The following is a 70,666-nucleotide window of genomic DNA, read 5'->3' as shown; positions in this document are numbered from 1 at the left end:
CACAAAAAGCACATTCAATTCAATGCCTCTCATTAAGCAAACCCAGCTTTGTGGCACGAACAGCCTGTCCTGAAACTGCGGGTCACTGCAACCCGGCCACTTACCCTGCCGAGGGGTCTGCCTGAGGATTGAGGAGGTTGTGCTCCCTCCCCAGCCCTGCCCTCACCTGTACTGTGGAGATGATCTGGCCAAAACAGTGTTTCCCCTGGGATTCTCCTGCAATAAGCCCAGCCCTCCACTCTGGCAGCATCCCCCCTCCTGAACACACCCTGAGGTTGGGGTACCCGGGCGTTGGCTGGTGCTCCTGCAGTACCAATCAGGTGGAATGCTTCTGACTCACTGCAGCCAAGCACCTCCTTAGATAGGGCAGTTTTGCCATCTCTGTCAGCACAGGAGAGCAGGGAGAACACACTAAGGGTCTGTAATGAAGAAAAAGTGGAATATCCTTCACAGTTTGCAGAAGCCCATGAAGTTTTGGGACTCTTGTCAATGTCCTGAGCACTAGGATCCATGCTTTTAGTGCTGGCATGGCTCTGACTCTGGCCAAAACCCAGAGGGGTTGCAGTCCTGTCAGCTTGGGGCAAAGCACCACCTAAGTCCTAGGCAGGGCAGTTCCTCCCACCAGCTAAGGCTGGACAACAGGCTGAGGTCTTCATGCAGGAAGAGTCACCTCACAGTCCCTGGGAGGGCAGTCCTGGCAGAGTCCTCCCCAGCAGTTAACTTGGATGTATTTGCTGTGTCCCTCAGGACATGGGATACCTATTGGCTTGGAGCCCACTCGAAAACCGTAAAAAGGAGATAAAAGTCTTTAAATGCTAAGCCTGTCCAAAGAGACAATGAAAAGGCAAATGTCGTCCCCAGCTTTATGTCTGTGCCTTTTACTTGATTTACGAAGTTTTTGCTATATTCCTTCATGGTTTGTGACTCTTCAAGCTGTTCAGCTGTTGTAAAAGGCCCGTGGAAGCAAACTGCATCAGCCAGGGGCTTGTCTGGTCTTCAAATCTATCTGTCAGCCCAGGCTGGTCCTGCTGCAGGGTCCAGATCGGGGTCTACGGTGGCCTTTGCCTGATGTCCTACAGGGGAAAGTGGCTTGGAGTGAGCTCTGCTGCTCCAGGGCAGCACCCGTGCTGCTGCAGCAGGCTCAGGGAGGGTTTCACAGCTGCAAAAAGGAAGAGGCGAGTGAAGAGAAAGGGCCCAAATGTTTCCATTCAGCCCCTCGGGTGAGCGGCAAAATGTTTGGGAGCTGGATCTGCAAAGAGGATCCAGATGGAGGGAACCGCAGCTGCTCCCTGCGAGCAGAGCCTGGGATGTCTTTGGGGACATGGGGTGGAAGGTCAGCGGGGGCAGCTCCAGGACTAGGGGGGGCTGCAGCAGCGGGGAGCAAGAGGCAGCCATCCCCACACAACCAGCATGTGCAGATCTGGAGCTAATCAGTCCTTAGACAGGATGCATGCGTGTCTGCTGGGGCAGGGCTCTGAAAGCAATTGCTCTCAATAAAACAATGCTTCCCTCCTCTGTTTCATTCGGAAGTGAAGCTGTGAGCCCAAACGTCCTCAGCTGACTCTCCTCTGAGAGGGAGGAATTGATGTAGATGTGGGGATGGGTGCAGCTGTGCAGGAAGCTCCACGGCTTTGTCTGCGTTGCAGGTTGCTGACTAGGGTGCTGGGCAGGTCTAAACCTAGGGGCTCCGAGGCATGAGTATCCCTCTGAGGCTGGGGAGTGAAGATGTTATTGCTTTCCCACATCCCTTCAGTCTTCCCAGACCAGATCTTGTTGCAGGAGAAGTGGCAATGGAGCTTGCATCGTGGCGAGGAGGAAGGGGGTACTCTGAGCCAGCGGTGGATGTGGGGATGGGATGGAGCCGTGGGGATGGTGGGGACAGCTCCTCTGAGTTCCTACTCTGCTCCAGGAGCTCAGAACTGTCCCTCTGAGCACCTCTCCCTTGGAGCTGCACTGAGAAGTTCCTGGGTGGCCAGTCAGGGAGGAGCAATTCATTGTGGCCGTCCTGGGGGCACCTGGCGGTGCCCCCACTCCCTCCCTGCACCCAGTGGCCCTAGCGTGCCCTGCCTTCACTCCTGGAGTGCAGCAGCAGCCCTAAGAGCTGCACATGACCCCTGGCTGTGGACAGTATGGCTTTGCGCTGTAGCACCCCAGGAAGGGCATGCTAAGCCTGTCCTGGCAGGTCCCTCCACCCTGGCAGCAACCCTCCCCAGTGACCCCCGTGCTGTCCCACCCCCAGTCACATTTCTTTTTCTTTGCCGCAGTGCAAGGCACACTCAGCAGCACATTTTGCCATCCCCCTTCCCAAAACCTTCAGGCTCCAGGTCCAATTTCTGTGCTTCAACCAGTGACTTTAGGTCTCCGCTCTCTTTTCCAGCTCCACGGCTGGGCACTCCTCGCATCCCAGGCTCTCCAAGCCCTCTGTCACCTCTCCCACTTAGTGCCAGTTTGCAACAAACCCAATGAGGCAGTAGATTTGGGGGTGTTGGGGGGGGGGGGGGGAACAATGTGGGGGATCAGAATTTGGCATTTCCTTAAAGGTCTCTAAAAATATATATATTCTTGCCTGTAAAAGAATTAGTAATTTTAAACCACAGGCGAATGTTTCACATTCCTGAGCAATGCTGCCCTCTGTTTACTGCCCTTATTGTTCTCAATGAGCTGGAAACCGTGGCAATGAATATTCACTCAACCCATCCTTTGCCCTGAGAAAGAAAGGAGGGAAAGAAAGAAAGAGGAAAAAAGAATCAAAACCTGCAGAAGGAAAACAGTCATTCTCCCCCATGATTGAGTAAAAGAATAACACTGGGACTGTGGAAATAGAGCTGCCAGGGCACAGCAATTTATTTCAATTGGGATCTGAATGCTGTCACCACCATGGTGCGCAGGGGCTCACTCCACTTGGGGTCCCCGAGCCAGCTTTCGTCATGGAGAGGAGATGCTGGCCATGGGATGGGGAGTCAGGCACTTGGGGCTTGCTAGCAAAAGGACAGGAAGATTTAAAGCTCAGCCTGCGGCTTCCTCTGCATAGGTTATCTCACGCTGGTGCATTGCTGCGGACCACACAGGCACATGCCGAAATAATTTTTTACTGGTTCCTCAATATAATGGGCAGCACATGGGCCCCGTAGCCGTACTGCACAAACAGGCTGCCTTGGCACGCCAGCACACACCGTGGGGCCGGCAGCACTGCAGGGCTGCAGGGGATGTGCAGTGGCCTGCAGCAGGACCCCCGTCTGCTTTGGGCTGTAAGGAGCCACGCGTCAGAAGAACGTACATTGGGCTGCAGGAGGACATGCATTGGGTTGTGGGAGAACGTACATCAGGCTGCAAGGGGCCATGTGTCCGAAGGACATGCTTGCAGGACGGTGTGCATCAGGCTGCAGGAGAGCATCAATCAGGCTGTGAGGGGATGTGTATCAGGGGGATGTGGATCAGGCTGCGGGAAGAAATGCATTGGGCTGCAGTAGGGAGGCGCAGCAGCGAGGATGCATGTTGGGCTGCAGGAGGACATGCACTGAGGTGTAAGGCGGATGTGCATCAGGCTGCAGGAGAACATGCATCTACCTGCAGGGGGATGGATCTTGAGGGGACATGCATTGGGCTGTGGGAGGAAATACATTGGGCTGCAGAGGGATGTGCAACCTTGTCCTCCATCTGACTGAGGGCTTCCAGGCTGCTGGAGGCCGGAGACCCAGGCTGCTGGAGGCCAGGGAGCAGAGACCTGCACAGAAGAGGACTCCGGGCCATGTTGCTTGGTTTTCTCTCCACAAGTCAGGAACTCGTTGTCTGAGGGCTAGGAAGACCAGAGAAACCAGCTGAGATTTGGGCTTTGTCGCAAAAAGCCCTGTGCCACACAGCACCCAGTTTATGAGATGGGTATGGGGATGCCAGGGAGGGGATGTCTATGCTGACATCCAGGTTGCCCAAACATGCAGTTCGAGCCCCAGATTTGGGGGTTGCTTTTGCGGCAGCACTGGGTGCTGGGCTGTCCAGGGTGGGGGATCCCAGCTGCCCTGCATCAGGAGTGAAGGCAGTCACTGCTGGCAGGGCGAAGTCCCCATCCCTCCTGCACTCCCTCAGTTAATCATCACGTTGGGTAATTGCGCAAATGTCCAAGCAGGCAGCCTGTGAGGACTTGCCTGCAGGTGTGGGGCGAGCCGGAGGCTGTGGATGGGTGCAGAAAGCTTTTAACTGGAATAGGGTTACAGCCAGGCAGCCCAGCAATGCCAGGGATGTGAGGAATCCCCTACCTGTTTCAAAAGGATGCTTTCTTTATCGGCTAATTAAAAAAAGGGCAGCTGTAGAGGGGGACCGGTGTGCACCTGCACCAGCAAACACCCGGCCAAGAAAGAGGCGGGGCGAGAGATGGAGCCTGGAGCAGCAGCGCGGAGCGAGTGAAGCAATGGTGGGCAGTGGCAGAAGAGCAAGGACTGGGACCAGTCAGCCCCTCTGTGACCCTGTGGGGCTGTTGTTGCCGGCTGGTTATGCCAGGCAGCTGCTGCCCAATGCCCACAGTGTGGAGCAGAGGCTGGGGTCAGGTTGCCTTCATCCCCATGGAACAGCATCCCTCTGCCTGCCAGGTCCTGAGGGAGAGACCCAGACTAGAAAGCACCTCCATGGCTGATTTATTGGCAGGGTTTGATATTAATCCATAGGGATGCATCATAGCTGGGCAGGCTGCTGTGAGCCATACGCACCGTCATGGCTCCCCAGCAGTGCTCTGGCCAAGTTTCATGCTGCTCAGCTCTTGCTCTTCCATTCCTTTTCCTTAGTTGTTATTACTAAATGGGAAGAGTGTTTTAAAATTGGGGTTTTGGTCAAAATGACTCCTGCAGTGAATCAACCTCAGCAGCATCAACGCAGGCAAAAATTTACAGCAGGAAAGATCGGATTATTCTTAAGGCTGTGGAGGGTGAGCTCTGGCTTGGAGGCTTGTGCCTCGAGGCCCTTTTCCTATCTGGCTCCTCCAGTGTCCAGCAAAAGCAGGGCTGGGGATGCAGCATCTCCCACCCTTCGTGTGGGACATATAGGTATGGAGCATTTCCAAACCCTCCATCTCTGTGTTGACTCCAGTTGAAATTGGTGGCTTTCAAAGTTACAGAGCTGCACAGAGAGACAAACCTGCATACACCACGACTGCAGAAACCTGTGCTTCAGAAACCAGCCAAGAAAAGAAAGCAGAAAAAAAATTAAAAAAGAAAGCAGAACAAGTAAAAAGAAAGGATGAAACATAGTGGAAATGAGCCATTCCTGAGCTGTTGGAGCAGTTTGGACACAGAGCCCAGCACTGATTTAATGAGCTCATTTCACACCTTTAATTAAATAGGTATGATTCTTTGCAGGGAGGAGGCTGTGGACTCCACAGGGGTTTGCGGGATGAAGGAGAAAGGGGATGGAGGGGCCTGGTCGCAGCAGCCGCCCTGGCTGGTTCCAGCTCTGGGGAAAGGGATGGGGCCGTCACTGAGCCCATGGAAGAAACCCCAGAGGGGCTGTTCATGTGCAGGAGGCTGTCACATCCCACCTCCAAACTGGCATGCGGCAGGGACAGACACCCTCCAGCAAGTGCATGGGATCCCAAGATCCTGAGGGAATGCTGGTGGCACCTCTCTGAGGCCAGGCTGGGATGTATGCCCCTGCATTGAGCCTCAGTTTCCCCAGCTGTAGAGCACATGCTGGGAACCGTGACTAGCATTGGGAAGTAGCAGATGGTGTCTGACCTGGGGATTCGGATGGACAAATAGGAACAACAGCTGAAACCCAGCTGGACAAGGGGTCTGATTCTTTTTATAAACCTCCCTTTACACCCCTCAAATAGGACTTGGGTTTCCTGGTGGATCCCTAAACATTCTACTGCCCCTGCCCCACAGGGGGCTGGCAGTGGGGATGGGTGCCATCCTGCTGACACCAGCAGCAGTGATGGATGTGTCCTGCTGGTCACAGTGCCCAGAACAGGTATGGAGGGGTGGAATCTCCCCCGTGGGTCATATCCTGCACTGCAGTCCGGTCCCAGCCTTTGTCCACCTCTTGCTGGATGATGATGATATGGTGTGGATGCTGAGGCAGAAGCATGTGTTAGGGAGCGCCTGGGTCTGGGGAGGTTCCTGGAGCCCCCAGTAGTCCCTCCTTTCTCCCCAGAGCAGAGGGGCTTCAGCACAGCCCTGAGAGCCAGGGGCAGCTGCAGCTTTGGTGCATCCGCTGCTCCACTCTGGCCCTGCTCCCGGCCTGCCTGGCCCTGCCAGTATATGGGAAAGGCACCATCCTCTGAGGATAGGGGTGGGAGGAGAAGGACAGGGAGAAGGACAGCTATACCTTGAGCTTCACATGCCTTGTGCTACAGCTCTTGGCTTAGCCTCACACCCCTCCTCCCCGCCTGGCAGCCGGGCTCCGTGTGGACCCACGCCAGAGGAAAACAAATGCCCTTCCAGCCCCTCGCAGGGGGCAGTGGGAAGGTGGAGGAGCAGCGGCTGGGGGAGAGCAGGACCCCCTAAATCCCTCCCATGGAGCTGGAGAGGACTCCTCCGCCCCTGCTGTAGCAGGTCCTGGGGCAGGTTGGAAGCACAACCTTGGCCGTGAGGGGACCAAAGCCCTTGCACACCCCCACACCTACTGGACGCTAGAGATGGGCACATGGGGCCCCCTCTCCTTCCACCCCTCTTTTGCAGGAGCGGGAGTGACGGGAAGCAATGTTCAGCCTTGGCAGCAGCATCGTGGTGGCATCGCAGGGACATATGGTCCCAGCCACGCTGCAGCCCAGCAGGGATCTGCGGTATGGTTGGAGACGGAACTGCATGACAAGGGGGCAGCCAGAAAAGAGCCCCAGCCTTGGGGACCGGAATCATTGCAGGGACAGACTTTGTGGGGCTGATCTGTCCACTGGTCTGATTTGCAGAGCTGTGCCATGCTGGCTGCTCCCAGCCTGGGTCCTCAGGGCCAGTGAGGGGATGAGCAGCCTCAAAACCCCCCATCCCTCTTCCTACAAGGGGGATGCCCAGGTTGTTGTAATGCAGCTTGGATCAGTGCTGCACCCTTCCAGATCCGGTTCCCATGCTCCTCAGATGTCCAGGGCAGAGCTGGTGAAGACTGTCCCCATGGCATGATGGACCTGTGCTGGGGGGAGCTGCAGGCAGCCAAACATCTACCTGCACTGCCTCTCACTGGACAAGATCTGGGATGCTCTTCCAACCTGGAAGACAGATGCTATTTTAATACCCAAGTTTCTTGCTGAGATAGTGTAGCTCCCAGCATTCCAGCCTATCTCCCCTGGCCATGGGCCTCATCATGTCCCTGTCACCTGCCTCTCATCCTCGTGGCAGGAGGAGAGCCAGTTCTCTGCCAGCTTTCCTGTGGGACAACATACTGGTGCTGCCGTGTGCCAGGAACAACATGGTCCCACTGTGAGCATCCTCCTCTCTTGGGCAAACACATGCAAATCTGTCCTGAATGCCAGCATGCCAGGTCCATCCCCAAAACACCTGCTCAGATCCTGAAACATGGCACAAGTGCGAGCTGGCCCCTCAGGACTCCTCACACCCGGCTGGCAGCTCTGGTGAGGCAAGGCTGGTGGCAAGGCACTTCCCAAAGCTGTGCTTTCCCATCCCTCTGCCTCAGGTGATAAATTTTAGAGGAAAATTTCAAGGAGAGGGTGTGGAAACCAGCAGCTGCTTGAGCAGTTTGAAGCCAAGTATGGAATTAGGCAAGATTTTCCACTGTGTGTGCAATGGTTTGCTCAGCCACTCATACTTCTCTGCCCTACATGGGGAGTGCAGCCTGGCATGATGGAGCTTGAGGTGGAAATACCAGGTTTGGGTCAAACATCCCTGCTCTGAAACCTCAGCATTGGTAGCAGCTTGGCATAGCCCGCTTGTGATGCTGCCAGCTGCTCCCCACAGCTCCTGTTCACATCTCGTGTGATGAATTGTGTCCCTACTCCTACACAATTTGACCAAATAAGTGATTCTGCCCCTGACTCAGCACTGGTGAGGCTGCACCTCGAATCCTGGGTTCAGTTTTGGGCCCCTCACTCCAAGGGCCCAAAGAGAGGCTGGAGTGTGTCCAGAGAAGGGAATGGAGCTGGAGAAGGGTCTGGAGAACAGGGGTTATGAGGAGCAGCTGAGGGACCTGGGTCTGTTTAGCCTGGAGAAGAGGAGGCTGAGGGGAGACCTCATCACTGTCTACACCTGCCTAAAAGGACGTTGTAGCGAGGTGGGTGTTGGTCTCTTCTCTCCAGTGACAGGTGATAGGACAAGAGGAATGGCCTCAAATTACACTGGGGCAGGTTCAGATCAGACATTTGGAAAAATTTCTTCACTGAAAGCGTTCTCAAGCACTGGAACAGCTGCCCAGGGAGGTGATAGAGTCACCATCACTGGAGGTGTTTAAAAGATGGGCAGATGAAATGCTTAGGGATATGATTTAGTAGTGGACAGGTACAGTTGGACTTGATGATCTCAAAGGTGTTTTCCAACCTAGGGATTCTATGATTCTACTTAGTATGGTGGGACTTTCCTGCCGGTTGTTGCCCCAGAATGCTATACCCACCCCTGCTCTGCTGCCTTCAGTGCTCGCCACCACAGGTTGCCCCACCAACAACCTGCTCCTGCTCGCAACCTGAAGATACCAGGCACCTCTGAGAGTGCCGTGCAGGCGCAGCCCTGCTGCCTATCACAGCACCTCCCGGGCTTGAGACACAGCTCCATGACGTCTTCAGCTTGTCCAGAAGAGCTGTGAGAAGCTGAGCTGCCCCAGAGGAGAAGCCAGGGACGAGGGAAGTGGTAGAAGGGAGGAGGGGGAGTTTCCCTTTCTAATTTCAATAAACTAAATGAAAGGGGTGGAAAATTGGTATTTCATGCAAAACTTGTCGAAGGTTAAACCACTTCCAGATGCTGTCTCAAAAAGTTTTGCTCCAACCTGATCTGTTGCAGATAAAGCTGTAGACAGCCCTGCCAGATATTGTATTACAAGCCATGGAGTTTCCAAACAGTGCCATGATCCAGGCAGAATTTTATGTCTGCTGTCCCCTAAACAGAACAGAAAGGACCTAGAAGTGTTCCTGTGCCTGCAAACCTGTCCTGGGACTATGCCAATCATCCCTTAGTGCAGGCAAAGTGGAGTAGGTTGTCAGGGTGGCCATGAAGTAGGAGCCCTGAGAGGCACAAGGCAGTGGGCAGCCATCAACATGAGGGACACCCTGTCCCTGGCCACCATTGTGGCCTTACCCCCTTGCACCAGCCCTTTCCAGCAGGACAATCCTTGGCTTCTGCCTCTGCTTTTGATTGGATCCACTTCCATCCCTGTAGTCTCTGCTCTGCATCCCATCAGCTCTGTGGCCAGAAAGCGCCAACTCTCTGTGGTCAACTCTCAATGATGGACAGCTCTCCACAGGACAACTCTCTGCCAAAAAACACCACACAGGACAACCCTCCACAAGGAAGGGTTAGAGTTAAGGTTAGGATTATGGTTTGGGGCTTCCTGAGTAGAGCTGTCTCTGCAGAGAGTTGGCTATGTAGCATTGTCCTACACTCCCAGTGTGCAACAGGAGAAAACCCACGAGGGTGATCAGCAGTGATGCAAAGTTACCTTCTTCATGGACATGGGGAATCAGAAGTTCCCTTGGTCACAGCTCTGAGTGAGGTCCAGGTGCATAGCAAAGCCCTGCAGCTCAGCCTCGTTGAAGGCTTGTGCCTGCCCCAGCTCCCCCAGGATGGGGCTCACCACTGTGTGTGGCTGATGCATAGGTTGGGGAAACTGAGGCAGGGCCAGGCTAAAACTAGAGGAGGAGCTGCTTGTACCTCTCAGGCTGATGCTTTGCTCCACGCCTGCCCACGTAGGGGAAACAGGGCTCCCACAGCCAAGCTGAAGCTTTGGTGCAGCCATGGGGCCAGCGGTGACTCTGCACACCTGCCTGGAGCGGGGACATAGCCTGCATTCCTGTCCCTGGAGTCCCCTTCCTGCCCCCCCCCTCTGGGCACAATGCCCCCGCTGCCTTTCAGCCTCCGCTTATTTTCTTAGCAGGCGGGTCCTGCGTTTGCTGAGCCCAACAATTTCCTGCCCTGGCGAACACATTCCTCTTCCCCACCTCAGGTCCCTCTCATCAACTTTCCACCTTGGTGCTGGTTGCTGCCTCCCCTCTGCCATGTCCCCCCTCCCCCCTCCTACCCTCCCAACATCAATTTTCCCAGCTGGGAAGTGGAGCAAAGCCTGGAGATGAGGGATGCTGAGGTCTGTGTGACCCTCCAGCAGTTCTGGGGTGCTGGAGGAGGTGCTGTCTCTCCCCCTCTGCAGTCCTGGAGGCTGCCTGAGCACCCATGGGGAGGCGGTGGCCTGGAGTGGGATACACAGTCCAGCCTCAGCCAAGGCACCAGTTTGGAAGTGCTGCTGGCAGTGCTGGTGGCAATGGGGATGTCCCCAGCCTCGTTAACAAGGGGAGACCCTGGGATCCCTGTGCATCCCCCTGTGAGCCTGTGAGCATCACTGGCAGAGCAAGGTGATGCCAGGCTCTTTCCTGCCCCTGCGTGGGGACACGGCTCGGGTGGGCTTTCAGCCACTACGAGGTGGGAACACAAAAAAGGCAGCAGAGCAGAGGGCGGATAGTGATCTGGGGTGGCTGTGGAGAGGCACAGTGGCACCAGAGGGACAGCGACATCAAGTCAGGGTGCTGAGCCAAGCACTGCTGGAGCTGCTATGGTGACCAGGAATGGCAACGGTGAGCAGAGCCCCTCAGGTCCACCTTGGTGACAACCTCCCCAGCCAGTTGGCAGTGCAGGGACCAGCTGCAGAGGACCTTGGCCGGTATGACATGATGGGGCACGGGCTCTGAGGCAGAGGAACCCAAACTTCTGGGGCCGGTGCTGCTGGCAGAGGGAACTGGGAGACGAGTGGGCAGGGGCAGCGAGCCCAGTGTAGACAAGTCTGTGGGACTTGCCCTTCCCAGTGCTCCTACCCACCCACAGCCCGAAAAGAGAGAAAAAAACAGTGGCCCACCCGTCAGGAAACCTCAAATCAGGGCCAATGTTTTTGAAAGGTTTTTTTCTCCTCTCTCCTTTAACACATCTGCCAATATAATCTGACCTTTTCCAAATAAATAAAGCCTGCGCACTCCAGCTTTGATCCCACACTCCAAATTTTTTATTTACTTAACTGGCCCATCCAAGGCCTGAGGGAGCCGTGGGCCGGCAGCGGCCGCTGTTGCATTCCTGGGGGCTTATCGCCACCCGCTCGCCTGGTTGTCATTACCAGGGCTGCCCCCACCCTGCCGTGGCCACCTGAGCTGCATCCTGACCCCTGCTCCCACGAGGTACCCTGCCCTGCTGTTGTGGGGTGAGGACATGGGAGTGAAAATACCCCATGGGGGTCTCCTGCGTGTTCTGGCTCATCCGGTGTTGGTGCTTGGCACTATCACTCCACCGCATCCCCATTTCTGGAGGGTGGCTTTCTCCAGGAGAAAGGGACCTCCACGTGACGTTGGGTTGGGTCCCACTAACACCAGCCCTGCAGAGGGGTAGAGGGGCGGGGGCTTCCCTGGGTTGTGTCGGGAGGGATGGTCCTCCAGAAAGGAGACCAGAGCTTGATTCACTGCTCAGAGATGATTCTGTCTCTGTCTAGATTCCATCCTGATAAACCTGCCTGGATTAGTGACTGTAACTGTCCCACTTTCATAGCAGGAGGGAGCAAGGGCTTTGATGCCATGTGGGGATGAAGGCTCTGGGCACCCAGAGAAGGTCACCCCCACGGGCACCCAGGAAAGGTCACGCCTGAGAAGTGACTGTCCATTGTCCCCCACTCCTTCCCTGCTGAGGTACCACGACACAGTGAGGACCAAGCCCTCCTGCTGCAGACCCTCACTGAGCAAACGACATGGCTGGCACTTCCTCGTGTCCTGGGAAGCCCAGCATAGGACAGCATGGGACCAGCAAAGATAGGAGGATCATGTGTCCTCCTGCAGCACCACCTGTACTGGGAGACAGGAGGCTATTGGACCATGGGGAGTTGGAAAGCCCCTGGGGCTGCGTTGCTCCTGTGCTCTCATCAGATACCTTTCAGCTATTATTGTTTCAGTCCAAAAGAAGAGAAGAAGTGTAGGGAAGGTTGCAGGCAGATCCAGATCCTTCCCTTGGTCCTGCATCTTTCCTCCACATGCTAGCTAAGGTTGTCCCTGTCCCTATCCTGAAGAGGCAGAAGATGCTCCTCCTGGTTCCTCAGCTTCTTCAGGCAATAACCAAAGGGTATGAGCAGGCTCTCAAACTCTGCATATTGCGGGGAGGCAGGGAAAACAGCACTCAAATGGACCCCTCTTAGAGCAGGAGGGCTCTCCTGGGCATGGGAACTCTGACTCAAAGGCTCTTATGGGCAGGTCCCAGCTGTTGCAGTCCTGTGACACCACACCATGTCTGCCGAGTTAACCACATGCATGGTTTGGCAGCAGGAGGTCTTGCTCTGCTCTGCTCTTCTTTACTTCTCCATCTTCATTTTCCAGAGGACTGTCACTGCTTACCCTGGTCCAGCTCAGTGATGTGGGAAGACATCAGTGGGGCTTTGTGCAACCATAATAATCATGATGTGAGAGGCCCTGGATGAGCCCTGAGGAGCTTGTCCTGGTCCTTGGATATTGCTGAGGCATGAGGACACATTCCAGCTCCCCAAATCCCCACATGGCTGGCCATAGACCCTGGGTTCCTGGGACCTGCCGCAATGAGATATGAAAGCCACCTACAAGGCCCTAGATGGTACTTGGGTTTGACTGGCAGTGGTACTGGTCCTTTTCCTTTCTGATCTTCAGGACAGTGTGAGAGAACGGAGGCAGATGGTCTTGGTTATTGTTACTCCCTTGGAGCAGCCAAGCTAATACCCCAGGTTATAGGAAGCTGAAAAGCAGCAGGTAAGAGGAGATCATGGCTTGGCCCTGGAGTAACAGCACTGGGAGCTGAGGCCAGAGTTGTAGAAGAAGTGGTCAGGCTTGAACGGATGGGCCTCAGGCTCTGCAGAGCATCCAACACAGGGAAGGAGCCAGCCTGGCTCTGACTGCATCAGAGGCGCTGCAGAGGGGCACCCCCCAAGAGCAGAGGGTTCCACAGCAACAGCCCGTGCAGCTGACAGATGAGCTGCATCCAGTCCATGAGGGATGACACAACCAGCAGCTGCTGCTCACTGATGCAGCAGGGTGTCGTGGTATGTGGAGCATGTCTGACTCAGGATGGATGTTACCCCCTCAGATTTCACTGACGTTCTCTTCCCACTTGCCTGGCCGACTCTGACTATAAATCCTCATAGTCCATTTACACTGATGACGAAGATTCAGTATGACTGGTCTGTTCAAGAGCTCCTTTCTCTGGGAGGTGGCCTCAAGACCGATGGCATGCCTATGCCCTTCCTGCCTTGCTGGCAGCTAAGTCAGCTGAGTTTACCCAGTAATTGAGAAAGGTCTTTTCTTCGCCTTGCTGGGGAAATCCTACTGCCAGAGATCTCAGATGACTCTACCACCCAGGCTGTCCTGCTGCAGCCCTGTTCCAGGCTCTTGGAAACCACAGATGCCTCCTTAGTTGCCTGGCACTGCCTCATCCATCGCAGAGAGCACTGCCATGAGCTCATCCATAGCGTGTCTTCATGAACTGGTTGTTTCCAAGTGATAAGTTGGTACCTCCCTGTGACATCTAGTAGGGTCCCAGGCAAACAATCCTCTCCTCTTGAAGCCATCCCGCAGGCAGAACAACCAAAGCGAGGCAAGAAGGTGGTGAACAGGGGAAGGGAAGGTGGTGTCAGGTGGGATTGTGATGTCTGAAATATTGACTTTTCCTGAGTAGAAGCCAGTCACTCAACATCTAGCCGAGAATATTGTGTCTTACTTAAGAGCAACTCCAGATGTTCCCAAGACCTTTTTTTTCATTATTTTATTTCTTTCTTCCATTCTTTTCTTCTCCCTCCTCCCTCCCAGCCACTCTTGACTCACTAAATCAAGGGAGACAGGCTTTTAACTCTCTGGAAAGAAATAAACGGCTCAATGGTGAGATGAAACGAATTCTCTGTAACTCTGTGAGCAGATGTATGTTGGGGGAGGGAAAGGCAGGAACAAGGTAAAGGAGATCAAGAGGAAGAGAGGGGCATGTATACATGGTCATCTCTTCAGCATGAGGTGCCCCAGCTGGATGCACAGAACGATGGCCAGAAGAATGTGTGGTCTCCACTGAAAGTGCAGGACTGGTGAGGAGGGCAGGACTTGTGACTGGAGCAAAAAGGGAAATGAACTGGTTTCTATTTTATCGGGTTGACTGGTGATCTCCTCTCCAGCATAATGGGTCCAGATCTTACCTCCTGGAAGTGGCTCAGAGTCAAGGAGGTCAAAAGGAGAATGAGTCTGCTATGTTGATGAGGCTCATCCAAAGAGGTGATTTATCATTCCTGTCTGGAATGAGAGAATGGGCAGTCAAACAGCAAGAAACTTGGGAAAAGAGGAAGTTTGGAGGGAGGAGGGGAGAGGTCAAAGGCGAGAGAGATGAATAAGAGAACGATGGAGGAGGGGGCTGAGAACATGAAAGGAAGATACAGAGATACAAAAACTTGTTCACTGTCGTGTCGCTTGGCTCCTGCTGAAGATCTGTTCTGTGCTTGTCAGTCCCACAGCATCGGTGCCCACCGTGTGCCATGGAGAAAAAAGCCTCGTGTATCTCTGATGTCGTAGAGCTACTCCATCTGCAATCTCTTCAGGCAGAGAATCTCTGGGATGGTGCCTGTCTCCCATTATCTACACCATCCCCTCCTGAGCAATCACCATTTTTCCAAGTTTCTTTGCCTGGGTTTGAATGTTCCCAGCCTCTGGCAATTTCATCCCTATTCTGCAGGGTTTTCTAGACTCCTTAGATAAAGCTGCAGGGCTCAAACCATCTGTTTTCTTCTCTTCATCTGTAAAAGTACTCTGACAAATAGTGCTGTGGGGTTAGTGCAAGAAAAACTCATTTTGTTGCCCTCCTTTTCCCTTTGGAATTAATGAGCCGAAATATTGGATGGCCACCGCAGTCAGCCTGGAGAAATAACCTAATGGCATCCCGTGGATGACTACCAACAAGACTGGGAGATCTAACCGTGGAGAAACATGCCACTAACAGGTAATCAGGATGACAAAATGCAGCTCTTTATCATTTAACCCATGCCATTTAACCCACGCACCTCCACCAGCACTTCTAACACGACACTCAGCGGTGTTGCTGACCTGCTCATGCCAACACCTCTGCACGACACATCCCATGAGAGTCAGCCAAATGCCAGAAATTCAGGAGTAGGTGAGGACGATCCTTTGCCCTGGTGAAGGTCAGACTCTCAAGCATGAGAAGTTGTTCCAGATTTAGCCTCTCTTGTGGCAGTGACGGAAAGGTTCCTGGCTTTCAACATCTTCTGATAGCTGGGTCTTGTCTGGAAGTGCACGCACATACAACCTTGTTGAATTTTCTTGTACTCAAGTATGTATACTTGAACCTCACGAGAAACTCTCAGAGACCTTCTGTCTGGCAGTAAGAGCCTTTCACAAAATGATAGAGGATGTCTCTTAAGGTCCAGAGAAACCATGAGTGCTGTCCGGCTAACAAATGGCTGCTAATAAAATTCTGCAGAGCAGTTCAGTTCATTCATGAGCTGGGATTAAGTCTTGAGTTGTGGAGCGGGAAAATGTCTTGCAGGGTGGCACCTCGAAATCTGCCCCTGGCATGCTATGTGCAGGGGCTGCTGGGGAGAAATAACCTGGTTTCCACACCAGCAGCTGGCCCGCACCATGTCTCATCCATGGCCAGCACCGTGTTTGAAGGTCAGGAGCCTGGGATGGTTAGAAAATTCTCAATTAAACTGGTTTTACCCTCTGAAAAAGTCAGTTTGCTTGAATGGAGCCAGCTGACTGCTTCACTCCTCAGCATCCATCCCAGTTCCCAGGAAGCTAGACCCCTGCTTCTGGAGAGCCCCAGCGATGCTCAACTCTGGCTCCAGGTGGGCTCTTGGGTTCCAGTACTGGCTCAGCTGCAGGTGGTCTGTGGCTCTGTTGAGCTCTAGTTTGGGCTGTGGCTATGAGAGTTTCTAGGCTTCCTGCCCTGGAGCCGCGGTCTTGGCCCTTGGTTCCTGGCTCTGGAGAGTGAGGCCAGGAGGCCATACTGGCTCTTGGGAGGACCTGCACTTCAAAATTTTCCAAACAAATCACTTGGATTATTTCTAACTGACATTGTTTTTGGAGAGCTTTTCCTTCTGCCTGAAGGGAATGACTTGATTTACTCATTTTCCAAAAATTCCTTATCCACCCCCCCTGGATACTTGGAGGAGGGTGGAGAGAGGGCCAGTGAGTTTGGACAGACCAGGTCCACCAGCCTTGTCTGAAGCCAGCAGGCATGGCAGGCTCTGGCTCCTGGCACCTCCTCACTGCCCCAAGCTTGCAGATGAGGTCCCAGCACTCCCTGGGAGCCCACAGCCTCCTCAGAGCCCCCCAGCACCCTGGCACCCACAGCCACCTCTGGGAACAGCTGGGATGGAGCTATCAGCTCAGCTGTGAGCAACATCTCATTTTTTATGCTTTGGTATCTTTCGTCTTTCCCTTCTTTGCCTTTCCCCTCTGGGAGATGTCCAGGCCGTGGGAGGATACCTCTCCCTTGGACAGAGTAAGAAACCAGGTCCTTGCTGGAAGGAACTGGGCTGTCAGAGCTGAAAACTCCCAGGCTTTGCTGCACCCGTCTGGCTGCTCTGTCCTGGGGAGCAGTGGCAGAGGGGTAACTGCTGTGGTGATGGGAATGGCACAGGGACAGCCCTGTTTCTGGTGGCCTCTGAGCATCCCTGGTTCTCCCATCACCCCCACACCATCCTCTTTCCTCAAGGACCTGTGGAGAAGTGGAGGTGCATCTGACAAGCTTCAATGGAGTATCTTTTTTGGGGGATCTGATGATGACACCTCTTCCAAGTGCTGCTTTCTGCCTCGAGCAGCTCCTTCTCTCACCCCTGTGAGCAGTGCTGGGAGCATCGACTGCTCCTCCCAGCATCAGGGAACAGCATTGGGGCCTCACCACCCCCTCCTGCCCCAGGGAGTGTGAGAGGCAGGTCCTCAGCCCCATCCCACACCCCAGAGCCTCCGGTGAGGCCATGATGCAGGAGCAGCACTGGCAGAGTGTCACTCAGGGGCATCAACCCTCTGGGCAGGGGAGGAGAGGGAAGCGCAGCTCAGAAACACCTGCATCCCCAGGAGTAAGCACTGTTTCAGAGGAACAGGGCAGATTTCTCCCTTTCAAAAAGGCTATGAAATTCAGATGGAAAAAAAGAATACATTTTCCAACTGTTATATTTCATGAAAGGAGCTGTTCATCCACTTAAAATCCAGGTGACAAGTACAAAAGGCATTTGGCATTATAAAGCAGGCCAAATCTTCAGGATATCGAAGATATATGGTACGCAACCAAGTCCCAGCTTCAATCTGCTCCTATACTGTAAATTCCAATTACATCATACTGCCTTGTTTAAATACCGTGAAACTTGGCTCATGCCCTAAGTATGTTTTATATATTGCCACATCCATTCAAAATAGATGGGCAATGTGTTTTACGGCACATGTGCAAATATCTCCGTATTTTTCCATCTGGGGGTTTATGGGATCTTTCAGAAATTAATAATGGGGCTCGGAGGAAATGTTCGACTCAGAGGCAGTAGTGGAGATTTATGGCTGTCCCACTGGGTGCCAGGGAAAAGCTTGAAAGTGCCCAGAGCAGATGAACGCCCCGTGATTTCACCAGGAGACTGGGAATTTCCTCAAGCGTGCTGGCAGGTTGCTGGAAAGGGGTGGCTCTTAAAGGCTGAGCACTGGAGTGAGGGATGGGAGTGGAGGTGTGCACCAGCACCCATGGGGCTGCTGCTGGGTGGCTCAGATCTGGGCAAGGAAGGGGGAATCATAGAATCACAGGGCGGTTTGGGCAGCACTGAAACTTCAAGCCCACCTAGTTCCACCCCCTTGACATGGGCAGAGACACCTCCCACCAGACCAGGGGGTTCAAAGCCCCATCCAACCTGGCCTTGAACATCTCCAGGGATGGGGCAACCACTACTTCTCTGTGCAACCTGTGCCAGGATCTCTCCACCCTCACGGGAAAACATTTCATCCTAAGAAGTCCTTCTCAAGTCCTTCTCCTCAGGGTTGCTCCCAATCCATTCCCCACCCAACCTGGATTTGTGCTGGCATTGCCCCGACCCAGGTGCAGGACCCTGCTCTTGGCCTTGTTGAAGTCCATGAGGTTTGCACAGCCCCACCTCTCCAGCCTGTCCAGGTCCCTCTGGATGGCATCCCTTCCCTCCAGTGTGTAATGGGGACAGCTTTGCCTGGACACCCCACTAGTCCCCTTCAGCCACTCTGCCTCATTCCCAGCTCCAGGTACTGTCTAGTTTTGGTGGAAAAGGGACAGTGTGGAGCTCTATATAGGAGGGCTGGCTAAAGCCACACTAATTTCTGGCTCAAGATGGGATCCAGAGCCTGCCAGGCTCTGTTGGGTTTCCTGATGGATGAGCAAACCCTGTCTGTCTCAGCATGGAGAGCACTGAGGGCTCCTGGGGCAACAACCTGAGCAGCACCAACCCCGAGCAGCTGCAGGGACCTCGGTGTGGATGAGCAGTGGCACTAGGAAGGGACACTTAAGAGGCTCCACATACCAAAAGCCTCAGATGGTCATGGTGGTTTGTGACGCGTCACACAGCCCGGGAGCATGGGAGAAGCTTTGCTCCTGCTGTCATCTGTCTGGCAGGGCACAAGCAGGGGACAGGCAGTAGAGAGCACCACCTTACGGTGCTGCTTCAGAGGTCTCTATAGGGATGTTGGTGCTGGGGAGAACCTGACCCAAGCGCGTCTGGACCCCTCAGATGTGCTGAGCTGTGTGTGCTCTACCCTGTCTCCATCCTCTCTCTCCCCGTGCCATGAGTAGAACCATGGTCCGCGTTGCAACAAACCCAGGGGTTGGCTGGTGGTTGTGTGTTCCTAGGCTGGCAGCTGCCAGCTCTCCAATAGACAGTCCATCCTCCGAGCTCTCCTGGCACCAACCGTCTCCTGAGTGCCACCTCTCTTTACTCCTCCAACAAAAGCCACAGCTTTCCCATCGCATGGCTGTGCTGGGGGGAAGTGGTAGGTGATGTTTGTTTTGACAGTGGAGAGGCCCATTCTCCAAGGTTTCGGGGCAGTGCATCTTGTCCAAGAGGGACTGTTGGCTGTTTATTTGAGTCTCACAGTGTAAATAGAGGACTTGCTGCAATGGATGCTGGCTGTCAGCTCGGCCGTGAGGGCCTGATCCTGTCCCACGTGGAGTCCCCCAGCCTGTCATTGACTTAAAAGAGATGTAGCATCCCTCTGGAAAAGCAATCCCTCTAGGTCTCGCAGGTTGGGGACATGAATGCCAGAGGATGAAATGGGGGGATGAGGTTTGGGCGGCAGCTGAAAGCCTACAAGGAGGTGCAGCGACCCTGAGCTTGAGTCAGAGGGGGCCCAGCACATATCTGTCAGGGCAGCAGCATCCCTGGGATGCTCTTCTTGTGCCACGGCTGTGTGCCACTGGTAAACCTCCTGGCACAGCACCACAGCAATGCCTTAGGACCAACACAGTGTGAATATGGAGACAACAAGGCAAAAGAGAAGAGTGGGCCCCATGAGAGTTCCTCCATCCCCAGGGCACTGGTGGGGACTGGTCTTCTCTTTTGCCTTGTCGTCTCCATTGCTGCTGAGGTGGGAAAAACCCAGCAGGAGGGAGCCGACGGGTTTCTCCAGATGGTGCCCCTCTGACCCTCACCATTCCCCATCTTCGTCTCTTCCTTAGGAAAACACGGCATCGGACAGCCTATCAATTAATGATTTCCTCATGTTCCACCCGCATGGCCAACATAGGAAGCTGCATTCCCGCTCCTTGTGCTCTGCTGTACCGAGCCCCTGCTTCTTCATGCCCCACAAGGGCCCTGGGTATCCTGCACAGCCAGGGAACATGTGTTTAACCAGTGAATTAGGCTCTACTAAAGATGAACAGGGAGATAGATTGGATGTGGGAATAAATGAACAAATTAATGACATGAAGATTAACTCTGATGTAATAAATGTCCCCAAGGCTTGTGAAAATACAGTTGGCATTTTGAAGAACAGCACATTTCTTAGCATTTTGCAAGGAGGATGGTGGCTGGAGTGGCTACAACCCCTGCACGTGTGGCTGACACGGTCGTGACTGGGAAATGTGCAGCTTGCCCCGGTCCTTTAGCAGGAGGCTGGGTGGGTGGAAAAGCCCTAGTTGGAGCTGGGAGGGCTGGGAAGGGTTGTGGCCAAGGTTTGCTTTAGAAGCAAAATTTAGGACGGTAACGAGGCTTGTGAGGGTTGTAGAGTGTTGAGTAAAATGCCAGGCTTGGGCTGCTCGACACAGTTCTGTGGTACCAATGGCATGACAGATCCAGGACGGAGGACGTGGCTCTGAGCGGCGTGGTTGGACAATTCACCACTCCTGAGGGATGGCGGCAAGCCGTTGTTCCTTAGCACACCATGTTCACAGGAGACAAAGTACCACTGGTCCATGTGATTAACAACAGAAACATGGAAAGGACAGGCTGGCAGGGCCACCATCACCCCTCTCTGACAGCTGCAACCACCACTAAGATCCAGGTGGATCTCCATCACAGGATGAAGAGGCACTGCTCTGTGTACCAAAGAGCATCAAAGGAGTGAGGAGAGCAAGTAGACCACATCTGACCATGACAAGGGGCCAAGCAAGTAGGACTTGCCTCTCTGAGAAGGTCTTGCCTCTGCTTAGAGACACAGCTCTTCACCAGGCAGTGCATTCCCAGAACCTGATCTGTGCCCCACTGGCCAAGCAAAACGCTATTTCCTTGACTGTGCTGCACATAATGGAGGTGTTTCCCTGTGGGATTTAGGTCTAATTTTGTTTTTATGGACTATGTTTACCAAGAACAAGGTGATGGGAAATAATCTGTGTCTGCGTTCATCTGTCTGCCTGTCTACCTGTCTGTCCACTATGGCTAGAGTTCAGCTGTCTGAGCTCTTGTGATCTCTCATGAGTAGAACTGGCTGAACAACATGGAAAAAGAGCATTGAGTTTTCTGTAATGTTCTCACATTTTGCTTCTTTCCTTGGCCAAATTCCGGCTTTCCATGAAAAATGTCCATTGGTGTTTTGAAATGAGAAAAATTTCAACCAGCTGCAAAATTCAGTCCCAAAGCGGGGAGGAACTTGCAATCTTGGCTTCTCTTTCAGCTGCCTTTGAATCTCAAGCGTTTTGCCCCCACTGAATACTGGGAAAAAGTCTGTTAAAAAGAGCCACTGATGCAAAATCTGCACGGTTGGTTTGGTCATTCCTGCATGAGGACGAGGCTTCCACTGCCCGGAGCAGAATTTCCCGGCCAGCTGCTGCCTGGAGCAGGCAAGCTCTACGTTCTGGGAAATGGGAGCACGCTGGAGCGTGCCGAAGGCTTTTCAGATCCTTTGCTGAATTCATGTCTTTTTCCTTGAAGACCTGTTTTGGAAAACAGGTGACTTCCATGTGTTGAGGCAGTGTTGTGCTGCAACACCTCTTGCCTTTGCAAAGCTGATGGCCACTGGCCATGGCCACCGGGACTGTGCCCCTATTGCCATCCAAGCCCCACTGTCCCAGTGTCATCCATGGGCTCTTGTAGTGCCTTGTGGTGACAGGCACTAACCACTACAGTGAGGGTGGCTGGGGCTGGGTGGGTGTAGGTGGACGTGGAATTGCTGCAGCCCAGCTTCCGCCTGCAGGAGCTTCTGTCCACCAGCCTCCCATTGCATCGGCGTGGGTGGGAAGGCAACTCTTTCCTTGATTGCTAATTATCCCCTTTTCCCCTCCTCACTTAAATTAGCTTTGAAAGCAGTTAAACCTGCTGGAAATTTGTCTTGATTGCTCTTTCTTTTCAGTGTAGTGTCATAAATGTTAGTGTTATGAATAGCAATGAAATAATTGCAGAAGCCATTAAAAAGTATATAAACCCAATACCTAAATAAAATAAACAGCAAGTAATATCATTAATGTTCCCATTTTCTTCAGTTACAGCTCTTGGAGAGTTGTAGTGGGAAGGTGGAAGACTTTTTCCAGCTATTTAGCCTTCTCAGCTGTGAAACCTCCCAGGTTTGGGTAACTCCAGATGCTTGAGTTGGCAGAGAAGTGGAGGTGGGTGGTGGCTCATAGAGAACTCCCCACTTTCCTAATGAGTCCAATGAGTACAAAGAAACCTGCTGGAGGCTGGTGACCCAGTACTGGTGAGGAGGAAGAGCTCGCTGGGATTTGCTGTCTTTGTTCTCCCCAGATGGATTGACAGCTGCAGAGCCAACCCTGGGAGCCATGATGGGCCATGAGCCACCCACACCTAGTGCACCTGGGAATGCTCAAAACCAGCTCCATGGTGTGCCCGAAGCCCACTCACATCTGTGGAAAGCTGTAAGAAAGTTCATGAAGTGCTCATAGAATCACAAAATGGTTTAGGTTGGAAGGGAACTTAAAGCTGATCAGTTCCACACCCCTGCCATGGACAGGGACAACTCCCACTGGGTCAGGGGCTCAAAGCCCCATCCAGCCTGGCCTTGAGCACCTCCAGGGATGGGGCAGCCACCACTTCTCTGAGCAACCTGGGCCAGGGCCTCTCTGCCCTCACAGCAAAGCATTTCTTCCTGAGATCTCATCTTGATCTCCCCTCTTGTAGCTGGAAACAAATCCCGCTCATCCTCTCCCTACACTCCCTGATCAAGAGCCCCTCTCCAGCTTTCCTGGAGCTCCTTTCAAAACTGGAAGCTGCTCTAAGGTCTCCCCATAGCCTTCTCTTCTCCAGACTGAACAACCCCAAGTCTCTCAGCTTGTCCATATACAAGGGGTTCTCCAGCCCTCAGATCATCTCCATGAAACCCTGTGGGTCAGCACAGCCCCATCCTATGTAGCTGCGGGTGACATGTAAGTGAAACCCCTTGGCAAAGCCCTCTGGCTTGCCAGCCCACATGCAAACTCTGTGTGCATGAAGAGAAGATGCAGAATTAGGTGGTTGGTACTTATAAGATGTTATGTTAAAAACAATAATAATGAAATAACAATAATAATGAAACAATAATAACTCCCTATATGCACGTATCGCATGTATATTACACCACAGTCCAGAGTATTTGCTGACTTTTTACGTATTTCACAGGTGTCACCACACTGCAGGGCCAGGTCCCTCTGCACAGGCTCCCTCGGGATGGCACTGACACCCATCACGCCCCAGCAGCCAGGCCAGGGGCATCCCCCAGACTTGCACTCCTCTCTCCAGGATTCCACCAGCATGCTGGAACTGTCCCATCCAATTTCATGTTTAAATTAAAAAGCAAAGAGAAATAGAGGTCAAAAAGGCCATGTGGATGAATGTTGGGATTTAACCGCGTGTCTGCGAGCAGCTCTATGTCTAAGTCTCCTGGGTAGCATTGCTTTTCCTGAAAAAAACCCACTGCTGTTGTGTTTCCCAGCTGGGGTTGTCCCACTGCACCTGGAGATGCCTCCGGTTGTGTTTGGCACCCAGCTGCAGTGGAATGTGGACAGAAGAAGCAGAACGGTGCAGGGCTGTGCAGTGCAGAGCCCGTGGAAGGGTAGGGTCCTGCCCCTGCCCAGCAGGACACCCATGTGTGTGGGAACACCAGCCAGGAGCCATCCCTCCTCGTCAGCAGTCCCAGATGGCAGAGTGGAAACAAGAGTGAAGAGCACCTTGAAGGATGAATCAAGAACCACCAGGCTGAATGTGGTAACTGATCCTCCATGCCAAAGGCTTCTTTTTCCTAGCGAGCTTGTTCCACAGCAAGCAGAGTGTGGGGAGGGCACAGCCAGGAAAGCCAACTCAGCATCAGCCCTGTGAAGACAGTGCCATCAGGTTTTGCATCCCTCCTGCAGCCTGTGCCTGGGGTGACACAAGCAAGGGAAGTCAGGATAACATCTTCGAGACAGCAGCCTTAGTGAAGGTGCAGTGTCCTGCTCCGATCTTTTGGTCAGGATTTTAGGACATCCCCCAGCCAAAAGGGAAGAGGTCATATCCTCAGCAGCAGCAGCCACTGTGTGTGTGGTCGTCCTGCCCCTGCGTCATTCATCTGCCCCAGCAGGGCACCCATGTGCATGGCGACACCAGCTGGAAGCCATCCCTCCTCATCAGCAGTCCCAGATGGCAGAGTGGGAGCAAGAGTGAAGAACTATCAGAAAGGATAAATCAAGAACTTTAACCACCAACACCAAAGTCCTCAGAGAGTTTTACATGCCCCGCTTCAAAGGAGGAGAAATCAGGTGCCAGAGGAAACACTGGAGCCTGCTACCCAGCAGACTGTGCAGAGTATTTTCTGGGGAGAACAGACACATCATGCCTCTCTTGAAGGCTGTAATTGCTTGAAGAAAGCACATGCCTCCTGTATCCCTGCCCTGATGAGTATCCATGACCACGAAGTGGTGCTGTCCTGCTCTTTCATGCAGCTGCTGAGAAGAGGGGCCAGTGAGCGCTCACACCCCATGGGGTGATGCCGAGCAGCCCCTGGGGCTGCAGAGGCAGCCCTGATGGGAGTCCTGGTTGTGCACAGCCAAAGGGTGTTCCACCACTGACTCTCGCTCAAGGAGTGTCAGATGCATGGATTTGGAGCAAGCCTGAGGCCAGGGAATCAACTCTGTTTTGTGGGCTCCTAGGTGCAAGCAGACATACAAGGAATAGGCGAGCTGGGTGGCCCACGTACTTCAAGGGCAATCTCATTGCAGAGACTGATAGACTATGACAACCAGAACAAGAGGAACCAGGGATGGCAGGGGGAACTCAGCTGGAAGAGAGATCTGGTCAGGAGTGGAGCACAGGACCAGCTATGAGCTCCCCAGCAAGGGCACCTCCATGTCCAAACAGACATTCCCCAGTATCTGTCCAGATCCTCACTTGCCAAAATTCCCCTGTACTGAACCCTAGCAGTGGATCTCTAGTCTCTTCAGCTCCAGCCTCCAGCACCACCCTGAGATGATGGAGCCCAGTAGCAACAGACCAGCCATTCTTTGCCTCAAAATGGCAAAGTATCATCCTAAAGCTCTGAAAGACTGCAATGTAGGCTACAATACCTTGCTGAGCCATTCAACAATCAAGGTTTGTAGGGAAAGGAATGTCTATTTTCAGAGCTCCTATTATTTCTACTCATATTTATTATGCCAAGGCCACCACAATCTCAACATGGGAAGATACTGGTGTCTGCTTGAACTGGAGACTAATACATGGTGAGAAAGGTATAAAAGATTAGAGGTGGGTCAATGAAAGCTCTTCTCTCTTTCTGCCAGCTCTGCCCTGTGCATCTCCTTGGACAACCTTGGCAGAAGATCACTTGATGTCAGCTCAACAGAAACAGGTGGAATTGTGTCAGTTGGTCCCAGAATATAGGGACATAAACCTGGGTGGATGGATGATGATGCATGATGGCTCAGTTAGCTTATCCACCCCTATTCTGCCCTACTGGCAGGGCAGAAAATGAGTGCCTCCAGGTCTTTCCCACGGGGTTGCCTGGACTATGTACCAGGATATGTAACGGCTAGGGGGTTGTGAAGTCTGTCCCTTTCTCCCTGGTGGACACAGCTCTGTCTGGCTGTGGTCACTACCCACTGCCAGGGTCTGACTCCTCCCCATGTGCACTGCAGCATCACAACGGGTCCTGCCCCAAGCGGCAGAGTTGGTCTGTGTAACCCGAGGTCACCGAGAATCCAGGCTTACAAAAGTTCGTTTGTTCTTCCTGGTGGAGTCCTGGACTGTTTCCTCCAGTATGGGATGGTTTCCACTGAGCCTGCTCGCATGCACACAGGATGAAGGGCAGGAAGACTTTGTCTTCCTGTTCCTACTGGCAAAGAGAAGGGCATGAGAGGGTCTGACAGCAGCACATTTTCAGAGAGTGAGGAAGAGGCAGGTCCCAAACACTGGAGCCGGGAACTGTCATTCAGATGTCAACACCAGGGCAGAAGTAGACTTTGCGAAAGGGAAAAAGAAAAGCCTAGAAAATAGTGCTGTGACAGGATGCCCAGAGCAGGACACCAAACCTCCTTCAAGCTCCTTCAGGGCTACAGACACCTGTGGGATCTCGCTCCCATTTGCTCCTCATTAAAGGTTTGTCATTACTGCAATTATTTTTAATACACGTAGAGACAAAGACCCATATGCACATCCACTCACACACAAGGAAAACCATTGCCAAAATATACACTATAGACAGAAGAGGTCCGGTTTACACTATATGTATGTACGAGTCTCTGGGTGCGTCTGGCAGCACACAGTCAGTCTGGGGCTGAGCGTGGATGGGATGGGTGGAGAACCCCTCAGGGCTTCACACATTTCCCCTTCTTCTCCCGCCGCTGCAGTTTCCGAAGGCGGCGTGTCCAGGCGTCCCTCCACTGGATGACTAGGCTGTTCTTGTCAGCCATCAGTCCTGGTCGGTCAGTGGAGTTTTCACTGATTCCCATGACCAAGTATTTCTTGCTGATCTGGATCTTGGGGCATTTGCAGGACAGGTCTTTCAGGTGGATCCACAAGAGTTAGTCACCAACGCTTGACCCGCTCATCACGGCACTTGTAGACGGAAAGGATGTTGATGGTGAACTTGCCCAGTTCCCACTGTCTCCATTTCCAGGATGTTCACCTGGACCACTGAGGGAAAAGAGGGAGGGACGGTGATGGGGGATGCTTTGCCTTGCTCCCCAGAGGAAGGCTTTTGGCAATGGGCACTGCCATGTCCCCAGAAGTCCCATCTGCCTCATCCATACACACCCTTTGGGAGGGGCTGATGTGGGGATCTCTCTTTACACTGGGCGCTCCCATCTCCTGGACATCTGCATCTCCCCCACCCAGCCAGGTCTCAACTGTCTCTGAGGCAAAGCCCAGCATGGCCCTGGGAGGGAGCCGATCCTTACCATAGTCCTTCCTGCAGTATTCTGGTCATGTTAATCTTGTAGTTTCCCTTGGCTGGCTTGCAGTAGGAGTCACAGTCTGCGGAGAAAGAACAAAGGGTTGAACACGGAGACTCAAACAAGTGGGGTTTTGTCCCATGGCAAGGAAAGAGGGAACAGTGTGGAAGGGACAGTAGCAAGATGTTGCCTGGCAGAACATGTTGTGGGTATTCCACAACCCAGCACCCTCCAGAAGGCTGGGCTGCTGCTGGGGATGGGGGTCGGCAAGTCCAGTTGCTCTTCTGGCAGCTCACAGGGGCTGGGCGCTCAAAGCTCAGCACAAACTCTGACACCACATCATCTGGGAAGAGAAATCAAAGTAGCTTTGTGCCCACTGAGAAGACTGTGTCATAGAATTTAGAATCATAGAATCATAGAATCATAGAACGACTAGGTTGGAAGGGACCCACTGGGTCATCAAGTCCAACCATTGGTGTCCTGCAGGAGAAATCAGCATGGGGGGAGGGGGGCAGAGGCAGCCTAGGGACTCTTTGCTGGGGTGCAAAAAGGGGGGACAGGAGAAACATAGGTGAAGTGATGGTGCCCCCCCTGGAGATCGGGTATGGGCCATGGCCAGGGAGAGACAACCAGAACAGATCTAGCTCTTCAAACCTGGGTGAGGTGAGGTGAGGAAGAGGGGACTCAGTACTGACCCCACCATCGGCCCCACAGGAAGAAGACTCAAAGGAAGGTCTGACCTCAGACCAAGGGGGTCACGATCCTCAGGGGCGACTCAGCCCTCAGGGTCCAGGGGCGTGGGAAGTGTCCTCGTGGGGCAGCCTCTGCAGAAACCTGCACCTTGTCCATGTTCCAGAAGTGGGGAGGGGGACCAAGGCCAGGGGGAGCAGGTGGGTGAGAGAAGCAGATCTGCTCTGCCAGGTCGCTCCTGCTGCCTGGGCATCACCTGCTCAGGGATCAGAATGGCTGTGGAGGCCACTAGGCTGTCCTCCACCCCATGCAGCACCCCTCCCTGCTGTCCCCCAGCTCCAGGCTAGGCTCATGTCCTCAAGGAGCCTTTATTCTGTGCATTTCTAAAGACCATAGATTTGCATCTCAAGCAGAGGGAGGGCAGGGGAAGCCTCTTTCCTTCTCCCCAAAGGCTTTGATCCCAACAATCACCCGAAGCAGCCCCTTCTCCTCCTTTCTTTCCCCCTGCCATCCTCCTTTGAACATCTCAATTTGTCTCTTTCTAAATGGCATGTTTTTTTCTAAGCCCATCTTTCTTCTTTTCTCTCCCTCTTGCAGGTTCTCTCTCTGCTTTGGCCCCACATCCCAGGACAGAGCCAGCAGTCCCTGAAGTTGTCTTTGTTTGGGGGTTGCCACAGCGATCACTGGGGATGAAGGCGAGGGTTTGAGGGAAGATGGGGAATAACAGCATCCAGTGCCAAGGGAAGGAGGAGAAAAGAGAAGAGAAAGAAACCCAGGAGCACAAATTCACCCTGAGCTCTGCCACTCTCCTTTCTCCCTGGCACCTTTTTTTTAGGGGACTTTGTGCTGCCTGTTCCAAATTTGTTCTCGACAGAAGCAGCGCAGCACGAAGCTAATTCTTGGCAGAGGGGTGTGAGCCCTGATTCTAGGCTCCATACCCACCTCGGCCGGCACTGGCACAGTGCCTCTGGCCCCAGCTGCAAAACCCATGGGCGGGTGGCGGCTGCGGAGGGGGTGGGCTGCTGAGTGTCCTTGAAACACTCAGCTGTGGCACTGAAGGTGTCCCATCCATTGCATCCTTGGGATATGCTACAGCCCATCCCTGTCACTGCTGCATTGCTGGATACACTACAGTCCATCCTGGTCAGGATGGCTGCATCACCCCAAGGTTCAGGTGACAGGTCTGCATGCCCAGGCAGCGTCTGTGCTGCCACAGGTGCCAGCGCATGGGATGGACGGGATGAAAGCCCTGGGCGATGCCACATGCACACAGGAGGAGGAAGATGCACCCAGTGTGCACCTGGCACAGGCATCTCCAGTGCTGTGGGGAGCACACGGGTGGGAGGCAGCAGGTTCACACATCTGGTTCACCTCTCTTTGCTGAAAAAAAAGGAATATTTTGTTTTAAGAGAGACGTAACTTAATTAGGTGTTATGGCTGCACAGCTTTTACTGCTGACTTTGAATTCCTTTCAAGCCCTGTTTTGTGCTTCGTTGAGTTTCGTTAATTCTGTTAATGGGGAGCAGAGATTTTTTTTCCCACTAAGTGGAAAATATTTTAAGATAATAATAATAAAAATTACTAGGAGTGGACACAGGACGTTTCCCGGCTAAGCCATTTCCCAGCTTGGGCAGGAAGACCCAATGACTCCAGAGGGTCAGAAAGGCAGAAGAATCTGGGAAGAGCAATGCAGAGGATGGCAACTTCAGTGAAAATCCTGGCTTCACTGCGGCCAGGATCCGTGCAGGGAGGAGGATGGGGAGAGGGGAAAGCCCAGCACCTGAGCACCGTGGCCCTAAACAATGTGCCCCTGTTCCTGCAGGCCGGCACCTGCTGCCAGTGGCAGGGAGGGAGCGGGGAACTGGGGGAGAAGAGGATGGGAGGCTGCTAGGGTGGGGAGGATGGGGGGACATTGAGGGGCTGGGTGCCCTGCTCACAAGGGACCTGGGGGCTCCAGTGGCATGGGGTTCAGGCAGAGGAATGTGGGATACAGGAAGAGGTGCGTGGGGTGCAGGGAGAGGGTTGTGGGGTGCAGGCAGAGGGATGTGGGGTGCAGGCAGAGGGATGCAGGGTGCAGGCAGAGGGTTGTGGGGTGCAGGGTGAAAGGTGTGGGGTGCAGGCAGAGAGGTGTGAGGTACATGCAGAGGGATGTGGGGTGCAGGGAAAGGGCCATGGGCACAAAGAGTGGGACATGGGATGCAGGGAGAGGTGTATGGGGTGCAGGGAGGCAGGCATGGGGTGCAGGCAGAGGGGCATGGAGTGCAGGCAGAGAGGCACAGGGTGCAGGCAGAGTGACATGGAATGCAGGCAAAGACAGGTGGCTCTGCTGTGGCTAGCCCGGCCAAGGCACAAGCACACTGGAGGCGGGCATCCCAGGCAGATTGAGGCAAGGCAGCATGATCTACCCCATCTCCAATCGCTGCCAGCACAGGGTGCAGCAGGACCCCAGCTGGGTCCCCTGCTCCCCCAGCGCACGCTCCAGGCAGAGGCAGATTACTTTGCATTAAAGACATTTGAGCTAGAAGCCAGAAATCTTAAACCAACAAACCTACAGATAAAACTAGTGGCAGTTTAAGGCAGACCTGCTCTAGTAAAACAAAGTAAACACCCAGTGAGTGCCAGTTATTTTTATGCAGCTGAAAATATCAGACATCACTCTACGACTGTTCTATTTATAAAGCACTGGAGGGGAGTCACCTTGATTAACTCTTCTCCATGTGTCACACTCTGTTTGCAATAAACCCATCCAAATCCCCCTTTCCCTCCACCCAGTTTGCCCTTTTCCCAATGCCTGCCTGTTCCCAGCTCTCTTTCCAGCAGCCGGCAGGACCGACAGAAGCAGAGGTGGCAGTGGTTTGCCCTGTCATGCGCAGCCTCCCAGGAGCGTTACCATCACAGATAGCTCTGTTCTTACAGCCAGTCCATCATGCAAGACATGTGCTGCACAGAGGACAGTTTCTCCTCCACCCTCACAGCATGGAGCAAAACATCTGCCAGATCCATGCGGGGCTGCTGGCCTCAGGCCCTGATCACAACTCCCATTTCTCGCAGTCTCCACAGAGCAGGGCTGAGGGGCCCGAAATGGTGGGTCTGGGTGTGCACTGGGCTGAGCAGCATTCCCAGCTCCTGCATTCCTACATGGGTTCCCTGTGTGCACAGGCCAGCACTGCGCCATGCCCACCAAGGGAATGGCAGGAAGACGCCAGGGGAGTGTTCGGTTGGACATTAGAAAGTTCTTCACCAAGAGGATGGTGGAACCCTGGAACAACTCCCAGGGAAACAGTCATGGTGCCAAGCCTGACAATATTCCAGAAGTGTTTGGCCATGGCCCTCAGCCCCACAGTGTCAATGTTGGGGGGTCCTGTGCAGGGAAAGGAGATGGACTCGATGGTCCTTGTGGGGCCCTTTCAACTCAGGACATGCCATGCTCCTCCATCCCCAACCCCATCGCCATCCCTACACTTAAGTCCTGCCATCACTCCGTATCTTCAACATCTCTTATCCCTGTCCCCCTTCTACAGCCATCATGCACGCGGCCGTGGGCACCACGCTGGAAAACTTTCCCAAAAGGCTGGGGAATATTTCCCAGGCATGCATGAGCCCGGAAAGGGCTACTGGCATTTTCCATCCCTGAGGCAAGGTGGCAGTGGGAAGGAGAGATAAGGAGAAGGGATCACATAAGGCACTGGGTGGCCCACTAGTGTGTAGCTTTCCTGGATGGACATACCCTATGAAGAGAGCACGGGAAGCTCCTCACTAATGATGGATGTGGTGAGCTGAAGGGGCCTCTGCTCTCTTCCCAGGACCCATGTACATGGGATGTAGTGAAGGATGGTGCAGATATTTATTCCACAATGCTGGCATGTGGGAAAAGACAAGGAATTGGGGGACAGCAGGTTGAAGGGTGGCCTGGGGAAGAAAGGGGCTTCTTTTTTATCCCTAGTTTGCTCCCTGCCTTGACCTGGCTTGGATCCTTTCAGAGGGATAGAGGTGGGATAGCTAGGAACAGCCACGCTACAGTGCCATTGGGAGCGTGGCAGGAGAGAAAAGCCCTGCTCTGGTGGCCTCTGATGCACTGCCATGTGTGCCTATGGAGACCTTGCTGCGCTGCCAACCCGCACCCCATCTCTGGGGACCACATAGGCCACAAAGGTGCCAGGAAGATGAATGAGATGGCAGAAATGTGTCTGATGGAAGAGAGATGGTTGGGGAGGGCATGTAAACCTGATGCTTCACCCTGCCAGGCTGCATCCTGCAGCGGCAGGGAGGGCTGAGCAGGGGTGCAGGACCCAAAGGCCAGCACTCCACAGTGTGGTGCTACAGGCATGTGCCAGGCCAGGGCAGGAGCTGAGGGCACCTTGGTGGGCACTGGGCCGTGGCTAGGCTGGAATAGGGACCCTAACCCAGCAGTGCAAACCAGCACCCCCGCACCCACCAGCACCTAGTCCCAGCCCAGCCCTCTGCAAGAATGCGAGCAAACAAGAGCATGCATGGAGATGCAAGCCCTGCTGCTCCAGCCTGGGAGCCAAGGTGGCTCTTGAGGAGCAATAAGGACAGGAGGAGAAATTCCTCCCTCACACACACAAAGCCTGCATCCCTCTTGCACTGGGCAATGGCAGTAGTGACATCGATTGTCCTGTGGTCCCATCATTCCGTGGTCCCACAGAGTTGGGATGAGCAGCTCAGACTCAGCTGTTCTACTCCTTGGGACCTGGACAGTGCAAGCCCCGTGTCACCTGTGTCCCAGGGAAGACCTGGCAGCTCATGCCCTGGCACAGTGTCTCCTGAGCCTCCCTGCAGCCGGCAGCCAGCCAGATCCCACCGCCTCAGCACTGTTCAGAATCACGGCACCACAGAGGCAAAGGGCACCGAGGAGAAACCTCTTGCACTGGCACCCATGAAAAGAGATCAAAAAAAGCCAGGGCCCAAGCCCCTACTGAGCCGCAGGGGCCGCATGGCACAAACCCTGCCATAATCTCCTGAGGCCCCAGTGCACTGCATCCCTACATTCGTCCTTGGATGGTATGGAGTGACCCTTTCCCTGAGAAAGTCCCCTCAAGCTTTGTTGGCCTTTTTCCTTGGAAGCGTAGGATTTCAAACCTTAGCCTTTTGGTTTTTGCCAAAATTATTTGCCAAAATTTTTCACCATTAATCTTTTCACCAAAGGGTTTGATCGGGTTCAGCCTAGCAGAGAGAGTGAAGATGGAATGCGACATTCCTGGGCAGGGCCAGGCCCATGGGCTTGGCCCAGAATTCAGATCACTTACCTGCAGGCGCTTCCGTGCTGGTGACCAGGGAGGTGGGGTTAATGGCAGGGATCTCTGGAAGAGAAAGGGAGAAATGTCTTAAGGAAAGGGCCCTCCAGCTCTAGGGGTGATACTGGGCAAAAACAGGGTGCAGAGGTGATTTTGTGGATCATCTCAGGCAGCTCTTATGAAAGACAATGAGATGAGTCACAGAATCATGGAATCACTTGGTTGGAAAAGACCTTTGAGATCATCGAGTCCAGCCGTACCTATGGTGAGTCTGACCTGAATATTGCATAGATCCAGAGACGCTCAAACTGAGCTCAGTAAATTGGGACAGGCTGAGATGCTGCAACCCCCAAGAGACCTAAGGTGCTGCTCTGGAAGACACACTTCAGGGACAGATGCTCCTTAGATTCTCAAGCTCACCTAAACTCAGATGCTTGCCTGATCTGAGTGTGCTCCAGACTGTGCAGCACAAGGACAAGTGTGGATGAAGACAAGACTTTCCCTACACTCCTGGAGACAAACTGTGGGGAAAATTCTGTCCTAGCCCCAAATATGGGGAAGAACAGAGGGAGAGGAGACAACACTGCTACCTCACCCCCATTGCCACTGCTCTAGCAGTGCCAGCAGATGCTGCAGGGTTTGGGATGTTGTTCGTCTGTTGCCTGGGTCAAATTCACACCTACTGCAACAACAAATGCGATTTTACAGCAACCGCAGGATCTGGCCTTGCCCCAGACCTGACCATGTCCAGGGCTCAGCCAGGTGAGGGGAGCACCTTGCTGCAGCTGAAGATGTGACTCGGCAGAGCTGTTTCAGCCCCTGGAAGCCATAACCCAAGGGGTCTTTCAGAGCCTCCTGCGCTGGGGAAGGTGAAGCAAGGGTGCCACTAGAAGTTGACCCAGCTGTCCTAAGTCTACCACCTCCTGGAAGACATCCATAAGGACAGACTCCTTCTCACTCTCCCATGCACCACAAGCTGCCTACAAGTGGGTGGGCCATGGAGAGGCACCAGGCAGACCTAGACCAAGGAGAGCATCCCCCGAGGCCGGTGGGGTCCTTGTGCACAGGGCAGGCTGCAGTGGCACTCACTGATGCAGGGGGCCACTGGTGAGCGGCTCTGTTGGTAGCCCTTGGCACAGCGGTTGCAGGTAAGTCCGGTCACGCCGTCCTTGCATGGGCACTGCCCCGTTGTCTGGTTGCAGGTCTTGCCGGCTGCGCCAACAGGGTGGCAGTCGCAAGCTGGTTGGAGAGAGAGAAAAGCTTTGATGAGAGGTAATGTGCACCATAAACCCCACATTGGACACAACATGCCATGCGCAAAGAGGTGAGCCCTTCCTGCACACCACTGGGACGAGCTCCAGAGTGTGGCTCCATTGTTCTGCAAGCCATACGAGCAAGAGGATGAGCAGATGCAGCCTCTGCTGAGGTCCAGACACTAGGGGAATGTTTTCTCCGTGCCCACTTTGCCAGCAGCTGCTCTGAGTACAGCCCAGAACACACACAGGCAGGAACACACACAGACAGGAGGAGGCATTTCCACAGGCAGCACCATACCTGCTGTCAGCCTCGTCCTTTGCAAGCAAAGGGAGTGGGACTCACACAAGGCCATGCAAACGCTGGCTAGGGTGGGACTAGGGGCACTGCAGGGACAGAAAGAGGACAGATACATGCTCAGGTCTGCTCTTCCCCCAACTCAGCCCCAGCGCAATGTTCTGTCACAGCAGTAAAAGGCATTTCCTCCACTCCCTTCCTCACTTCTGAGCATTCCAGCCCACGAAGCTGAACCAACACTGAGCTTTTACACAAATTTGGCCTCGTCTTGGTTTTAAGATAGTGTGAAGTAGGTCTTCTCAATGCTTCCCAAGCTCATGAGCCTCAGTGTCCATTCTGCCTCCTGCCGAGTCTGGCCAAAGGATGCCCCCATGCCTTTCTACCACAGTCTCTCCAGGTACAAGCTACACCTGAGGTAGAGAGAAGATATTCTTCACCCTCAGAATAGACCCAAAGTGGCTCTCCATCACACCACAGTGGATGACGGACCCACCAAGAGCAGTCTACGTGGAGGGATGCAGGAAGGAGATGCTGACTCAGGAGAGGACCTTCTCATCTGCCTGCCCAGGGCTGGGTTGGCTGTGAGCTGGAGGAGGTTATCTTGGCCTCCATCAGTGTAAGAGTTGAACGTGATTCCAAAGCAAAACAAAAACATCTCCCTTGCCTGCCCCCACAGCCCCCCGATGTTATCGTTTCCCTAATTTTCACCAGATGGGACTGGTGGGAGCACCATGGCACTGCTCCTCAGGCCCCCTCCCACACAGCCAGAAACCAGAGCGAGCAGCCTCTAATGGGGACCAGATGCTTCATCCTTATCAGATCTTGGCTGGGACTGGAAGCGGACACCTTTCTGACAAGGATATTTTGGGGACTCAGCTGTGATAACAAATGGCAGTGAGTGAGGGAGTCTTGGCATGATGCAGTGCCATTGGAAACACAGGGTCTTTCTTCCGTCACAACAGGCTTGCCTGGGCGGGCAGCTCTCCCCAGCCAGTCAGGTTTTGCTTTGCCAGGTCTCCTGCAAACAGCTGCTGTCAAGTCATTGTGGAGCCTCAAAGGTCCTGAGATCAAGGGAGGTCCAACTCTGTTCAATGTCTTTATCAATGACCTGGATGAAGGCATCGAGTGCACCCTCAGCAAGTTTGCAGATGACACTAAGCTGGGAGGAAGTGTGGGTCTGCTGGAGGGTAGGGAGGCTCTGCAGAGGGATCTGAACAGGCTGGACTGGTGGGCCGAGACCAATGGCATGAGGTTTAACAAGGCCAAATGCCGGGTCCTGCACTTGGGGCACAACAACCCTATTGCAGTCGCTACAGACTGGGGAAGAGTGGCTGGAGAGCTGTACGGAAGCGAAGGGACCTGGGGGTGCTGGTTGACAGCCGACTGAACATGAGCCAGCAGTGTGCCCAGGTGGCCAAAGAAGGCCAACGGCATCTTGGCTTAGTATCAGAAAAGGGGGTCACCAGCAGGTCCAGGGAGGTTATTCTCCCCTCTGTACTCAGCACTGATGAGACACACCTCGAATACTGTGTTCAGTTCTGGGGCCCCTCACCACAAGAAGGATGTTGAGGCTCTGGAGCGTGTCCAGAGAAGAGCGATGAAGCTGGTGAGGGGGCTGGAGAACAAGTCTTACGAGGAGCGGCTGAGAGAGCTGAGGTTGTTTAGCCTGGAGAAGAGGAGGCTGAGGGGAGACCTTATTGCTCTCTACAACTACCTGAAAGGAGGTTGTGGAGAGGAGGGAGCTGGGCTCTTCTCCCAAGTGACAGGGGACAGGACAAGAGGGAATGGCCTGAAGCTCCGCCAGGCCATTTCAGGAGGTTCAGGTTGGATATCAGAAAAAAAATTCTTCACAGAAGAGGTCATTGGGCACTGGCAGAGGCTGCCCAGGGAGGTGGTCGAGTCGCCTTCCCTGGAGGTGTTTAAGGAACGGGGTGGATATGAAGTGCTTAGGGACATGGTTTAGGGAGTGTTAGGAATGGTTGGACTCAATGATCCAGTGGGTCCTTTCCAACCTGGTGATTCTGTGATTCTGTGATTCTGTGATCAAGGCATGGTCCAGCCCTGGACTGTGAGGAGCAAAGCCAGCAGTCATGGTTCAGTGTTTAGCCAGCCCCAAATGGCCCATTGGAACAGCACCGCTGCTTCACCTGGTGGAGAACATCAGGCTTACCACCCTCTCTTGAACCACGGTGCTCTGGGACATTTCAGCTGCTTCAGACGCACCTCAATAATCTCTGTATCCCTGTTTCACAAGGCTTTCCTACACCAGCTTGGCTGAGCCCTGTGGCACTTGGAGGAAGCAGGTGTCTTTGATGAGCTGACAGGTACGTGTCTTGGAAACCATCCATTGCTTTGTCTCTTTTCCATCAGCAAAGGCTTAGGTTTCTGTTGATGGGGCTGGGCATGAAGAACCACTCATCCTCATCATCACCTGTACTGGGAAGAGGAGCCCAGTGCTGCCAGCATCATCCCAGTGCTGCCCTGCCCAAAGGGTTTTTTTGTGCCATCACTGGTGCTGGGAGCACTGCCAGGGCTAAAGCACCCATCTCCAGCTGGTGAAGGCCAACCCCCCCAGAGCAGCTGGACACGAGTCCTGCCAAACACCCACTTGTCCAAGAGGCACAGTCACACAGGGAGAGCTCAATGGTCCCTGCAGCCATTGCTCCTGCTCTGCATGCACAGTGACAGACAGTCCATGCCCTGAAAAATTTATGGCCAAAGGTAAGCTCCAACAAAGATTTAACCAGGTGCTTAGCTCTGCATTTTGTGGACAAGCTCCTGGGCGCCAGCGTATTCCCCGGGTGTAAGTTAAAGTATGGGACATAAATCTCAGCACACTTGGGATCAGTTCATCTCAGATCTCTTTCCATCTGGTAGAAGGCAGCTTTCAATGACTACTGATGTTTTACCTGGATCAGCAACTAAGGCAGCCTTGCTCATTTCACATCTGCAACAGAGGTGTCTTTAGGGGAGGAGCTTGGTCTCTGCCAGACCAATCTCTAGACGCCCTCACCCTGCCGTGATGGGATTTCCTGCATTCCTACAAAATCCATTGCTCCTTCTGATGGGAAGAGTATCCCAGGCAACACCCAAAGCCTACCCTGACTGATCCTACAACCCAGCAAGGCCACATCCCACTGCTCCATTCGTAGTATCTCTGTCCCTCCTCATCCTGACGTGACCCACAGAGAGGGCTGGTGCAAGGACCCCATTCTGGCCCCTGAGAATGCCGGCACAGCACAGCTCCATGCCTGCTGCCCACATCAGTAGCCCAGCTGCTCACGGTGCCGCCGGTTGCCATAATCTTGCCTATAGTGCTAGAATGGTAGATTAAGTCACTAGCTTGGAGCTTAACTCATGGAGCTGTGCTTGCCAGAAAGCATGTCTTGCAACTAATATTGAGGGTATTTCTGCGTTTTAAGGCTTAGCTGCTACTGCTCCACCAGTTTTCATTGGAGAAAACTCACGGTTTACAGCTTTGTTTAAATTACAGGGATTAATGTGCAGCCACTCTTTATTTGACTTTTCAATTACCACCATTGAATTAATCCTGTAGGTTGTTCTGCGTTTTCCATCCTCCCAGATTTTCCATCTCATAGCATCCAGCGGTGACAGTGGCTGCTGGTGGGCTGGCAGTTGCAGGGAAGACCTCACCTCCCCGATCACCGGCTGGTGGCCGAGGGCTCTACTCAGTTGCTGGCGGAGACATGGTCTTGTGCAATCTGCAGTCAATATTTTTGTGCCTATTTCAAAGACGTTGCATCACAGCAGGGATGAACCACGGCTAGATAGTTATTTAGTAACATGCTTTGGGGGTTGTTTAAATAAAGCGCTATTGTTCCTGGCCTATGGGCTAGTATTTCCACCTCCTGGACATGAACTGAGCTTCATTCCAAATGCCTGCAACATCTGCCTTTGCAGAGATGCCCAGATTCTGTCCTGGACCAGTGCTGTGGTGAGTGCAAAGGCCTTCATTCAAAGCTGCAGCTGTGAATTCACAGCAGCTTGCTCCTTGCTGGCTTTTAAGATCTGCTGTCACAAGCCTTGCTTCTCCTTTTCTTTCTTTTCTCTTGCAGGAGTGCAGGTATCTAATCTGCAGCTATGGGACACATCTTTGGAAAAACCAAGCCCAAGCTGTCTTGACACGTCTCCGTGCATTTACATCCCTCTGGCAGCACCAGCTCCCATTCAAAGAATCACAGAATCATAGAAACATATGATTGAAAAAGACCTTTGAGATCAACAAATCCAACTGTACCTGTGCACTACTACACCATTCCTGAGCACCTTGTCTGCCCATCTTTTAAACACCTACAGGCATGGGGACAAGACCACCTCCCTGGACAGCCTCTGCCAGGGCCTGAGAACCATTTCCGTGAAGAAATTTTTCCTGATGTTGAATCTCAACCTGCACTGGAACAACTTGAGGCCATTCCACCTTGTCCTATCGCCTGTCACTAGGGAGAAGAAAGCAACACCTGCCTCGCTACAACCTCCTTTCAGGCAGTTGTGGACAGTGGTGAGGTGGTGAGGTCTCCCCTCAGCCTCCTCTTCTCCAGGCTAAACAGTCCCAGGGCCCTCAGATGCGCCTCATAACCCTTGTTCTTCAGACCCTTCACCAGCTCCGTTCCCTTCTCTGGATGTGGCACCAGACAGGCAGACTAGCAGGTGCTGTTCTTGCTCCAAGGGCTTCCAATCGCAACAGATCACCACTGAGTAAGTACAAGGAAAGGGTGGAAGCACTCTGCTTTACCGAAGGAGGGGCAGACAAAGAAGCAGAAGCAACAGGGATTTTGTTATTAACTCAGTTCCCTGAGGCAGAGCCAAGACCTGGCTCCCAAAACCCAGGGTCCTGCCTTTACTTCCAGATCCCCTTCAACCTATGCACCACAGTGGGAGATGGCCCTTGTGCACATGCTCATCTGGCTGGCCTGGACCTTTGCAGTGTTTCCAAACCATGGGCATACCCTGCCAGCTTTCTGGAAGCAGTGCCCCCAGACCGGGCTGGTGAAGACCTCTGCATTCCTTGGGACAGGCAGGGGAGGGTGGTTTGCCTGTGCTAGGGGAACTGTTGCAACCTCCACTCCAAGTATTGCTCACTGGCATTTCTCCTGCTCAGCAGCAGCAGCCCTTGCCCTGTCCCCCTATCCTTGGGTACCCTGGAAAGCTCTGCTGACCTCTCCAAGAGAGTTACCTTGATTCCGAGACACTTTCCATCCCTTAATGCTCCACAATTGCTGCCCTGTGAAGATGGTGGAACAGGACTTGCCATGACAGAGCGTGGGCTGCTGCCAGTACTAGGCAGGAGCAGGCAGGTGGGAGCAGCCAGAGCCCCTCTGCTTCCTCCATCCTCAGCCCTGAGAATAGGGGGATCCAAGTCATGGCCCGGGCAGGAAATCATAAGAATGGTGGATGGCTTGCGTTGAAGGGACTTCAAAGCCCAGTCCAGCTCCATGCCTCCGCCATGGGCAGGGGCACATCCCACTGGATCAGGAACTCAAGCCCCATCCAATCTGGCCTTGAACAACCTCCAGGGATGGGGGCAGCCACCACTTCTCTGCCCAGCCCTGGGCCAGGGCCTCACCACCCTCATCGTGAGAATTTCTCCTAATGCCTAGTCTAAATCTTGTCCTCTCCAATTTAAAGCCACCCCCCTCGTCCTATCACTCCATGCCCTTGTAAAAAGGCCCCTCCCAGCTTCCCTGGAGCCCCTTTCAGTACTGGAAGCTGTTCTAAGGTTTCCCTGAAGCCTTCTCTTCTCCTGACGAACAACCCCAAGTCTCTCAGCCTGTCCTCATAGCAGAGGTGCTCCAGACCTTGGATCATTTCCGTGGCCTCTTCTTGGACTTGCTCCAATAGTTTCATATCCTTCTTACATTGAGGATTCCAGAACCTGACACAGGGACTCCAGGTGGAGCCTCACCAGAGCGAAGCAGAGGGCAGAATCGCCCTCCCTCGCCCTGCTGGCTACGGTGGCTACGTATGCTGTGCCCACAGTGTCCACAGTCCCACAGACCCATATCCAGCTCTGACCCACACATAGAGCCAGGTTGAATTGGAGTTACACTCCACCCAGCCAAATCTGGCTTGTTAGTATTAATAATATACAAAATATATTAAACGGTTATTACTCTTGTTTTGGTAAGTGCTCTTTTCCCTGCTGGAGCAGAAATTGAGTCCTCAATGACCAGCACAGGGATGGCACTAGAGATCTTGGGTCTCACAGGGAAGCAAATGTCTGTGAGGCATCCGCTTTGCTCAGGATTTTATCAGATAATTCTGGTAGCAAAAAGTTGAAGGAGCTGGTGAACAAAAGTGATCAGAAATTTCTCATTTGGGGAAGGGGTTGGGAGGTTGGGTGCTGCCACACATAGGATGCAAGGTGAAGTTGTAGGTGGCACAGCCACCCCCCATTGCCTCCTGAGCCCTGGTGCCAGTTGAGGAGGAGCCAGGGTTGCCATGAGCCTCCAACGCTTGAGGAAAATCCTCATGGAAACAGGACTATTTGACTTCAGCAGGAGCCAGGGCCTACTGACACCCATTCCTGGGCTCAGCCAGAGCCAGGACCCCTCCCAGGAACAGGACACCACCTGGGGTACTGGGCTATAGACCTGCATGCCTTGTCCTGCCTCCTCCTCTCCCTCTCTCGCAGTGTCAGCCCAAGGGTGCTGGCACCTGGCACAGCTTTGGGACCCGGCTGCCACCTGGCACAAGTAGCACACAACAGGAAAGCGTTGCTGCCAGCGTTGCCACGCCTGTAGCCAGAGTTTGTGACATGGCTTGGCCAAGGCCATGGGGCTGGGAAGCAGCGTGTGGTATCCCAGGGCCAGGGTCTTCCGAGATGGGACCCGTCAAGTCAGCTGCCTGGATTATTAAAAATGATTAGCTGGCTGTTTGCTAACGGATGGCTGTGGGCAAGGCTCCCCCTGCCAGCCCCTGCTGAGCTGCACTCCTGCTGCCGCCACAGTGTCCATCAAACGTGAGAATTTTCTCCCTTTGCTCCATCCTCTTGACTGCTCCCATGGGAACAAGGATGGGGAGAGGTAGGAGCAGCTCCACAGCACAGGCAATGGAATACCTATTCCATCCCAGACCCAAGGGAGCCATACCTACAAACAACAGTAATGCACCAGAGGGAGGAACCCCAAAAGCCAAATCTACAACGTTAATGGTCCAAAACCAACTCCAGCATTTCCTGTAGGCCCTACATAAACACACTAGCATCACATCCTCGCAGCAGCAAAGATGGTGGTTGCCCATGTGACAGTGCACTGCACTGGAGAGGGAACCTGTTTCTCCTTTCTGGGAGGTACTTGTAATGTAAGCTGGAAAAAAAGAGATGGGGTGAATTCCCAGCCTTGGAGCAGCTGTGGCCAATCTTCTGCCTGTTCCAGTGTTTCAGCCGGGATCCTTCCAGTCCTTGGGGGGTGGACAAGGTGTTTTATTATCTCAACTTCTTTCGTGAAACTGTTATTTTGAGGCTTCTAGAGGGAAACGCTCCACGAGGGGGCTGAGCAGGGAGACATAAGAGAAACCACGTGGGCTGTGACAGGAGCTAAAGGAGGGAGAGGAGCAGGTCCCATGACATTTGGCCCAGGCCAGTGGGAGTAGCCAGGCTCTGAGCAGAGCAAGATCCCAAGGATGGAAGGGAGACCAGGAGAGGACTGTGCTGCCCCAATGAAGACCCTGCAGCTTACCTTTGCAGGCCTTGCGGTCCGTGATGGACTTGCTGAGGTCCCCGGTAGAAGGCCCTCCTTGCAGTAGTGGCAGTGCCGTCCCGCTGTGTTGTGCCGGCAGTTGAGGCAGACACCACCACTCTTCCTGCCCGACAGCTTGTAGAGCTCCATGTTGAAGCGGCAGCGCCGGGCATGCAGGTTGCAGTTGCAGGCTGCAAGGGAAGGGGAGAGGGTGAGGCTGGAGGTGAAAGCTGGGAGTCCCGTGGGTGGGCTGGAGCTGCCCAGTGCCCTCTGCTGCTGCTGGGGCCAGGGCTGCCTGCACTGGGGGATGTGGACGGGACAGGCACAGCGCTGCACAGTTGGCTCCAACATGCCATCCAGATGTGCAGTATCTGCTTGCCCCACATAGCCAGTTGCTGCGAGGTCAGGGCAGAGGAGAAAGGGCCACATGTAGGGACAGGGCAGCGCTCAGCTGAAGCAGACATGTGTGAGAAAGATGGGGTGCAGCTGAGGGATCCAGCTGTGTGCAAAACGCACATCCACGTTCCATGACGCACAGGTAAGTGCACATACACACACACACGTGCACAGAAATATCCACAAGACCACTACATGGCAAACCACAGATGTGCACACACATGGGCACAAACATGCATGCTCATATATGCAAACATCCATGTTCACATACACGTCCACACATGTGTGCGTACACCACAAATACACACACACAGATGCTTGCACATGCACTCACGCCAATGCACACCCCTGCAGACACACCCACGACATTATTTTTTCATTAGCCCCAGGAACCAGCACAGCCCCCCTGCCCAGTTCCACGTGTGCGAGATAAAAAGGCAAAGCAATGCCCGTTCTGCTTAACCACTCTTGCAAAAAGATAATGGGAACAAGATTTCCTTTGGCCAAACACAGCAACCCCCCTCCCCCAGCCCCAGCCCTCTCCCCACACTGTAAATTGAGGTTGGGTGAGAGTTTTTCCAGGTATCCTGTGAAATTCATTAAACATGTCAGCCCACATTTAACTGCTCAGGCCTGGCGTGGCGGTCGTGTTGAAGTTGCCTCCCCACCGGCCGGCAGCACTGGTGGGAGCTCCAGCCCGAGCAGATCAAATGCTCCCTTGCCCGCTTCATTACTCTAGCCTTGGAGTTGCTGTGGGATGAAAGCTGGAGCAAACCCCAGCCCTAAAAACGAGGCCTCTTGGAGGCTTATATGAGTTGAGCACAAGGTTGGTGCTGGAGTCGGTGCTGCTGGCACCAGGGGCTCCAAGCTCAGCTCCCCCTGCGTTATGAGATTAGTGTAAAAATCACATGGTAGGCATCAAAGTAACACCCTGGTGTGGCGGTAGGTGCCTCTGGGTACTCATGCCTTTAGAGCTCATTATTATCCCCTAGTGATGGTGAAAAATAGGGACTTTTCAGGCAAACTCTGATGCGGGGCTGGCACTGGGATGTGGCAGCTGGAAGAAGCGCAGCAAATACTACCCGTGGGTCCCAGGCAGCCTCGGATGTGGCTGTGCTGGGGATGCCGACATTTGGCCCAGGCTTCGTTGGGGCCAGGAGAGATGCAGTGAAGCACCCTGACATCCAGGCTGCTCTTGCACTCACCAGATAACATGACAGGGAGAAGTCAGGGTGGTTTGGTGCCACTAAAGCGAGGCAGCCACATATAACAGCAAAGGAGCAATGTTCTGGGGGGAGAGGAGCCTCATTATTTCCTTGCCATCACTGAAAGGCCAGCTGGGTCACCCCAAAAGGCAGCTTTGCTGTCCTGCTGGGAAATGCTCAGAGCTGCCCTGTGAATGCCTGGCATCCACCGGGGAAAGACAGGGCACGGCAGCCCCAAAAGGGGAGGTGATGGGCCAGTGGAGGAGAAAGGTTGGGTGAATGATTTGCCACCCTCTTTGCCTCCAGTTTAATCGCGTGAGCGATAAACTGGCCACGGGCTTTTTCACAGCATCACCGACCTTGCTGCAGGCTGGGGTGCTCCTTGTTGGCATCTCCCCATTAGCCCCAGGGACCACCTTTCCCTGGAACCAAAATGCAGGTCCTCCCAGAAGCCAGCTTTTGGGGAGAAACCTCCTCCTGCTGCCCAGCACCTGCCCCTGTGCCCGTGAGCAGCAATGGCTCCCAGCCCGGGGCCCAGTGGCAGCATGTGTCACTGGCTTAGTGAGGAGCCAAGCTGGGATCTGGGCTCAATCCCAGCCAGCCAACACGGGGACCTGGCTGAGCTTGGCCACGCTAGGATGGGTGGTTGACCCCTGCTTGGGGACCAGCACGCATGACCATCCCCTCGTCCCACCCAGGGCAGCCATCCGGCGCTAATCGGGGCAGACAGGTCCCCCTTGTACCCGACTAAATACTTGCACTGTTCCTCAGTGCTGACTCACTTGCAAGCTCTGTCCGTCTCCTGTTAATCACTAATTAAAGGCTTGAATGTTCCCTGCTGTTTGGGGTATTAATAAGAATTTAAATTGCACAGTTTGGGGCTAATTACGTGGTAGCTCGCTTCCACCCTTGTACAGTATGTGCAATTAAACAATCATATGATCAATTAAACAATCACAAGATCTAATAATTTGCAATAATAGACTAATTAAATGTTGACACCTTGCAGTGGAGCAACCTTCTGTCCCCCTTTTGATGGTGTCTGAGCCCCTGCCCAGGCGCTGGCCACCCCACAACCTTTTCTCCTCTGGGCTGCGGATGGAGGAGCCCAAGGTGACAGGACAAGGGGTGTTTGGGGCAGGGACCCCAGCACTATGCATAGTGCATATGTGTGGCAGGCGATGGAGCCTGGAAGGCAGAAGGGGGGCTCGGCCGCCCCTACAAGTTCCCTGGGAATAATTAGCAAGGCAGCCGGCTCAGCGAAACCCTAGACTGTCCGCTGCTGCCAACCCACAGCGGATTTGAGCTACGCCCCTGCTTTGGCTGGAGGAGAGCCCGGCCAGGATGGCGGGGCAGGATGGGGCTGTACCTCCACCTCAGGAATGGGAACTGAGACCAGAAAAGCCCCTTTCCTTCCATTTGTGCTGCCCCTCAGCCACAGGAAAGGTGTTCCACTAGAGGGGCCAGGGCTCCCACCTCTGCCACAAAAAAACAGGAGGAGAAACAGAAGCGGAGAGATCTCTTCAAGGGGCTGAGAGCTTGAGAACAGGGGAGCAAGGGACAAGGCTGAACCCCTCCAGTCCCATCCCAGCTGGAAGGATGCAGGATTGGTCAGACAAGTGTTCATCCCCTGCGCTGCCTCCCCCCTGCACCCCAGATCATGGAATCATAAACAGTTTGAATTGGAAGCCCGTCCAGTTCCACCCCCTTGCCATGGGCAGTGACACCTCCCACTAGATCAAGTGCTCAAGATCCCACTAGATCTGGTGCTCAAGACCAGATCTGCTAGGATGCTGCACCCCATGGGAACCACGTTGCCAGAGGCAAGGATGGCAGGGGCATGCTGCCTGCTTGCTCACCTCCAAAAGCCATCCCCTACCCCAAACCACACCCTGCTGCCATCCTTGGGGAAGAACAATGGCCACTGCTGCTGGGAATCCACTGGATTACAGCACACCTACTGGGGAGAGGGTCAGAAGCATCCTGCTGTGAGGGATGGGGCTGTTGATGCGACTGCCAACAAGCCACTGGCAGCACAGATCCTGCTCCACGGGGTATAACAGCCTGGGCCAGCTCCCACGGGATTCCTGAGATCGTTTTTTGCATGGAAAGCACCAAGACAGGAAAAGAAAAACCAAGATGTATAGGAAGGGGCAGAGGACACAGGGTGAAGCGCATGGGATCCTCTCAATCCCATCACTACTCCGGGGATCAGTTTTCAGGTCCTGGCAGCCCAGATTAATCCCCACAGACCTCAGCCTGAAGTGGAAGGAGCAGCAGCCAGTGAGGGCTTCCCAGGAGAGCACAACCCTTCCCGCGAGCCCCACAGATCAAAGCAAGCTCTGGGCTTTATCCCGGTGCTCCGGGGAGCACTCCCGCCGTGGCAGCCACAAAGGGAACAAGGGCTCCCGCACTACCAGCAAGTGCATCAATTACTTCCAGTGGCTGCCTCGTGCTAATCCGCTTCCCCCCTGCCCAGGCTGGGGGGGTCGGATGGGCTGCAGATGAGGTGACCGCGCTGCCACATGCAGCTCCGCGTGTGCAGGCAGAGACCCACAGTGGCGGTGGGAAGGAGAAGACACAAGACTGGAAGAATAAAGCTTGACGTATCACATAGGAGGGCTCAGGATTTTGGTGATCCTGCTCCCACTGGCTGCTCGGCCAGGATTATCATAGAATGCTTTGGGCTGGAAGGGTCCTTAAAGCCCACACAGTTTCACCCCCTACCATGGACATCTCCTACTGGATCAGGTTGCTCAAAGCCTCATCGAACCTGGCCTTGAACACCTCCAGGGATAGGGCAGCCACCCACTGCTCTGGGCAACCTGGGCCAGGGCCTCACCAATCTCATTGTGTAGCATTTCTTCACAGTAACTAGTCTAAATCCTTCCCCTTCCAATTTAAAACCATTCCTCCTTGTCCTCTCCCTGCCCTCCCTGATCAAGAGCCCCTCCCCAGCTCTCCTGGACCCCCTTTCAGTACTGGAAGATGCTCTAAGGCTTCTCTTCTCCTCTCCAGGTTGAGCAACCCCAAGTCTGTCAGCCTGGCCTCACAGCAGAGGTGCTCCAACCCTCAGATCATCTCTGTGGCCTCCTCTGGACCCATTCCAATGGCTCCATATCCTTCTTATGTTGGAGGACTCCAGAACTGGGACGCAGGGCTGTAGGTGGGGTCTCACCAGAGCAGAGCAGAGGGCCAGAATCCCCTCCCTGGCCCTGCTTGTCCCCACTGCTTTGGAGGCAGCCCAGGACATGCTTGGTTTTCTGGGCTGCAATCCCACACTGTCGGCGCATGTGGAGCTTCTAATCAATCAGCACCCAAGTCCTTTTCCTCAGGGATGATCCCATCCATCCCCCAGCCTGTATTGAAACTGCGGATTGCCCTGACCCAGGTGGAGGACCTTGCACTTGGTCCTTGTTGCACCTCATGAAGCTCACATAGCCCACTTCTCCAGCATGTTCAGGTCCCTCTGGATGACATCCTGTGCTTCACTGAGCCTGACCCAGGCTGAAAGCTGGGGGGACACATAGATTGGGACACATCTCTCTTTTTTTCCTGTCCTTCTCTTTTCCCTGAAACCAGAGGGTTCACAGAGCATCTCATTGTTGGCAGGGCAAACTCCCAGCCGGAGACACAGCCCTTTTGGGGCATGGGGAGAGCCCCCTGTGCCCATGGACCCATAACACCACTCTTCACCCACAGGGCCACTCCCTGCATGGGGCCATTCACCCAGAGACACAGAGCTGGCACTGTGCCCTCAGTGTGACAAATCCACCGTTGCTGTCCCAGCTGTGACACTCCCAAACCTGTCAGCTTGCCAAAGTCATGCTGAGCCCCATAAGACCGCAGCCTTGCAATGTCCCTGTGAATGCCATGGTTGTGGTGGGGTCCCACCCTGTACCAATGCTCAGACCTCAGGGTGGTGCTGCCTCTGTATTTCCTTACACCAGCCAGAGGCAGAAATTCTTGTGAAGTTTGCCCTCACCTCCAGCTGCATGGACGGATGTCCCAGCGCTGTGACACGGTGCAGGACATCAATTTGTCCCTACACCAATGCAGGTAGAGAACATGTGCTGGAGGGGGACACCCCCCATTCCTCCTCAGGGCACTGGGGAGCACAAAGCCAAGAGGTGACATCCCAACATGACCCAAAACTGTACCAGCTCCATGGCTCCATCCAGATCCACTTTTGGGGTGCTGCAACTCTGCCCCTCAGCTGGCAATGGACTGTCAGGCTCCTGCAGCCACCCACCCTCCTTCTCCTTGCCCCTCTCCAGCCGCACGCAACCATCCACCACCACGAACCAGCATCACCTATGTGATGCCCGGCCATGGGACAGAATCTGAAACCCGGCAGTCCCCAGGCTGAGCAAAAGGAACTTCCCGGGCGGGCTCTCCTTTTAATTGGTGCTAATTGCTGCGTCTGTTCATGCTGGCTGGGGAGATGTCATTGTTGAAAGGCACAGAGGGGAAAGCTCGGGGAGCTAATCCAGCTTTCAGCTGCTAAGCCCTTCGGAGGCGGGTGATGGAGAAGCTCTTTCAGGTCCCTTCAGAGAGGGCACAAAGCCCGAGAGGGGAAAGGGAAAAAGAAGAGGAGCGAATTAACAGGAAAAACTGCTTTCACACGCAGCTCGGGGAAGGGTCTTTGTGCGTGGGGCTTGTCTGGGGGAGCTTGAAGGGACCGTGCTGCATCCGCGCCTCCTCTTCTCCCCCTCGTTTATCTTTTCAGCCCCATCTGCCAAAAGTGTGATGCAGCTGGGGGTAGGGATGCTCAGAAACACAGCCCTGCGGAGCAGGACCCTCACCAGGTGATGGACAAGATGGGCACACCCACAGAAGATCTGCAGATGCTCCCTAAAATGAGCCTTCTCCAGTTTAACCCCTTTTGAGCTGGCAGAGCCACCTCTACTGCCATCACACTGCTTTAACAGGGACAATGTGGTGCCACGAGGAAGGCAGCCCTCAGGTCAGGGTCCTCCTTTTGTCCCAGAAGGTTTCTATGGGTTCAGCAGCTGGAGCCCTCCTCTGTCTGACCTGCCAGCAGCCGTGGGCACAGTGCACAGCTGAGAGTGGTTTTTTCTGAGCTTTGCTCCAAACCCATCTTTCTCAGCAAAGGGGGAAAAGGCAAGGGCTGACACAGTCCCACAGGGCATGAGATGGTTTAAAGTGTTGCCTCTGGCACTTGCTTTGAATCCATTGCCTTTAAAGCCACTCTTAGAAGAAATCCACTGTAACATATACATATATTTAAGCCAACAGCTGGGATCTCAACAAGACATCGATCACAAACACTAACAAGTCTCTCTGACCTCTGGCATATCCACTGAGCCTTTCAGGGGCTGATTAATGGTACAGTGTTCCCTTGTCTCCATCCTCCTGCCACCCTCTGGGACCTGGGCTCTGGTCCAGGAGGAGTGAGAGGCTGTTTCTCCCTCTCCCAGACCTTCACAGGCCTCTGACATCCCCCAGCACCACCCTAAACCAAGACAAAAAGCAAAAACCTACACCAGAATCCCACGAAGATTCATGAGTGGGACAGCCAAGCAATACCTGGTTGGTGTTTTGGGAGTGTTTCAGTTCCATGATACTATTTTTAACTCGTGGAAACCTTTGCAAGGACAGACAAGCTCAAACCACCACGCAAAGCACAATGCTGGACTAAATGTAAATGATAACGGCTTCAAAGTGGACAGGGAAAACTAGACATTATGAAAAAAAAAATCTTTAGGATGACGGTGTGGAGGCCCTGGCCCAGGTTGCTGAGAGAAGTGGTGGCTGCCCCATTCCTGGAGGTGTTCAAGGCCAGTTTGGATAGGGCTTTGAGGAACCTGATCCAATGGGAGGTGCCCCTGCACACGAGAGAGGGGTGGAACTGGACGGGCTTTGACGTCCCTTCCAACCCAAACCATTCCATGACAAAATGTTGAATCGTGGTATCTCAAAGTATTTCCATAATCCCTGCCAGGCTTTGCTGCCTGTTCCCCGCCCAAAGCACATGTCACAGGGGACCACCAGGATTCCCCTTCCTGACCCAGGGAAAGTTGCTTTGCTGCCCAAGGGAAACACTCCCAGCCAGGCATCCTGCATCCCACACTGAAATTTGCTGGCCAGCTGGAAGACAGGGGAGATTTTCTGGAGGGTTTTGATGCTTTGGCTTATGGCCAAACCACTGCACCTCGCAAGGACACCTGCAGCAGAGACAGGGCAAGTATGTGCCCTGTGCCTGTGCCCTTTGCCTGTGCCCTTCCCATCCCTCCAGCGAGGAGCATGCTCTCCAGCATCTCCAGATAAGCATGCTCCATTGCTTTGGTTCAGCACCTATCACTTCCTCTCCCAATGACCCATTTTTGGGTTTCAGCCCAAGAAAAAAAGTATTTAAAAATTACTTACCCAGACACTCATTGGCCTCGCGGGCGGTGGCCCGCTGCCAGGGCCGGTCGTAATGGAAGGGCTTGCAGCGGTCACACTCGGGACCCTCTGTGTTGTGCTTGCAGTCACACACCAGCTTCTGCTCCTTGTCTTTGATGCAGCGTGCCGCGTGCCCGTTGCACTTGCAGCGCCCACCGACCTGCAGCTCCCCCACTGCGTAGTAATAAGGGGTTGAGCCAGTGCCCCCATCCTCCTCACCAGCATCTCGGCTGCCTAGGTCCCGGAAGAGATGGGGGCGGCTGAAGACCACGCGGATGTCGGTGGCCGTCACCCAGTCCTGGAGCACAGGGCTGCTGTCAAAGTCCTGGGCGGAGGGTCGCCCATCAAGGGTGCTGAAGGCAATGAGCCCACCAGTGAGGGGGTAAAGGTCGGTGAGGCCATCGGTGCAGAGGGCCTCCTGCTCATTCTGCTTGGTGACAGTGGCTTTGCTGGGCTTGCCATAGATCTTACGGCACTGGGAGGAGTAGTACTGGTAGGGCACCCAGGTCTTGCCATAGTCCATGGACTTGAGGATGGCAGTGGACTCGGGCCGGGGTGAGCAAAATTGGAGGCTTACATAGACCACCTCAAACTTCTTGCCGAGGGAAAGGGTCAGAGTGACGTTCTGGGGTGAGTGGTAGAGGGTCTCTGAGCGCCAACAGGTCATGTTGGAGGCAGTGTTGAGGTCAGTCAGGTAGGTAGGTGGGTGGGCTCGGCGGGGGTCCGAGGCATTGCAGTGCCGTGTTGGGGGCTTCCCGCATGTGCTGGAGGCTTGAACCTCCTTCCCGAAGGCGGCATTGACGAATTCGGGGATGCAGCGGCGAGGAGCACCATTCTCATCGTAGCAGGGGTCTGGGGGGTTCTGCTGGGCCACGAAGGGGTTCACAGTCTGTGAGAGGCCCAGCATGGCAGTGGTGAGAAGCAGGCGCAGGAGATGCAGGACCTCCATCCTCCCAGGGTGCAGGAAGTGGCTTCTGGGCTTCTCCCTGGGGAGAGGGCAAAGAGAGTGAATGGCGCTGGCAGCCTCACCAGAAACAGCATGGCCGCAGCACTGCCCATGTGGAGAGGCTGGTGATGGATAGGTGACACCACCATATCTGGTCCTTGACCTGTGCACACCTTCCCACCCCATATCTACTGATGCAGCATCCTGGGAGTGGGGCAGAGAGGCAATTACTTTGTGCTGCCTTATCCACAATGATCAGCTTCTCATCAGGAGTGAAATACAGCAGGCAAGGGCAAAATGTGCTGAGCTTTGGAAAGAGGAGGTTGAAATCAAGGTGTAGCTCCTCAGCCTCTTACAAACTGTCTTGGGGATGACATAAACATTGAAAACTGCCAGTGGCCCCAGTTGTCATGTACAGTTCGGAGACCCTCGTCATCGCAAGGCTGACAAGGACTGGTGTTGGGGAAGAGCTGGAGAGACCTTTCAGCTGCAGACCCCAAGTTATCCAACCACAGCCAGACACTGCTCCTGCCAATGCAGAAGAAAGAAGCAGCAGTGAAAACATCTTGCAGGGACATTTCACAACAGGCAGGAGCTCGTCAGGATGAAGGCCCAGGGCTTCTGGCTCCAGCATCACTTCCCCTATCTGAGCAGCATCCTGCTGGCCATGGGCACAGTGGCTTCTCTGAGCTGATGGCTGGATCTCCTCCAAATCCCATCGCCACACTCCCTAAGCATTCCCACTGGAAAAAAGGACATTATTCCAGCCTCACCCCCAAGAAACCCAGGTCTGGGTCTGGCCTGTCTGTTAACAGAGGGAAAGCCAGGTCCAAACACAGGGCTTAGCTGGGCTTCTCTCCCAGCTGCCGTAGCACTGTGCCAGGGGTTCCAGGTGGCTCTCAGGGGACACAGCACATCTCCTGTGTTGCTAGCTTGGAAGCTGGGAGAGGGATGGGAGGTCACGTCCCCTCCCACCAGCTTGGGCTGCAGCAGGAGCATCCACAAGACTCAGAATGGCCATGCCCCATCTTTAGCATTGTGCAGGTGGCCACGGATCACACTTTCACCGGAGAATGGCCCCAAGCATGGCAGCTGGTGACAGAACCCTGAGCTGCCCAGCTGGGCAGATGCCATCAGCCCTGCCACCTCATGTGTTTGGCCAAAGCAGCCATGATGAGCGCAGACTACCCCGCCACTCAGCTGGGTTCTCTGGCCTCTACCAGCCCATGTCACACAGGCAGGCGGAAGGGATACCCCCATGGTCCCCCCTCCCACAGTAAATCCTTACAGGATGACTGGAGCACCTCCTGTACGAGAAGAGGCTGAGAGAGTTAGGGTTGTTCAGCCTGGTGAAGAGAAGGCTCCAGGGAGACCTTAGAGCAGCTTCCAGTACTGAAAGGGGCTCCGGGAAAGCTGGGGAGGGGCTCTTGATCAGGGATTGCAGGAATAGGATGAGGGGGAACGGTTTCCAGCCACAAGAGGGGAGATAGAGATGAGATCTTAGGAAGAAATGTTTTGCTGTGAGGGTGGGAGGCCCTGGCCCTGGTTGCCCAGAGAAGTGGTGGCTGCCCCATCCCTGGAGGTGTTCAAGGCCAGGCTGGATGGAGCTTGGAGCCCCTGATCCAGTAGGAGGTGTCCCTGCCCATGGCAGGGGGTGGAACTGGATGGGCTTTGAGGTTCATTTCAACCCAAACCATTCTGTGCTTCTATGAGTCGGTGTTTATCTTTCACTTTCAGAACAAGGCCCATTGCTGGCAACACGACCCAGCACAGCAGATGCTCTGCTCCCCATCTTCAGTCCCCAGCACCACTCCTGCCTGCCCAGCTGCCCACTCTGGCCCAACAAGGCTGTTTCCAATCATCCAGGATTTTTGTTTTGGTTCAGGTTTTTTTTTTTTTTCCCCCTGTTGCAAACAAAAAGGAAAAGGCGTCGTGGCTATGGAAGAAAGCTGCCTCTTCCCAGGCTGCCAAACCACTAATGAGGGGAAGCTCCTCCCTTCCCAGCCACGCTCAGCTGGGCAGCCAACACCAGAGCCCATGCCCGCTGAGGGGGAGTGGGAACAGCACGTCAGCCGATCCGTGGACATATCCTCCAGGACAAATCCTGGCCCTGCCACCTCCGTGCTCTTTCCTCACTGCTTAATCCTCTGCTGATGGAAAAGGAGATGCTCACTGCTGAAAACCTGGCAGCTTTCTTGGTGGTCTCTGCACCACTCTGCTACCCGGCAGTGCTGCGGAGCCTTTTGGGGATACAGCAGCCCAAGGCTCGGTGGCAGCAGGACAAGGGACACTGTGCCAGGAATGCCTGGAGCACTGGGAACCCCTTACATGAGGAGCACAGAATACAGGCATGGGCTGCAGGATCAGGGGGGAGCAGCAGGGATGTAGCAATCACCGCAGTGGAGCAAGCACCGTGCCACAAGCCCCAGGCTGGGAAGAGCATCCCCGCTGCAAGTAGCTCTGTCAGGAGCCCTGGCTCCATTTCAGGCAGCTGCCCTCCAGGCAGGAGGCAAAGCCATGGCTGCTGCAAGCTCCTCAGCATCTGCCTGCTGCAGAACTGTGGAGCAAAGCCTGGTTAACTCCCTCCCCAACACAATCCTGGGGTCCAGCCCCAGCACCCACCTGGTGCTGAGCAGCCGGCAGTGAGCCATTGCTCCTGGCAGCCCACAGGTAGAGCCCTGCTCACACCCAACACGGTGGGCTGTGGAATGCTGATGGACCCCCCTTCAATGCCTGGCAAGACCTGATCATGCACGTTCCAGTGGAGTCCAGCACAGCCCTTTCAGTCCCATGATGCTGCCAGCTCCCCCATCACCCCACCACATATCCCGCAGAGGGGGACCCAACTGGCTGCAGCCACAACCACCTCCAGTCCCAACAGTCCCAGGGAGCACATAGTATGGGGACAACACTGTGGGAAGACCTGTGTGCTGGGAGGAGAGAGGAGAAAGTCCCGGATGCCTCAGTAGCCATACCCATCCACAACAGGAGTACTCAGGGTGTATTGTACAAGGCACCCACTAAACCCTGCCAAGGAGTTTCCTCTTCCCACCACTTCCTCTCTGCTACACGATGGACACAGGACTATGCTCAAGCATGCTACCTGCAAAGGTCTCTCAATTCCCTGTTTGGTGAGACCCAAAGGTGTGGGGAAACCCCTGTCCAGGGGAGAGAGACGGCATCAGCACCCAGTGGTGGTATGGGGCGAGCCTAGAGGTGAAGGTGTTAGGAGCAGGGCTAGGGCAGCAGGTCCAGGACCCGGGCTGGGGTTACAGCTGCTTTTGATGCACAAGGAGGGCACGAGCATCTCCTGCCTGTCCTCCCCACCCTGATAGGAAATGCTGACCCTTCCGCCAGCTATACCAAGGCACAAGCCCCAGGGATTTGGTGCCCAGCTTTTGGAGGCTCTGCTCCTGCCGGACATCAGCCACCAGGGAGCTAACACTCACCCAGCAGCACATTGGTGCAGCAGAGGCAGGGCATGAATGGAAATCATTATCATCTGTGAGACCACACACAGGCACGCACGTTCCACACTCAGCTCACCCCATTATCCAGTTGAAAGAGAGCCGGGGCTGGTGGTCTCCACGGGCCTCACCTCCGTATCGGAGAGGAGGGCAAGCTGCAATCTGCTCCCTTTTATGCATATTCAGTGTGACCCTGGGACTGCCGGCAAGCTGCCAGAGAGGCCTGTGAGTGGCTATTTCTCTCCCCAGCCCCCATCTGCCCCTACTTTCCACTTTCCATCTCTCTGCCCCAGGTTCAGATGATATGGAGACACTGTTGACTAAGCAGGGAGAAATGGGATGAGATCAGTGGCGCAGAATCCAGCCCAGCACGCTCCTGGATCCGGCACAAGGAAGGGCATAAGTGATGTGGTGTGTGTCCCAGGGCGAGCATCTCAGAGGTGGCCCCCAGCTCCTGGTCACCAGCAGCACCCATGGGGTGGGGGGGAACCTAGCGGCAGGGCTCTCCCTTTCCAAGGAAGCAGCCGCCCTCCTGCTCCTCCCCAGAAGTGGCTGCATTTTTGAGGTGGGCTATTTCCTCACTGCTCCACTCGGGGAATGCTAACAGCCATGTGGTTTGGAAGGAAGTCATGCCGCCATGGCACTTCAGAAGTGCTTTAAAAAAATTAGCTACCACATCCAACGCCTCCACACCCCTTCTTCCTACAGCAACACACTTCCCAATGCGACCAGCAGCATTTCCCTGCCTTGCTGGAAGCTTGCTGGGGCAAAGCTCCAGCCTGCCATGGATTCCCCTTCCCATTGCCTTCCTGCATGGCAGTGCTGCTGAGAGCAATGCCAGGCGCAGATGAACGTCCAGAGCTCCAAGTCTCCTGATGTCAAGCCATGGGGTGGGTGCTTGGCTCCCAAAATTGAATGCATGCAGCAGGTGCAGCAGGTGAGCCAGGACAAGGAGAACGAACTTCCTCAAATACGGATGCTAGTGCCTCCAGCAGGCCCAGGGTCACCACCCAGCAGCCCAGGGGCTGCACCAGCTTTGAAGAGGTAATTACAGGATTAAGTGGAACAACACGGACTGGGGAGGGAAGGAGGTTATTAGCCAGATTTGATCCCAGGACCTTTGCAGCATGGGAGCAGCCTTCTCTAATTAAAGCAGAGAGGGAAGGCGTGAACAGCCTGAGCAGCACTTGGCCGTCTGCTGCAGCCCTGCTGCCAAAAAAAATGGGTTTAGAGGGCGGGCAATGGCCAAAGCTGAGCAGCCAGCACTGCCTGAGAGGGGAAGGGGAAAGCCCCGAGGGATGGCAGGGAAATGGTGCTTCCCTCCTGTCAGAGATCTGTGCTGCTCCCCTGCTGTTGGTGGTGCAGTGGGCTGGGTTTCTCCTCTGAGCCAGGACAGCGCAGTGTGTGGGGTGCTTGCATCACCCCAGGAAATCACATGGCCTTATTTGGAACTGGTTGAGATGGGGATGCCTGGTCTCCACGAGGTGCTGCATCACCATGTGCACAGCGACACTGTCCTGAGTACCAGCACGGGGAAGGGACTGAGCCACCCACCTGCACGGATCACCCAAAGGCCCCTCAGGGCACAGCAGAGCTGCAGAGCAATGGGCAAATAAACCCCAGGCAAGGACTGAGGGACCCAAGTACTTGGAGGGATCCAACAACTAAATCCAAAGTGCCTGGATAGGGCCGATCTACAAGGGCTGCTCACCCCCGAGATGCGCCATCCCCATCAGGTGCCCTCTGAGCAGGAGGATACTGGGGGGACAGGAGGGGACTCAAAGCAGGGGAGGAATGATGTGCACAGAGCAGCTGCAATGGGGCACGGAGGACCACAGTGTGTCACTAATGCAGGATGTATCTGCTACCAGACCTTGCACATTCCCACCTTGTTACAGTCCTTTTCTAAAGAGTGCATCCCCACTCCCTCACCACACCTGCCGAGGGAGTGACCCACTGCAGATCCATCCCAGCCATGGGACCCATCTCGGACAGCTGCTGGGGTCCCCACCACCTCCATCCCCTTCAAGGGCATCAGCCCCTCACCCACCGTATCACTGCCAGCTGGGAGATGCTTCATCCCCCCACCCAACAAGCAGAATGCATCAGGACCAAACAGTGCTCCAGCCATGGATAAATCATTCCATGTGTTGCTGGAACTAAAAAAAAAAATACAACCAAGAAGTATTTAAAATGAAAGGAAAAACCCCACGCAGCCAAGGCGCTCGGACTGGGCTCCGCTTTCTGGTGGGAGGGAGCAAGCATGAAGGGAAGAGGCCAGAGGGATGCATAGGGTAGGGAGTGCTAATCGCCCTCCCAGCCACTAATGGAGCAGTCTGTGCCCACCGGGGACACAGCTAATGGCACTGATGAGGTGCCTCACTGTTCTTTACAAGCTCCATCCTCTCCTGATATTTAAATATCAGAAGCTTCCAAGTACATACAGATCCACATCCACAGAGCTGACTGCTCTGTGCAGCCCCTTGGGCTTTCAGCTTCTGCTCCCCAAAGTCTGCACAGCTCATGTGGGCAATTCCAAAGCAGCGTTTCCCTGCAGGAAGCACTCCCAGCACCAGATATTGCAATGCACTCTGGCAGGCCAGAGCCAGGATTACACAAGCCATACGATATCCCAGTGGTGCCAGGAGACGCATACAAATTACACTGCATGCAGGAAAGGATGGGCCAGATTCTGACCTCAGCCCCTTTGGCATCAGCCAGAAGAAACTCCATTCAGATCGGGCCAAACCAAGACATAAGTGACTCCATTCAAATTTACACTGGCATACCTGTGGTCAGAATCTGGCCTGGCTTGAATTAGCCGCAGCCTGGTGTTACAAAAGGCAGAAACGGAGGCCAGATTTCCTCGGCTGTCGAAAACAACTGAAGAGAAATCCACCACGAAGCAAACAGTCCCCAAGCTATTCGACCATGTGCACAGAGCTGTCAAAGTCTGGATGCTTGGATGCATCCCTGCTCACGGGTTTCAGTAACTCATAAGCCATGCTGACCATGGGAAGAAGATATCAGCCTCTTAGCACTGGCATCCTGCTGGGTCCCCTGAACCTGCTCAGCTCATCTGCACCTGGGCAGAGGTGGTTCTGCTCCCAGGAGGGGAAATTTAAGCACAGAGCTGAATCTATTTTACTGCAACACTTGCGCACCCCCAGCCAGTGCAAGCTGGGGATCTCCTCCTCATGCTCCCAATGCAACAGCAGCTTAAGAGGCACCTGGAGCCTTGCAGGAACAGAAGACACGGCTGTCTTGATGCTGCCCTATTCATTAACCACCAATACTGCTCGACTTATTGCTTTACCCAACACTAATCCCACACCAGCTCCTTGAACTCCTTTGTACACTCCCACCATGCCACTCAGCTCCAGCGCTTGCTCCCATAAGTCTCCCTCAGGATGCAGAGGGTTGTCGTCCTGCTGTTCCCACTGAATGCACGGGACTTGCACAGTCCCACCCCAGAAGTCCTCATGGCTTCAACCCCTTTCCAGTCCATATGGGAATAAAGTGATCTGGTTTCTCTAATGTCCCTTGTTGACTTTTCACAACATGCTGGGCACAGATGTTGAAAATAGTCTGGATGAATATTTAAAATGGTATTCAGAGATGACAACATTTGTCCGGCTTTGAAAGATCTCTCACATCGAGTAGAGGATGGCTCATGACAACGAGGCCGGAAACACTCTGCACTTTGACATCACGTCCCCCTCCTGGCTCTTGGTACGATATTTCATGCCCCTGGTGTCACACAGCCTGTTAGTGCTTGAGTGCCAGCCAAGTCTGCAGCATTTGGAAGAGGCCGTCACGTACATTTTTAAACATCACAGGGCAAAGCAGAATATGGAAAATCTGTTGCGTTTCCATACTGAGTGCGAGTGTCCTGCACAAGCTCAGGGAGGGGCTCGTGGGGGCACAAAATAATTGCTTCCTTATGGAGCAGGGCCTGACTAACAGGGTGGGGGAACAGGAGGCAGAGGTGCTGTGGACACCCGACACCCGTGGCCCAGCGGGCCACTTCCCTGCTGAAGGAAGACAAAGCCGTCTCAGCATGTGCCCCAAGGTCTGGGCCAATGCTCACCTCCTTCAGGGCTGGGAAACCCTGCTCAGAGCCACAATACCGCCAGCTGCCACCCAACGTGGGACCTGTGTTCCAGTTGGTCCAGGGTGAAGACATCATATTCTGGCGCCCGGGTGCAGGAGCACTCTTCAGCCTGGAATTCCAAAGCTGGCATTTCTGGTGGGATCCTCACTTCAGGCTGTAGTGTGCTCAGCTGCATGCCTAGGCCTGGCTTCTTTCTTCCTCAGGCTGCAGACTCACTTCAGGTCCTTCTCAACCTGAGGTTACTCCTGCCCTCTCCTCTGAAGTGACTTGACTCACCTTCCACATGCAGGCAGAAAAGGAAAGGGATGCTAGGACCCCCCACAGCCCACTCTGCGCTTGGGCTGCAGGACCTCCTGTCCCCTCACCAGCTTGCTCCAGCCAGGTGGTCAGAGCAGCACTGCAGCTCCCTCTGTTTTATAAGTGGAATATTGCAGAAAAAAAAAAAAAAAAGGAAAAGGAAAAAAAAAAGTTGCTCTGCATCCATCCAAATGCCTTGGAGAGTGTTTTCGGAGCACAGCTCAAGCCACATCCCCGCTGCACTGGTCACAGTGAGCTCCAGCCTCTCCTGGCTTTGAGAGCAGGCAACTGCAAACTCAGCTGGGAAAGAAGGATCTGTGTCATTTTCAGTTCTCCGGAGCTTGCATGTCCTTGTCTGTGCTCAGTATCATCTCAGCCCGACTACAGGTCCGACACAAATGAGACAGATGGAGGTGGGAATGCTCGGCCCAGGTTATGTTCTCTATGTTCACAGGGTGAGCTCACCCAGGAGAGAGGAATTCATACACAAGCACTGCCCGGCAAGTCAGCGGGACCACAGTGCTGCCCAAGGAGCTCCTGCTCCTCCTGCCCACAGGGCCTTTTTCGCCCACCCTGCTTGGCAAGTGCCACGTCCCCCATCATGCCAGTTATTCCTTATCCCAAGAAATGTATTTCCATCCACCCACTCTCCAGTGGGCTGGGGAAGCTGTGGGAGGGACAGTGCTTTGAAGGAACGAGGGTTCAGCAGCTCGGAGAGAGAAAAGCAAAAGCAAACCCACTTGAGGCAGCCCAGCTCCCCTTCTCCCCGTGTCACTGCCTTCTCGCAAAGCCCTGGCCAGAGCCACCAGCCCTCACCCTGGCTGTGGGTTGGAGCAAGGTGCTGGGGGCGAGGAGTCTTAGCCGACCTGGCCCCAGGACTGCAGCACACCTGAAGATATGCAGGAGCGATTTGCAGAAGGAGCCTGCTCTCTGAACTGCCCCAGAGAGCTCTATCGCCGAGTCAGCTGCGTTGGGAAGGACCCAGCAACAGCTCCAAGCCTGGGTTGGTGTCAAGGGCAAAGCCACTCTGCCAAGGTGTGCGGTGGCTTTGTGCTGCTGAAGACCTCCCGAGTGGATTAAGCCTTCTTCCAGCAGGAGCTGCAGGCAGGCAACAGCATGTGCGTGCCCGGGCAGCTTGGCAGGGCTCCTACACTCATACTCGCCGGGGCTCAGCGTCTTGGGGGCTCGGGTCCCCACAAGATGCTCTGCCCAGCCGGGATGGAGCGCGGAGCCAGAGCCACATCCCTGTCTTCGGCGGTGGAAGGATGGAAAGGGGAATACAAGGAGGGTTAGGTGGGAAAAGGGACAAATAAAAGGCAGCGAAGGAGGGGAGGAAAGCGGGACCGGCTGTTGAGAAGCAGCTTACCGCGGGCGGGCAGGTAGCGGGCTCGGTGCGGGCGGCAGCTCCGGGCTTGGTGCGGCGGGGGGAGCCGGGGCACGAGGCGGGGGGCAGCTCCCCCTTTCCCCAGCTGATCGAGGCAGGGATCAAGAAAAAAAAAGACGGAAAAAAATCCAAAAAAAAGGAGGCAAAAAAAAAAAAAAAAAAAAGAGAGAAGAAGGAAAAGAAGAGGAAGGAAAAAAGAAAAAGAAGGGAAAAAAAAAACAAATTGGGGGAGGGGGAAGAGAAACCAAAAATAAGACGAAATAGTGGAAAGCGGCAGTGCAGGTCCGGCGGTGCGGGCGGGTCCCAGCGCCGTGCCCGCAGCCGGCTGAGCGCCCGCCCGCTCCGCCGCTGCTCCGGTGCGGGAGGAGGGCGGCAGGGAGGAAGGGGAGAAAGGCAGGGAGGGAAATAATTAAATAAAAAGAAAAGCAAGAAGTGGAGAAACTGAGCCCCGACCGCTGCCTGGAAGCGGAGTAAAAAGGCTCCAATAAATCCCGGGTTGAAAAGAAGGGAAAAGTCACCTCCCCGAGGAAATCAGAAGCAGATTTCGAGCCATTTAATCACATGCAGGGAGGTGTGTGCGTGCGCGCCGCCCGCCGCGCCGCTGCCAGCCCTGCCTCCGCCCTCCGGAGCGGAGCGGAGCGGAGCGCGAAGGGGCCGGCGGCAATGCGGGGCCGCCCCACCGCCTGCAGCTCCACCGCCTCCCCTGCCCCGCAGCCCCCCCTGCCCTGCATCCCTACCGCCTGCGGACCCGCATCCCTCCCTGTCCCGCATCTCCACCGCCCGCATCTCTCCCTGCCCCGCAGCTCTACCGCCTTCCCTGCCCCGCAGCCCCCCCTGCCCCGCAGCCCCCCCTGCCCCGCAACTCTACCGCCTTCCCTGCCCCGCATCCCTCCCTGCTCCGCAGCCCCCCCTGCCCCGCAACTCTACCACCTTCCCTGCCCCGCATCCCTCCCTGCCCCGCAGCCCCACTAGCCTGCAGCCCCATACTCCTACCTGCCCTGTATCCCCACCGCCTGCAGCCCCACATCCCTCCCTGCCCCACATTCCCACTGCCCACAGCCCTGAACCCCTCCGTGCCCTGCAGCCCCTCAGCCTTCCCTGCTCCTCATTCTTTCCCCCACTGCCCAGCATCCCCGCCACCTGCAGCCCCGCAGCCCTGCAGTCGCACTACCTGCATTCCCACCACATTGTAGGGCCCCACCTGCCGCCCAGCCACCTCACCGCGGCCCCACGAACTGGTCCATCGTCCCAGTCAAGCTGAGGGCTCCAGAGCAGCAGCCCAGCACGCCAAGAGCTTGGCCCGTGCCGCAAGGAAGGCAGCTGGTAATCCTCTCCCTGCTTCCCAAAGCAGAAGAAATGAGGGATTTACCAGGCGTGGAGCAGCCTCCTCTTACAGAGGAGGTTGGAGGCTCTGCTCCATCCCGTGATGCAGAGGCTTTTCTCGTGCTGCTGCATCAGGGATGGCTTTGGCCTCAGATTTTTGATTGTGAGGGGAGAGAGAATTTGTGGCATTTGCAGTGGGAGAGGCTTCCTCAGGAGGATCTGTCTCTCCATCTCCATCTCCATCACAGGAGAAAAGGTGAAACTAATTTAATCAGCATTTGTGTGAAGGGGTGGAGGAGAGCAGAAAACCTGGACCCACATCCCCACACTCACTGGGGCCATACTCACAGCACTGCAGCCCCTACATCTTCCACCTTGGCCTGGGTAACGTCCTTCCCATAGATGCCCTGGAGGTGGACGTGAGGATGTGAGGAGGACACAGGATGGTGGGGAGAAGGGCAAGGTGCCAGCACAGTGTCCACACAGAGCTGCCCAGCTCCTGGAGGATCCCTGGCTGCACATCCTGTTGCGTCAGGGCAGCAGGTTGCAGAATTGCTCTCCTCAGCTGGGCAGCAGATGCTCCCTGAAGAAGACCCCAGCTGGCCACAAGTCCCAGGGGAAATGCTGTTTGCTGTGCTCAGTGTTGTTGCACAAAATGCATTTTCCCCCTACTCTGGCAGCAGGGATGTGGATAAACAAGGGCTGAGCCACCTGGTGACTGGGCAGAGGAGACATAGGCCATGGACAGGGGAACCTTGATGCTCTGTAAATCTGATGTTGTGGGTGTCCTGCAGCCCCATCGTCTCTCTCAGAGGCACTCATGCATTTGGAGAGACCAGAAGCCCAGCCAGAAGCCACAGAGCCTCAGCAGCTTAGTGCAGATCCCAGACAGGAAGTAAATGCAGGGTCAATGTTTGCCTCCCGTGGGGCCAGACAGGAGTGTGGGGCAGAGTGAGGTCAGCAGCTGTTGGGAAAGTGTGGGGCATGGTGCATGGGGCTGAGAACAGGCTGGAATGAACAAGGCAGAGGGGCAAAAGGGAGTACAGCTCCATAATCCTGAGATGACCATAAGCGGGAGATGTCCCAGGGATAGACCTGAAGGAGTTTTCCTCACCAGAAAGCACAAAGGCTACCATGGATGTGAGCTGTGATGCTAAGCCAGCCTGGCCTGGCTGCTCCAGAATGGTGCTAAGTGGTACCACCACCCCCAGCCTCAGAGTGGTCTCAGTGCTGCTGTTTTCTTTCACACTCAGAACAGCACTGGAACCTCCTTGTCCTAATATCCAAACGTGACATTAGAGCTGCAGGCCACCATACAGGCAAGCCCTGTGACTGCTGCCCACAGGCCTCATGGCAGCAAAAGCCCGGCTGAGAAGGGCAGAACCTGTTTCCTGGTTCCTCATTCCCACTGTTCCCTGCACATTCCTTCTCTGGAGGATGGAGAGCTCTGAAGGGCATGCCGATGGCATGCACAAAGATGGGTCCCTTGCTGTACTTGGAGCCAAACTGCTGGGTGTTCTCGTCATACCAACATTACCACAAACAGAGGACCCAGTGCTCACCATGTTACACTGATTCCTGAGCACGTTCATGTGGGCTGTGAGCAGGAGAGTGTGAATGTGCCGTGCAGTTTCTGGAGTCTGCAGGAAGCTCTGTCCGCCTGCAAGCTCCTGTTCTGTGTCCCCATCCATTCCTGCTCCTTATGCCACATGAAGGCATGATGTCCAGTGCTTGCCAGGCTTCTCATTTAGTGCAGGACTGCTGGAAGGACACAGATATCCATGATCTGTTGGAGCAAAAGTTGTGGCTCCAGCACTGATTCGGGTAGGGTAGATACAGAGAATCATAGCATCATGGAATAGTTTGGGTTGGAAGGGACCTTAAAGATCACCTAGTTCCAATTCCCCTGTCACGAACAGGAACACCTCCCACTGGATCAGGCTGCCCAAGGCCCCATCCAACCTGGCCTTGAAAACCTCCAGGGATGGGGCAGCCACAACTTCTCTGGGCAACCTGTGCCAGGGCCTCACCACTCTCATCATGAAAAAATTCTTCCTTATGTCTAGTCTAAATCTGCCCCTCTCCAGTTTATACCCATTGTCCCTCGTCTTATCACCACAAGCCTTTGTAAACAGTCCCTCTCCAGCTTTCTTGTAGACCCTTCAGGTACTGGAAGGTCACTATAAGGTTTCCTAGAAGCCTTCTCTTCTCCAGCCTGAACAAACCCAACTCTCTCAGCCTGTCCTTGTATGGGAGGTGGTCCAGCCCTCAGATCATTTTTGTAGCCTCCTCTAGACCTGTTCCAACATCTCCATATCCTTCTTATGTTGAGGATTCCAGAACTGGACACAATACTCCAGAGGAGGTCTCACAAGAGAGGAATAGAGGGGCAGAATCCCCTCCTTCGCCCTGCTGGCCATGATTCTTTGGATGCAGCCCAGGACACGGTTGGTTTCCAGGCTGCGAGCACACATTGCCGGCTCATGTCGAGCTTCTCATCAGCACACCAAGTCCTTTTCTGCAGCGCTGCCCTCAATCTCATCTCCCCCCCATCCTGTATTGAAACTGTGGGCGGCCCCAACCCAGATGTAGGACCTTGCACTTGGCCTCATTGAACTTCATGAGGTTCACACAGGCCCACTTCTCCAGCCTGTCCAGGTCCTTCTTGATGAGATACAGAGTCACGGAATGGTTTAGGTATAAGGGACCTTTAAAGATCCTCCAGTGCAATCCCACTGCAGGGACACCTCCCACAGGATCAGGGGCTCCAAGCCCCATCCAAGTTGGCTTTGAACACCTCCAGCGATAGGGCAGAGCCTCTCAGGGCTGCACCTCGCTCGCTCCCTGCAGCCGATGCCGCCCGCATACCCTCCAGAGCTGCTTTCGCTGCGCGGGACCCTTCCCTGCGAGCACCGGAGGGGCGGGGACGATGGGCCGGGCGGCGGTGGGCGCGGCTACGGACGGGAGTGACCAATGGCGGGGGGCTGGAGGGGCGGGGCCTGGGGCGGTGGGCGGGGCCATAGGCAGGGCTGGTCAGTGGGGGCGCGGCGGTGGGCGGGGCTGCGGTTAATGGCTGGACAACGACAAATGGCGATAGGCGGGGCTTGAGGAAGGGCGTGGCCTCGCAGCGGTGGGCGGGGCTCTGTCTAAGGTCTGGCCAATGATGAGCGGGACTGTGGGCGCGGCTGGGGCGGGGGCGGGGCCTCGCTTGCTGGGGCGCTGCGCGGGCGGCGCTCGCCCCCTGCTGGCCGCGTCCCGCCCGCCGCCCCTGTTCCCGGGGCGAGGATGCGCGTTGGGGAAGGGGCTGGTGCCCGGGGGCTATGGGGGCGGCTGAGAGACCTGGGACTGTTCAGCCTGGAGAGGAGGAGGCTGAGGGGAGACCTCATCGCTCTCTGCAGCTCCTGAAGGGAGGTTGGGGTGAGGGGTGTGCTAGGCTCTTCTCCGAAGTGGCAAGGGATGGGATGGGAGGGAATGGCGCGAAGGGTTCTCAAGCTCTGGCAGAGGTTTCCCATGGAACTGGTGGAGTCTCCATCTCCGTAAGGGTTTGAACAGCGAGTGGATGTGTCCCCTGGGGAGAAGGTTTAGTTGGCACAGGGGGGTTGGTCTAGCGGTTGGACCAGATGAGCTTAGAGGGCTTTTTCAGCTCCAATGATTCCATGATTCTATGACTTATGCTACTGTTCCAGCTCGGCTCCCCTCCGCAGCCCAGGTCAGGAGTGGGAAGGGGTGTCAGCAGCTGGGCTGCCTGTGGCGGTGCTGCTTGCTGGACCCACATCAGGACGGCCACAGCCCCCAGCCCCGCCAGAGGAAGGCGTTGGCACCAGGCAGCATCAGCCCCTCACTGGCTTCATGTCCCAGCATGTCAGAAAGGCCCCGAGAGGTGGAGGTTCATGCTTCCAGGGGAGGCTTCTGCCACCTTGCTGGGCATGCAGGAAAGAGACCCCAGTTACAACCTTCCCGGAGTTCTTCTATAATCTCTTCATGGGAGAAGGGAGAGGTTGGCTACTGACAGGAGGATTTGCTCCAGCTGGTCCCAGCAGACCCCTGCCCAGGGCACTGAGAGAAGAGTATCCCACTTTAGCCATCAGGTTGTCTCCAGGGTGATTCCATAGTGCTCATATTTCCCTTCTTTCTGTGCCATTTTATCTTTAAAGGGATGCTCTGCGCATCAGATGCCTGCGTTGCTGGGCTGCCAGTCTCCTGGCAGACGCATCCCTCTGTTTTCAGAGCCTGTCCCCACACCTCATTTCTTCTGGAGTGCAGGCCACACCACTGTCCACAGGAACTGAAACATGGGCTTCCCAGGACATGCAGAGAAGTACGAACACCCTGCCTCATTAGCCATGCTTTGCCCGAGCCATCCCGCCACAGCTCCATCACACCTGCGGCTCAGGACTCACAGATAGGTCCCCAGACCATGGGGTCTGTCCCCTCCAGTCCTGAGCCTCCCGCTCACCACTAGCCTTCCTGCAGACCCAGTGCACCCACAGGGCATTTGGGTTCTTCCTCTCTCTCTGCATGGTTGGAGAACACAGATCCCCCCAGACTGCCCACCCACCTTGCAGTCTGGCTGCAATGGTCAAATGGTCAAAACCAGACACACACACGGAGCTTTGCCTCCACCCACTATCTCCCAGGGGAAAACTGAGCACCTGGGGCTCAAGTCTTGTTTAGCAGAGCACCTCTGCTCTGAGGCCAGGCTGGGAGAGTGGGGGTTGTTCAGCCTGGAGAAGAGAAGGCTGTGAGGAGACCCTAGAGCAGCTTCCAGTATCTGAAGGGGCTACAAGAAAGCTAAGGAGGGACTTCTTACAAGGGCATGGAGCGATAGGACAAGGAGGGGTGGTATAAATTGGAGAGGGGAAGATTTAGATTAGGCATTAGGAAGAAATTCTTCACGATGAGCATGGTGAGACATGGGCCCAGGTTGCCCGGAGAAGTGGTGGCCACCCCATCTCTGGAGGTGTTCAAGGCCAGACTGGGTGGGGCTTTGAGCCCCCTGATCCAATGGGAGGTGTCCCTGCCCATGGCAGGGGGTGGAACTGAGGTTGGAATGGTTTGGGTTGGAAGGGGCTTTGAGGTTCAAATACCTGAGCCATTTCACAGCTGAGATAACTACCCACTCCCAAGCACAAGCAGACACGAGAGCCAGACCACAGTGTGATAGAGATTGTCAGCAAAAGCTGGGCAATGAACATGGCTCGGGGAAAAGAAGCAAGGTGCAACATCACTGTGATGTCCAATCTGTAACACTGTGGCAGGGTGATGGATGTTACACAGAATTGTCCCTGCCTGAACCCTGCCTGTCCTGAGGATGCTGTGCATGAACATTGCACAGAGCAGGGCTGGAGCTGGAGGTAACAGCCCAAGAACAAGCACTGTGGGCAGACAGAGGCCAGCAGCTTCCCTGGAAAGATGGAGCTGAGATGATGCTGGAGAGATGCTGAACCTATGGCAGTCTGTGCCCAGGCTACATGGTGGTGCCAGCTGTAGCACATCCATAACCCTTCCCCATGCTGGGCTGGGGGAATGCTGCTGGAGGAGAGTGCAGAGGCCAGAAAGGATGTGCAACGCCTCCCCAAACACCCTCTGTGCCTCCAGCAAAGTGGAGGCTCCATAGCCACCTCAGGTCCTGCTCTTCCGATGTGTCTCCAGCTCTGTGTCATCCCTCTGCGTCTGCCCTCACCCCATGACAAAGGGACTGGCATCTCCCTGCTCACACTCACTGCTATGCTGAAGTCATGCCCTGGGCAATGTTGAACGTGCTGAGCGTGTCCAGCTTAACCGCAGGTCCCCAGGCACAGCAAGCAGCTGTTGGCACGGGGGACAGCAATTGATTTTGTGCCTCTTTCCCTCTCTCGGCAGCTTTCTGAGCTGCAAGCCCTGAGCCTGGCCCTTTCCAGCCTCACTAAGATTCAGTTATAACTATTCGCATTCCTGCACTTCTCCTGTGGCTGCGTGTGCAGGTTGCTCAAGAATTCCATCACCGTGCAACCCTGTCTGTGGCCACTCCTGCTCACTCTGCAGGGACTGCAAGGGCAGCGGGTGCATCCCTTCTCCATGACAGGACACATGTCTGCAGCTGGCCCTGCAGCCCTGGCCCTGCAGCCCCACAGCACCATAGCCCCAACCCTGCAGCCTCAGCTCCATAGTGCCAGCATTGCAGCCCTGTAGCCCCACAGCCCCAAACCTGCAGCCCTGCAGCCCTACAGCACCAACTCTGGAGCCTTGCAGCCCCACAGCCCCAACCCTGCAACCCTGCAGCCCTGCAGCCTTGCAACCCTGCAGCCCTGCAGCCTTGCAACCCTGCAGCCCTGGCCCCACAGCCTCATCCCTTCAGACCCACTGCCCCACAGACCTGGCCCTGCAGCCCCATGACCACCACCCTGCAGCCTGGCAGCCCTGCAGCCTTGCAGCCCTGCAGCCTCAAGACCCCAATCCTGCAGCCCCAGCCCCACAGCCTGAGCCTCGCAGCCCCACAGCCACCATCCTGCAGTCCTACAGCCTTGCAGCCCCACAGCCCCGCACCGCAAGGTGGAGCCGTTCCCCTGCCACCGCGGGCTCGCATTCCCGCATTCCCGGCTGCCGCGGAGCTGGTGGCCCCGTAAGGTCTCGCGAAAAACCCGTGCCCTGGGGCACTCAGGCTGGAATTGATGTCTGCACGCGCGGGAGGAAGCGGTGCGGTACCTGCACGCTCACACGTGTGATTGCGCAGCCCCCACCAGCTCCGTGGGGGCTTTCAGGGAAGCACAGTTGCAGTAGCATCGCTGCTTTGTAGGGTTCCGTGGATGCACAGCAGGGATTCTCCTAGAAAAATTCTCATCTGAGCACTGCTTTCCTGGGTCCCCAGTGCTGCCCACAGGCCTGAATATGAGGCAGTAGTGGTCCAGGTGGCCAAGAAGGCCAACAGCATCCTGGCTTGGATCAGCCATGGGGTGGCCAGCAGGAGCAGGGCAGGGATTGTGCCCCGGCAGTTGTCACTGGTGAGGCCACACCTCGAATCCTGGGTTCAGTTTTGGGCCCCTCACTACAAGAAGGTCATTGAGGAGCTGGAGCGCATCCAGAGAAGAGAACAGAGCTCGGAAGGGGCTGTAGAACAAGGGTTATGAGAAGCGGCTGAGAGCCCTGGGGCTGTTTAGCCTGGAGAAGAGGAGGCTGAGGGAAGACCTCATCACTCTACAGCTCCTGAAAGGAGGTTGTGGTGAGATGAGTGCTGGTCTCTTCACCCAAGTGATAGCTGATAGGATGAGAGGGAATGTCCTCAAGCTGCGTGAGGGAAGGGTTAGATTGGATATTAGGAAAAATGAGGCTTTGAGCATCCTGATCCAGTAGGAGGTGTCCCTGCCCATGGCAGGGGTTGGAACTTGATAGGCTTTGAGGGACCTCCCTACCCAAACTATTCCATGATTCTATGATCTTATGATCCTACAATCCTATGATTCAAGCGCTTCCTTCCTCGCCCTCTCCTGGGTGCTGGCACATGGGCAGGCCCGTAGGGCTGAAAGCCATTCAGGGAGGCAGCAGCAGGAGCGTGAGCAGCTGGTCAAATTGGTGTGCTGGCAGTTCCACCTGTCTGTACCATTCCACCCGGCAGAGACCACAGATCACATCCCCACTCCCAGCAGCCGCAGGATAGGGCACAGCACTCTCCCAAAGCCATGTGTGTGAATGGGGGATGCAGTGGTTTTCCCAGCACAGCTTTTGCCATGTTACCAAAGCCCCTCGTTGCAGCACCTGGCGTGGTCCACAATGCCCTCACCCTCAGCCCCCAGCATGTCACTTGCTGGGGCTACAAGTAGCCAGAGCACTCACTATGGGGTTCACGCTGCTCCTTCATGGCCACATTCCTCCAGCTCCAGGTATTGCTTGGGAAGATCACCTCTCCACACAGCTGAGCAGGGGAAGAGCCCGAGGGGGTCCCCTGACATCACCATGTCACACCGAGCTGGAACTACAGCCCTTGTTGAATTCGCTAAAGGTCTTGGTTTGAAGCTGTCCTAGGAACAAATCTGGCTGGAAAATGGTTGAGGTACCTGGCCCCCAGGGAGGGCTGGGAGGAGCAGGGCTCTGAGTGGAAGGGGTGGGGCAAAGGAGTGGGAAGGAGGGAGCAGGGAAAACAGGGAGAGAAGGAAGGCAGGAGAAAGAGAGGAAAAGCGGGAGGGAAAGGAGCTCATAGGAAAAGGACGTGTGAGGGGGGAAGAGAAGAAAGATGAGTTGGGAGGTTGGGGGAAAGAGAGAGGCAGAGAGTTTTGTAACAACTTAAATTCATTCCAGACAATGTCCAAGGAGCCCTGGCAGCATGGGTTCAAACAAACCCTGCCTTTGATTTTATGAGTTCATTATATGTTGTTTGGGACAGTGATTCACGCGTCTTGGCTGCTTCACATTTTCCCTTGTGTCACAAATGAAGAGGGCACCATGAGATGGATTCTTTGGGTGGAAAATATTCCCTCAATTGTTAGGTAGAAATCTCTGTGCCATGCAGAGGTCTCAGGAGAGTGGTCTCCTGGGTTGCCCCAGCTCCTTCTACAGCACACAAAATCTCTGTGTCTTGTGTCTCACTCTCTTTTAAAGGGAAAGCACTGGGACTGGCTAGGCAGAAGGAGGCAAGAAGATGCTCAGTAGTGACCATGCATGTTCCGCACCCGCCCTTCACTGCAAAACACAGGATGAGCCAGAAGACAGCCACCTGGGAGAGCTCTGACTCAGCTGGGGAGGAGATGGAGCCACCAAGGCTGGTCCTGCAAGAACAGCGTCCCAGAGATGATCTCTCTTAAGGGCAAGGGAGGGTGACCCCAGGACCGCAGCCCCAGGCCTGGAGACCACACTATGGTCACATTCCAGCACTGCCATGGGTGTTCCTTGCCTCCAGCACCAGCCCCAGAGCATCACTTCCCAAAGGTGCAAGGTGCTGGATGAGCTCCAAGGAAAGGAGTTTGGTGGCTTTCCTAGACCATTTTGGTTGGATATATTTACAACCTCAGCATAGGCCCTGGTCAGCAAAAAAACAAATACTGCCTCAGCCAG

At 54.8% G+C, this 70,666-nt stretch overlaps 1 protein-coding gene across 1 annotated transcript; it reads right to left on the bottom strand.

The window, feature by feature from the left end:
* Nucleotides 1-26,311: 26,311 nt before the first annotated feature.
* Nucleotides 26,312-60,398, bottom strand: NTN3 (netrin 3). Its single transcript, XM_054081064.1, is given in 11 exon segments — nt 26,312-26,549; nt 26,551-26,611; nt 26,613-26,652; nt 26,916-26,934; nt 26,936-26,991; nt 32,867-32,920; nt 33,944-34,093; nt 42,103-42,145; nt 42,148-42,293; nt 50,094-51,097; nt 60,302-60,398. Coding segments are annotated over 10 exon segments (1,761 nt in total). The 5' UTR covers nt 51,061-51,097; nt 60,302-60,398; the 3' UTR covers nt 26,312-26,324.
* Between the last annotated feature and the right edge of the window lie 10,268 nt (nt 60,399-70,666).

Source organism: Cuculus canorus, chromosome 15 (assembly GCF_017976375.1).
Source record: "Cuculus canorus isolate bCucCan1 chromosome 15, bCucCan1.pri, whole genome shotgun sequence".
In the NCBI taxonomy this organism is placed as follows: Eukaryota; Metazoa; Chordata; class Aves; order Cuculiformes; family Cuculidae; genus Cuculus; species Cuculus canorus.
Note: the sequence above shows the minus strand (reverse complement) of the source record. Positions and strands in the feature narration are given on the sequence as shown.